Source organism: Salvelinus alpinus, chromosome 8 (genome assembly GCF_045679555.1).
Source record: "Salvelinus alpinus chromosome 8, SLU_Salpinus.1, whole genome shotgun sequence".
In the NCBI taxonomy this organism is placed as follows: domain Eukaryota; kingdom Metazoa; phylum Chordata; class Actinopteri; order Salmoniformes; family Salmonidae; genus Salvelinus; species Salvelinus alpinus.
The window spans coordinates 14905618-14968710 of record NC_092093.1 but is presented as its reverse complement, the minus strand read 5'-3'; the positions used below and the strand labels follow the sequence as shown (position 1 = coordinate 14968710).

General features: G+C 44.6%; 1 protein-coding gene across 4 annotated transcripts; it reads left to right on the top strand.

Moving 5' to 3' along the window:
• The first annotated feature begins 18723 nt into the window (after positions 1 to 18723).
• On the top strand, positions 18724 to 47772 carry LOC139582597 (homeobox protein Meis2-like). 4 transcript variants are annotated; one of them, XM_071412736.1, is made up of 13 exons: positions 18724 to 18790; positions 22532 to 22761; positions 23129 to 23270; positions 23529 to 23579; positions 25083 to 25133; positions 25353 to 25499; positions 32911 to 33025; positions 38784 to 38923; positions 42603 to 42679; positions 44151 to 44209; positions 45310 to 45399; positions 45556 to 45656; positions 46715 to 47772. In XM_071412736.1, exons 1-12 carry the CDS (start codon positions 18788 to 18790, stop codon positions 45612 to 45614), a joined length of 1164 nt encoding a protein of 387 aa, XP_071268837.1. In that variant the 5' UTR covers positions 18724 to 18787; the 3' UTR covers positions 45615 to 45656; positions 46715 to 47772. The 4 variants fall into 4 exon arrangements, with proteins under 4 accessions (XP_071268837.1, XP_071268835.1, XP_071268836.1 ...); XM_071412734.1 differs by lacking the exon at positions 18724 to 18790 and adding an exon at positions 21569 to 22178; XM_071412735.1 differs by lacking the exons at positions 18724 to 18790; positions 46715 to 47772 and adding exons at positions 21569 to 22178; positions 45881 to 46708.
• Positions 47773 to 63093: the final 15321 nt, after the last annotated feature.

The window sequence follows — 63093 nt, the reverse complement described above, 5'->3', positions numbered from 1 at the left end:
TGTACATAACACATATTGTACATAACACATACTGTACATAACACATACTGTACATAACACATACTGTACATAACACATACTGTACATAACACATACTGTACATAACACATGCTGTACATAACTCATACTGTACATAACTCATACTCTACATAACTCACACTGTACATAACACATACTCTACATATGTGTAGAGCAATGCATAATAATGTCAAACTCCCTGTAATACTTGTACATTTGCAGCTTTTTGGATTATAGTGGGATTTTCATGAAATATGAAAGACCTTTATAAGTGTATTGTAATGTGGTGAGGTAAGTAGTATTGTCATTTGTATCATTCAGGGAACCTTTCAGAAGTGATTTGGCTTTAGCTTTATTTCTAACACTGTTTGCTCCTAGCAAGAGACTTACCTCACCTCTGAAAATCTACTGATTGAGGTTTCCTTGCTACACCTAGCCGTTTAGGTGCACACCTCACCCGTCCTCACTTAATGTAATCTCACTCTGATTGAACTCACCATTATCCCACCAATATTCAGCTGATTATGTATTTTTTCTTCCTGCTCCTGATAGGTGTCTTATGGCTTGCCAGCACTAAAAGGAAACACCTGTATTTGAAAGTTCTCCTTTCCTGTGTACTTACTGTGATCTTTCGATAAAGGCAGTGGCTGGGAAGTCTGACTTCATGCCTCTCGCCCTCTGCAGGGCGTGGTCTACAGATAGGTGGCAGTGTGACTCATGTGGTTTTTGTTTTTGAATGGACTCCACCTTAGTTTCTTTCACTCTACCTCCCTGGGCAAATCTTGTGGATTTGTTGTGGTTACTTACCACTGTTTTTACTGTCGTAGCTGTGGGGGTGATAATTGACCAAGCACAACACAACTGTGAGTGTGGATAAGAGCTAGCTTTGATCTCACTGCTACTTTAAGACATGTGGTCCTGATAGCCATTGTTGTAGACGGCACTTGTTCACATTTTTTCGGATATTAAATTATATTCGATTAGACAGTTAATTTTTCCTGGCTCGGTGTGAGATAAGCTTTCTAAGGTTTCTGAATGAATAGAAGGTGATTTTCTTGGACTGCAAATTGGATCCTGTGCTTGGCTCTTTCCGTGGTGGGTGACTGCTACAGGGTGATTAATGTGTTCATTTCCTATTATTAAAGACCAGTGCTGCAGGCTACAGATATGGGGCCCGTCATAAATCTTTGCCAAATGAACAGTCAAATAATCGCACATCGTAAATGAAATCTGGGCTCATTAATACTGACACACAGACAAAGGGAGAGTACACACACGTCTGGTGTGTCGTGTGTCGTGTGAGTGTCGTGTGTGTGTGTCGTGAGTGTGTCGTTTGTGTGTGTGTGTGTGTGCGTGTGTGTGTATGTGCGTGTGTTTGTGTTCAAATTTCAATTATATCACATACAAACACACACACACTCGGCCATCCTGGCACACCACTCAGAACAATGACAGGGTAATGATAACAAGCTGACACTGAGGGTCTTAGTGTGTGTCTCTCCTCTCGATTAATACATCGATGTGGTCATCACACAGTGACCCACATTGTAAAGACAAAGAAATCCTAATATCTGAATGATAGAGTAAATTAACTCTAAATAATAATATAATGACCTATATATAATAATAAAATTACCTCTATGATAATATAATGGCTTCTAATATATTAACCTCTATGTAATAATATAATGACCTCTATAATAATATAATGGCTTCTAATATATAACCTCTATGTAATAATATAATGACCTCTATAATAATATAATGGCTTCTAATATATAACCTCTATATAATAATATAATGACCTCTATAATAATATAATGACCTCTATGTAATAATATAATGACCTCTATGTAAAAATATAATGACCTCTATGTAATAATATAATGACCTCTATAATAATATAATGACCTCTATATAATAATATAATGACCTCTATGTAATAATATAATGACTACGTAATAATATAATGACCTCTATATAATAATATAATGACCTCTATAATAATATAATGGCTTCTAATATATTAACCTCTATATAATAGTATAATGACCTATATATAATAATATAATGACCTCTATGTAATATTATATTAACGTCTATGTAATAATATAATGACCTCTATAATAATATAATGGCTTCTAATATATTAACCTCTATATAATAATATAATGACCTCTATGTAATAATATAATGACCTCTATGTAATAATATAATGACCTCTATATAATAATATAATGACCTCTATATCATAATAAAATTACCTCTATAGAATAATATAATGACCTCTAAATAATAATATAATGACCTCTATATAATAATAGGATTACCTCTATATAATAATAAAATTACCTCTATGTAATAATATAATGACCTCTATAATAATATATTAATCTCTATGCAATAATATAATGACCTCTATATAATAATATAATGACCTCTACATAATAATATAATGACCTCTATATAATAATATAATGATCTCTATGTAATAATATAATGACCTCTACATAATAATATAATGACCTCTATATAATAATATAATGACCTCTATATAATAATATAATGACCTCTATGTAATAATATAATGGCCTCTATATAATAATATAATGACCTCTATATAATAATATAATGACCTCTACATAATAATATAATGACCTCTACATAATAATATAATGACCTCTATATAATAATATAATGACCTCTACATAATAATATAATGACCTCTATATAATAATATAATGACCTCTACATAATAATATAATGACCTCTATATAATAATATAATGACCTCTATAGAATAATAAAATTACCTCTATCTAATAATCTAATTACCTCTAAAATAATAATATAGTGAACTCTATGTAGTAATATAATGACCTCTATATAATAATATATAATGACCTCTATGTAATAATATGGCCAGTATAATCTCTGAGACACCACAACCCTTCATCCCTTCATTCAGCCAGTAATATCTCTCTGAGACACCACAACCCCTCATCCCTTCATTCAGCCAGTAATATCTCTCTGAGACACCACAACTCCTCATCCCTTCATTTAGCCAGTAATATCTCTCTGAGACACCACAACCCCTCATCCCTTCATTTAGCCAGTAATATCTATCTGAGACACCACAACCCCTCACCCCTTCATTTAGCCAGTAATATCTCTCTGAGACACCACAACCCCTCATCCCTTCATTCAGCCAGTAATATCTCTCTGAGACACCACAACTCCTCATCCCTTCATTTAGCCAGTAATATCTCTCTGAGACACCACAACCGCTCATCCCTTCATTTAGCCAGTAATATCTCTCTGAGACACCACAACTCCTCATCCCTTCATTTAGCCAGTAATATCTCTCTGAGACACCACAAGAGGTAGAGGTGGAGGTAGAGGTGTAGTCTCCCATCTCCTCTAGAGGTGGAGTCTCCCATCTCTACTAGCAGTGGAGGTGGACGTGGAGTCTCTCATCTCCTCTAGAGGTGGAGGTGGAGTCTCCCATCAACACCAGAGGTGGAGGTGGAGTCTCTCATCTCCTCTAGAGGTGGAGGTGGAGATATAGTCTCTCATCTCCTCTAGCGGTGGAGACGGAGTCTTTAATCTCCTCTAGAGGTGGATGTGGAGTCTCCCATATAATCGAGAGGTGGAGGTGGAGTCTCCCATCTCCTCTAGAGGTGGAGGTTGAGTCTCTCATGACCTCTAGAGGTGGAGGTGGAGTCGCTCATCTCCTATAGAGGTGGAGGTGGAGTCCCTCATCTCCTCTAGTGTTGGAGGTGGAGTCTCTCATCTCCTTTGGAGGTGGAAGTGGAGTCTCTAATGTCCTCTAGAGGTGGAGTCACCCATCTCCTCTAGAGATGGAGGTGGAGTCTCCCATCTAATCTAGAGGTGGAGGTGGAGATGGAGTCTCCCATGTCCTCTAGCGGTGGAGGTGGAGTCTCCCATCTCCTCTAGAGGTGGAGGTGGAGTCTCATCTCCTCTAGAGGTGGAGGTGGAGTCACCCATCTCCTCTGGAGGTGGAGTATCCCATCTCCTCTAGAGGTGGACGTGGAGTCTCCCATCTCCTCTAGTGGTGGAGGTGGAATCTCCCATATCCTCTAGCGGTGGAGCTGGAGGTCTAGTCTCCCATCTCCTCTAGAGGTGGAGTCTCCCATCTCTTCTCGTGGTGGAGGTAGAGTCTCTCATCTCCTCTAGTGGTGGAGGTAGAGTCTCCCATCTCCTCTAGAGGTGGAGTCTCCCATCTCTTCTCGTGGTGGAGGTAGAGTCTCTCATCTCCTCTAGTGGTGGAGGTGGAGTCTCCTATCTCCTCTAGAGGTGGAGGTGGAGTCTCCCATCTCCTCTAGTGGTGGAGGTGGAGTCTCTCATCTCCTCTAGAGGTGGAGGTGGAGTCACCCATCTCCTCTGGAGGTGGAGGTGGAGTCTCTCATCTCCTCTAGAGGTGGACGTGGAGTCTCCCATCTCCTCTAGTGGTGGAGGTGGAATCTCCCATATCCTCTAGCGGTGGAGGTGGAGTCTCCCATCTCTAGTGGTGGAGGTGGAATCTCTCATCTCCTCTAGAGGTGGAGGTGGAGTCTCTAATCTATTCTAGAGGTGGAGGTGGTCTCCCATCTATTCTAGAGGTGGATGTGGAGTCTCTCATCTCCTCTCGAGTTGGAGGTGGAGTCTCCCATCTGCTCTAGAGGTGGGGTTGGAGTCTCCCATCTCCTCTAGAGGTGGAGATGGAGGTGGAGTGCCTCATCTTCTCTAGAGGTGTAGGTGGAGTCTCCCATCTCCTCTAGTGGTGGAAGTGGAGGTGGAGTCACTCATCTTCTCTAGGAGTGGAGGTGGAGTCTCCCATCTCCTCTAGAGGTGGAGTTGGAGTCTTCCATCTCCTCTATAGGTGGAGGTGGAGGTAGAGGTGGAGTCTCTCATCTCCTCTAGAGGTGGAGGTGGAGTCTCCCATCTCCTCTAGAGATGGATGTGGAGTCTCCCATCTCCTCTAGAAGTGGAGGTGGAGTCTCCAATCTCCTCTAGCGGTGGAGGTGTATTCTCGGGTGCACCTCAGCCACGCTCAAGGTCCTAAACAATATCATAACTGCCATCGATTAAAGACAGTACTGTTCGTCCTTCTTCATCAACCTGGCCAAGGCTTTCGACACTGTCAATCACCGTATTCTTATCGGTAGACTCAACAGCCTTGGTTCCTCTAATGACTGCCTAGACTACTTCTCAGATAGAGTTCAGTGTGTCAAATCGGAGGGCCTGTTGTCCGGACCTCTGGCAGTCTCTATGGGGGTTCCACAGGGTTCAATTCAATACAGTTTCTCTGTATATATCAATGATGTCGCTCTTGCTGCGGGGGATTCTTTGATCCACCTCTACGCAGACGACACTATTCTGTATACATCTGGCCCTTCTTTGGACACTGTGTTAACAAACCTCCAAATGAGCTTCAACGCCATACAACACTCCTTCTGTGACCTCCAACTGCTCTTAAATGCTAGTAAAACGAAATGCATGCTTTTCAACCAATCGCTGCTCGCACCTGCCCGCCTGACTAGCATCACTACTCTGGACGGTTCTGACTTAGAATATGTGGACAACTATAAACACCTAGGTGACTGGCTAGACTGTAAACTCTCCTTCCAGACTCACATTAAGCATCTCCAATCCAAAGTTAAATCTAGAATCTGCTTCCTATTTCGCAACAAAGCCTCCTTCACTCATGCTGCCAAACATACCCTCGTAAAACTGACTATCCTACAGATCCTTGACTTCGACGATGTCATTTACAAAATAGCCTCCAACACTCTACTCAGACTGCATCCAATTTGCTATCACAGTGCCATCCGTTTTGTCACCAAAGTTCCATATACTACCCACCACTGCGACCTGTATGCTCTTGTTGGCTGGCCCTCGCTACATATTCATCGCCAAACCCACTGGCTCCAGGTCATCTATAAGTCGTTGCTAGGTAAAGCTCTGCCTTATCTCAACTCACTGGTCAACACCCACCCGTAGCATGCGCTCCAGCAGGTATATTTCACTGGTCATCCCCAAACCCAACACCTCCTTTGGCCGACTTTCCTTCCAGTTCTCTGCTGCCAATGACTGGAACGAATTGCAAAAATCACTGAAGTTGGAGACTTATATCTCCCTCCCTAACTTTAAGCGTCAGCTGTCAGAGCAGCTTACCGATCGCTGCAGCTGTACAGATCCCATCTGTAAATAGCCCATCCATCCAAACAACCAACTACTTACCTCATCCCCATATGTGTGTTTGTTTTTCTGCTCTTTTGCACACCAGTATTTCTACTTGCGCATACTCATCTGCACATACAGTGGGGAGAACAAGTATTTGATACACTGCCGATTTTGCAGGTTTTCCTACTTACAAAGCATGTAGAGGTCTGTAATTTTTTATCATAGGTACACTTCAACCTTCTCCCATTCCTCCTCTGGATCATCCAGATGGTCATTGGCAAACTTCAGATGGGCCTGGACATGCGCTGGCTTGAGCAGGGGGACCTTGCGAGCGCTGCAGGATCTTAATCCATGACGGCGTAGTGTGTTACTAATGGTTTTCTTTGAGACTGTGGTCCCAGCTCTCTTCAGGTCATTGACCAGGTCCTGCCGTGTAGTTCTGGGCTGATCCCTCACCTTCCTCATTATCATTGATGCCCCATGAGGTGAGATCTTGCATGGAGCCCCAGACCGAGGGTGATTGACCGTGATCTTGAACTTCTTCCATTTTCGAATATTTGCGCCAACAGTTGTTGCCTTCTCACCAAGCTGCTTGCCTATTCCATCCCAGCCTTGTGCAGGTCTACAATTTTATCCCTGATGTCCTTACACAGCTCTCTGGTCTTGGCCATTGTGGAGAGGTTGGAGTCTGTTTGATTGAGTGTGTGGACAGGTGTCTTTTATACAGGTAACAAGTTCAAACAGGTGCAGTTAATACAGGTAATGAGTGGAGAACAGGAGAGCTTCTTAAAGAAAAACTAACAGGTCTATGAGAGCCGGAATTCTTACTGGTTGGTAGGTGATCAAATACTTATGTCATGCAATAAAATGCAAATTAATTACTTAAAAATCATACAATGTGATTTTCTGGATTTTTGTTTTAGATTGCGTCTCTCACAGTTGAAGTGTACCTATGATATAAATTACAGACCTCTACATGCTTTGTAAGTAGGAAAACCTGCAAAATCGGCAGTGTATTAAATACTTGTTCTCCCCACTGTATATCACTCCTGTGTAAATTGCCATTTACTTCGCCACTATTGGCCTATTTATTGCCTTACCTCCTTACTTCATTTGCACACACTGTAGACAGATTTTTATATTGTGTTATTGACTGTACAATTGTTTATCCCATGTGTAACTGTGTTGTTGTTTTTGTCGCACTGCTTTGCTTTATCTTGGCCAGGTCGCAGTTGTAAACTTGTTCTCAACTGGCCTACCTGGTTAAATAAAGGTGAAATAAATAAAAAATAAATACAAATACTTTTACAAGGCACTGTATAATAGGTATGGTCTGGATTTCTGGTTAGTGAGAACTCTACCTTCACTCTGAGCTCACTCACCTATGTGTCTCTTATACACATGCAGACACTGTAAAAGATATGCACTGCGTGGAATGATGTAACAGACTGAAGCAAAGTGTGATAACGTGCGTCGGTGAGAGGTGTAGGAGTCAGGCGCAGGAGAGCAGGGATATCTGAGAAGCGTGTTTAATCATATAGTCCACCAATACAAAAAATGGCACAGAAGAAAATCCCAAAACTATGCTCACGATACTCAGCAACTCGTGCAAACGCACGGAGGAACAAACACAGTTCCGACACTTTACATACACGTGCTTAAATCGTGAACACAACAAACATCAAAATACAATTGAGCGCAATACAAACAAGACTAATCCCGCACGAACTAAGGCAGGAAACAAGTACCCTATATACACACAGAAATAAACGCAATTGAAACCAGGTGTGAAAAGAATCACAGACAAAACAAACAGAAAAGGAAAAAGGGATCGGTGGCGGCTAGTAAAAAAAACGGCGACGCCGACCATCAAGCGCCGCATGAACAGGGAGAGGAGTTACCTTCGGTAGAAGTCGTGACAGTACCCCCCCCCCCCCCTGACGGGTGGCTCCCGCAGCGCGACGACCCGGAGGACGAGTCGCAGGGCGATCTGGATGGAGGCGGTGAAACTCCCTTAGCATAAGTGGATCCAGTACGTCCTCCACCGGCATCCAGCATCTCTCCTCCGGACCGTACCCCTCCCAATCCACGAGGTACTGAAGGTCCCCCACCCGACGCCTCGAGTCCAGTATGGACCGAACTGCATACGCCGGCGCCCCCCCGATGTCCAGGGGGGGCGGAGGGACCTCCCGCACCTCATCTTCTTGAAGCGGAACAGCCACCAGCCTCTCCTGAGGAGAGACACATAAAACGAGGGGTTAATACGGTAATAAGGGGGGAGCTGTAACCTATAACACACCTCGTTTATTCTCCTCAGGATTTTAAATGGCCCCACAAACCGCGGACCCAGCTTCCGGCAGGGCAGGTGGAGGGGCAGGTTTTGGGTCGAGAGCCAGACCCGGTCCCCCGGTGCGAACACCGGGACCTCGCTGCGGTGGCGGTCAGCACTGGCCTTCTGCCACCCTTCGGCCCGTTTAAGGTACCCGTGGGCGGCCTCCCAGGTCTCACTTTAGCGTCTCACCCAATCGTCCACCACAGGAGCCTCGGTCTGGCTCTGATACCATGGTACCAGAACCGGCTGATAGCCCAACACACATTGGAAGGGTGACATGTTCGTAGAGGAGTGGCGGAGTGAGTTCTGGGCCATCTCTGCCCAGGGGATGTACTTTGCCCACTCCCCTGGACGGTCCTGGCAATACGACCGCAGAAACCTACCCACATCCTGGTTCACTCTCTCCACCTGCCCATTACTCTCGGGGTGAAACCCAGAGGTGAGGCTGACCGAGACCCCCAAACGTTCCATGAACGCCTTCCACACCCTGGATGTGAACTGGGGACCCCGATCAGAAACAATGTCCTCAGGCACCCCGTAGTGCTGGAAGACGTGAGTAAACAGGGCCTCCGCAGTCTGTAGGGCCGTAGGGAGACCGGGCAAAGGGAGGATACGACAGGACTTAGAAAACCAATCCACAACGACCAGGATCGTGGTGTTGCCCTGTGACGGTGGCAGATCGGTCAAGAAGTCAACCGACAGGTGTGACCAAGGCCGCTGTGGAACGGGAAGGGGTTGCACTGAGCGCACACCGAGCAGGAGGCCACATAAACCCTCACGTCCTTGGCTAAAGTGGACCACCAGTACTTCCCACTAAGACATCGCACCGTCCTACCGATCCCCGGGTGACCAGAGGAGGGGGACGTGTGAGCCCACCAAATTAGCCTGTCTCTAACCTCCAGCGGAACGTACACCCGTCCAGCTGGACACTGTGGTGGAGTAGGCTCAACACGCGATGCTCGCTCAATGTCTGCGTCCACCTCCCACCTCACAGGTGCCACTAGACAAGAAGCCGGGAGGATGGGCGCAGGATCGATGGCCCGCTCCTCCGTATCATGTAGTCGGGACAGTGCGTCTGCCTTAGTGTTCTGGGAGCCTGGTCTATAGGAGATGGTAAACCTAAATCGGGTGAAAAACATGGCCCACCTTGCCTGACGAGGGTTCAGTCTCCTCGCTGCCCGAATGTACTCTAGATTACGGTAGTCAGTCCAGATGAAAAAATGGTGTTGAGCCCCCTCAAGCCAATGTCTCCACACCTTCAGGGCCCTGACAACAGCCAGCAGCTCCCGATCCCCCACGTCATAGTTTCGCTCCGCCGGACTGAGCTTCTGAGAAAAGAAAGCACAGGCGTGGAGCTTCGGTGGCGTACCCGAGCGCTGGGAGCACGGCTCCAACCACAGCCTTGGACGCGTCCACCTCCACTATGAATGCCAAAGAGGGGTTCGGATGCGCCAGCACGGGAACCGAGGTAAAAAGAGCCTTCAGACGACCAAAAGCCCTGTCCGCCTCAGCCGACCATCCCAGACGCACCGGCCCCCTTTCAGCAGTGACGTAATGGGAGCAGCCACCTGCCCAAAACCCTGGATAAACCTCCGGTAGTAGTTGGCAAACCCTAAGAACCGCTGCACCTCCTTTACCGTGGTTGGAGTCGGCCAATTACACACGGCTGCAATGTCGTCACACTCCATCACCAACCCCGATGTGGAAATGCGATACCCAAGGATGGAGACGGCCTGTTGGAAGAACAAGCATTTCTCAGCCTTGACGTACAGGTCATGCTCCAACAGTCGTCCAAGTACCTTGCGCACCAGAGACACATGTGCGGCGCGTGTAGCGGAATAGACCAGAATATCATCGATGTAAACCACCACACCCTGCCCGTGCAGGTCCCTGAGAACCTTGTCTACAAAAGATTGGAAGACTGCTGGGGCATTATTCAACCCGTACGGCATGACGAGGTACTCATAATGGCCGGGTGTGGTACTAAACGCTGTCTTCCACTCATCTCCCTTCCGGAGTTATATGCACTCCTGAGATCCAGTTTTGTGAAAAAACGTGCTCCGTAAAATGACTCAATCGCCGTGGCAATGAGAGGTAGCGGGTAACTATACCCTACCGTGATGGAATTTAGACCTCTATAGTCAATGCACGGACGCAGCCCTCCCTCCTTTTTCTTCACAAAAAAAAAACTCAAGGAGGCAGGTGAGATGGAGGGCCAAATGTACCCCTGCCCCAGAGATTCAGATATGTATGTCTCCATAGCCACCGTCTCCTCCTGGGACAGGGGATACACGTGACTCCTGGGAAGTGCAGCGCCTACCAGGAGATTTATCGCACAATCCCCTCGTCGATGAGGTGGTAATTGGGTCGCCTTCTTTTTACAGAAGGCGATAGCCAAATCGGCATATTCTGAGGGAATGCGCACGGTGGAGACTTGGTCTGGAGGCACCACCGTTGAGGCACCGATGGAAACTCCTACACACCTGCCTGAGGACTCCTCTGACCACCCCTTTAGAGCCCTCTGTTGCCACAAAATCCTGGGGTTGTGACAGGCCAACCAGGGGATCCCCAGCACCACCGGAAATGCAGGAGAATCAATGAGGAAGAGACTAATTCTCTCCTCATGACCCTCCTGCGTGACCATGCCCAGTGGAGCCGTGGCCTCCCTGACTAGCCCTGAACCTAATGGCCGGCTATCTAAGGCGTACACTGGGAAGGGTTTGTCAAGCTGAACAAGGGGGATCCCTAACCTGTGCGCTAAACCACGGTCAATAAAATTCCCCGCCGCGCCTGAATCTACTAGCGCCTTATGCCGGGAAAAAGGGGAAAATTCAGGAAAAATGATCAATACATACATGTGACCAACAGGGGGCTCTGGGTGAGCCTGGTGCCGACTCACCTGAGGTGTCCGAGCAGTGCTCGGCCTGGCGTCTTGACTCCCTGGAGGACTCCCCCAGCACCGGTCAGCAGTGTGCCCTCTGCGACCACAGCTGGCACAGGAAAGGCCCCCTCCTCCGGTCGCCCTCGCTGCAGCACCTCCTAGCTCCATGGGCGTTGGAGTGGAGGAGCTGGGGGATGGAACTGACAGAACCCGATCTGGACATCTGTGGGTCGCCAGCAAGTTGTCCAACCGAATGGATATGTCGATCAACTGGTCCAAGGAGAGGGTGGTGTCTCTACAGGCCAGCTCCCTACGGACGTCCTCACGCAAACTATACCTATAGTGATCGATCAAGGCCCTGTCGTTCCATCCCGCACCAGCGGCCAAGGTCCGGAACTCTAGAGCAAAGTCCTGAGCACTTCTCTTCTCCTGCCTCAGATGGAACAGCCGTTCACCCGCCGCTCGACCCTCAGGCGGGTGATCGAACACGGCCCGAAAGCGGCGGGTGAACTCTGGGTAGTGTTCCCTCGCCGAGTCAGGATCGTTCCATACCACGTTGGCCCAACCCAGAGCTTTACCTGAGATGCAGCAGACGAGGGCGTTCATGCTCTCACCTCCTGAAGGAGCCGGATGAACGGTCGCCAGGTATAGGTCCATCTGGAGTAAGAACCCCTGGCACCCGGCCGCCGTCCCATCGTACTCCCTCGGGAGTGCGAGTCGAATCCCACTGTGCCCAGGCAATGAAGGAGAGGGTAGTGGTACTGGTTGGAGTGTGGCTGATGGAGGTGTGGGAAGGCCACCTCTCTCCCATCTTTCCATCGTCGCCATCACCTGATCCATGGCGGTCCCCAGCCGGTGTAACACTGCCGTGTGGTGTTGAACTCGCTCCTCCATGGACCCTGGGAGTGCGTCCGCTCCTGCTGACTCCATAGATTTCTGGTGCCGGATTCTGTGATAACGTGCGTCTCGGTGAGAGGTGTAGGAGTCAGGCGCAGGAGAGCAGGGATGTCTGAGAAGCGTGTTTAATCATATAGTCCACCAATACAAAAAATGGCACAGACGAAAATCCAAAAACTACGCTCACGATACTCAGCAACTCGTGCAAACGCACGGAGAAACAAACACAGGAGAAACAAACACAGTTCCGACACTTTACATACACGTGCGTAAATCGTGAACACAACAAACATCAAAATACAATCGAGCGCAATACACACAAGACTAATCCCGCACGAACTAAGGCAGGAAACAGGTACCCTATATACACACAGAAATAAACGCAATTGAAACCAGGTGTGAAAAGAATCACAGACGAAACAAACAGAAAAGGAAAAAGGGATCGGTTGCGGCTAGTAAACCGGCGACGCCGACCGCCGAGCGCCGCCCGAACAGGGAGAGGAGTTACCTTCGGTAGAAGTCGTGACACAAAGCAATAGGTTATATTTTCAGTCCCACAGAGTGCTCATTGATAATCTGATGATGTGGGTCCCGTGTGGCTCAGTTGGTAGAGCATGGCGCTTGCAACGCCAGGGTTGTGGGTTCATTCCCCACGGGGGGACCAGGATGAATATGTATGAACTTTCCAATTTGTAAGTCGCTCTGGATAAGAGCGTCTGCTAAATGACTTAAATGTAATGTGTTAACCCCTTAGATTGCTGGATTTATTGGTGGGTTGTATTATAGGAGAACACATGCTGACTGTTCACAATCTGTTTGGTGATTTATAAGCAACTCTTCGCCTTTGATAGCATATTATTAAATGTACAAAAAATCTGCTGTATGGTTAGGCTACTAATATTTCTGTATCAATGCATATAAATTCATATTAAAGAAACCCAAAACAAACAATGTGGTTTTATTCTTTCCAGTCTTCATTAGTGACTACTTTATAGAGTATGTTCAGTATGCTTGAACAAGGAGGTCATTAACACATCCAAATATACACACAGCAGCATCTCTCCTCTCCACACACACCTCCATACACACCTCCACACACAGCTCCACACACAGCCCTACAGCTCCACAAACAGCTCCACACACAGCTCCACACACAGCTCCACACATAGTTCCACACACAGCTCCACATACAGTTCCACACACAGCTCCACACACAGCTCCACACACAGCTTCATACACAGCTCCACACACAGCTACACACACAGCTCCACACACAGTTCCACAGCTCCACACACAGCTCCACACACTGTTCCACACACAGCTCCACACACAGTTCCACACACAGCTCCACATACAGCTGCACATACAGTTCCACAGCTCCACACACAGCTGCACATACAGTTCCACAGCTCCACACACAGCTGCACATACAGTTCCAAAGCTCCACACACAGTTCCGCAGCTCCACACACAGCTCTACAGCTCCACACACAGCTCCACAGCTCCACACACAGCTCCACACACAGCTACACACACAGCTCCACACACAGCTACACACACAGCTCCACACACAGTTCCACAGCTCCACACACAGCTCCACACACAGTTTAACACACAGCTCCACACACAGTTCCACACACAGCTCCACATACAGCTGCACATACAGTTCCACAGCTCAACACACAGCTCCACATACAGCTGCACATACAGTTCCACAGCTCCACACACAGCTGCACATACAGTTCCACAGCTCCACACACAGCTGCACATACAGTTCCACAGCTCCACACACAGCTGCACATACAGTTCCACAGCTCCACACACAGCTGCACATACAGTTCCACAGCTCCACACACAGTTCCGCAGCTCCACACACAGCTCTACAGCTCCACACACAGCTCCACAGCTCCACAGCTCCACACACAGCTCCACACACAGCTCCACACTCAGCTCCACACACAGCTCCACAGTTCCACACACAGCTCTACAGCTCCACACACAGCTCTACAGCTCCACACACAGCTCCACAGCTCCACACACAGCTCCACAGCTCCACACACAGCTCTACAGCTCCACACACAGCTCCACACACAGCTCCACACACAGCTCCACACACAGCTCCACAGTTCCACACACAGCTCCACAGCTCCACACACAGCTCTACAGCTCCACACACAGTTCCACAGCTCCACACACAGCTCCACACACAGCTACACACACAGCTCCACACACAGCTACACACACAGCTCCACACACAGCTCCACAAACAGCTCCACACACAGTTCCAAAGTTCCACACACAGCTCCACAGTTCCACACACAGCTCTACAGCTCCACACACAGCTCTACAGCTCCACACACAGCTCCACACACAGCTCTATACTCAGCTCCACACACAGTTCCCCAGTTCCACACACAGCTCCACAGCTCCACACACAGCTCTACACACAGCTCTACACACAGCTCTACACACAGCTCCACACACAGCTCCACACACAGTTCCAGAGTTCCACATAATGCTCCACAGCTCCACAAACAGCTCCACACACAGTTCCACAGTTCCACACACAGCTCCACAGTTCCACACACAGCTCCACAGCTCCACACACAGCTCCACACACAGCTCCACACACAGTTCCACAGTTCCACACACAGCTCCACAGTTCCACACACAGCTCTACACACAGCTCCACACACAGCTCTACAGCTCCACACACAGCTCCACACACAGCTCCACACACAGCTCCACACACAGCTCCATACACAGCTCCACACACAGCTCCACACACAGCTCCACACACAGCTCCACACACAGCTCCTCACACAGCTCCACACACAGCTCCACACACAGCTCCACACACATCTCCACACACAGCTCCACACACAGCTCCACAGTTCCACACACAGCTCCACAGCTCCACACACAGCTCTACAGCTCCACACACAGTTCCACAGCTCCACACACAGCTCCACACACAGCTACACACACAGCTCCACACACAGCTACACACACAGCTCCACACACAGTTCCACAGCTCCACACACAGCTCCACACACAGCTCCACACACAGTTTAACACACAGCTCCACACACAGTTCCACACACAGCTCCACATACAGCTGCACATACAGTTCCACAGCTCCACACACAGCTCCACATACAGCTGCACATACAGTTCCACAGCTCCACACACAGCTGCACATACAGTTCCACAGCTCCACACACAGCTGCACATACAGTTCCACAGCTCCACACACAGCTGCACATACAGTTCCACAGCTCCACACACAGCTGCACATACAGTTCCACAGCTCCACACACAGTTCCGCAGCTCCACACACAACTCTACAGCTCCACACACAGCTCCACAGCTCCACAGCTCCACACACAGCTCCACACACAGCTCCACACTCAGCTCCACACACAGCTCTACAGCTCCACACACAGCTCCACAGCTCCACACACAGCTCCACAGCTCCACACACAGCTCTACAGCTCCACACACAGCTCCACACACAGCTCCACACACAGCTCCACACACAGTTCCACAGTTCCACACACAGTTCCACAGTTCCACACACAGCTCCACAGTTCCACACACAGCTCTACAGCTCCACACACAGCTCCACACACAGCTCCACACACAGCTCCACAGTTCCACACACAGCTCCACACACAGCTCTACAGCTCCACACACAGTTCCACAGCTCCACACACAGCTCCACACACAGCTCCACACACAGCTCCACACACAGCTACACACACAGCTCCACACAGTTCCACAGCTCCACACACAGCTCCACACACAGTTCCACACACAGCTCCACACACAGTTCCACACACAGCTCCACATACAGCTGCACATACAGTTCCACAGCTCCACACACAGCTCCACATACAGCTGCACATACAGTTCCACAGCTCCACACACAGCTAAACATACAGTTCCACAGCTCCACATACAGCTGCACATACAGTTCCACAGCTCCACACACAGTTCCGCAGCTCCACACACAGCTCTACTGCTCCACACACAGCTCCACACACAGCTCCACACACAGTTCCTCACACAGCTCCACACACAGCTCCACACACAGCTCCACACACAGCTCCACACACAGCTCCTCGCACAGCTCCACACACAGCTCTACTGCTCCACACACAGCTCCACACACAGCTCCACACACAGCTCCTACACAGCTCCACACACAGCTCCACACACAGCTCCACACACAGCTCCACACACAGCTCCATACACAGCTCCACACACAGCTCCACACACAGCTCCACACACAGCTCCACACACAGCTCCTCACACAGCTCCACACACAGCTCCACACACAGCTCCACACACATCTCCACACACAGCTCCACACACAGCTCCACAGTTCCACACACAGCTCCACAGCTCCACACACAGCTCTACAGCTCCACACACAGTTCCACAGCTCCACACACAGCTCCACACACAGCTACACACACAGCTCCACACACAGCTACACACACAGCTCCACACACAGTTCCACAGCTCCACACACAGCTCCACACACAGTTTAACACACAGCTCCACACACAGTTCCACACACAGCTCCACATACAGCTGCACATACAGTTCCACAGCTCCACACACAGCTCCACATACAGCTGCACATACAGTTCCACAGCTCCACACACAGCTGCACATACAGTTCCACAGCTCCACACACAGCTGCACATACAGTTCCACAGCTCCACACACAGCTGCACATACAGTTCCACAGCTCCACACACAGCTGCACATACAGTTCCACAGCTCCACACACAGTTCCGCAGCTCCACACACAGCTCTACAGCTCCACACACAGCTCCACAGCTCCACAGCTCCACACACAGCTCCACACACAGCTCCACACTCAGCTCCACACACAGCTCCACAGTTCCACACACAGCTCACAGCTCTACAGCTCCACACACAGCTCCACAGCTCCACACACAGCTCCACAGCTCCACACACAGCTCTACAGCTCCACACACAGCTCCACACACAGCTCCACACACAGCTCCACACACAGTTCCACAGTTCCACACACAGTTCCACAGTTCCACACACAGCTCCACAGTTCCACACACAGCTCTACAGCTCCACACACAGCTCCACACACAGCTCCATACACAGCTCCACACACAGCTCCACACACAGCTCCACAGTTCCACACACAGCTCCACACACAGCTCTACAGCTCCACACACAGTTCCACAGCTCCACACACAGCTCCACACACAGCTCCACACACAGCTCCACACACAGCTACACACACAGCTCCACACAGTTCCACAGCTCCACACACAGCTCCACACACAGTTCCACACACAGCTCCACACACAGTTCCACACACAGCTCCACATACAGCTGCACATACAGTTCCACAGCTCCACACACAGCTCCACATACAGCTGCACATACAGTTCCACAGCTCCACACACAGCTAAACATACAGTTCCACAGCTCCACATACAGCTGCACATACAGTTCCACAGCTCCACACACAGTTCCGCAGCTCCACACACAGCTCTACTGCTCCACACACAGCTCCACACACAGCTCCACACACAGTTCCTCACACAGCTCCACACACAGCTCCACACACAGCTCCACACACAGCTCCACACACAGCTCCTCGCACAGCTCCACACACAGCTCCACACACAGTTCCTCACACAGCTCCACACACAGTTCCTCACACAGCTCCACAGCTCCTCACACAGCTCCACACACAGCTCCACACACAGCTCCAGACACAGTTCCACAGCTCCACACACAGCTCTACAGCTCCTCACACAGCTCTACAGCTCCATACACAGCTCCACAGTTCCACACACAGCTCTACAGCTCCACACACAGCTCTACAGCTCCACACACAGCTCCACACACAGCTCCACACACAGCTCCATACTCAGCTCCACACACAGCTCCACACACAGCTCCACACACAGCTCCACACACAGTTCCACAGCTCCACAAACAGCTCCACACACAGCTCCACTAACAGCTCCTCTCAGCCAAACTCTGAGACCTGTCACATGCATACTGTTTACCATTCATCACCCACCCTCTCTCCATCTCTCGCTATCTCCCTACACAGACCATTGCTTACCAATCCACTACCCTGCCTTGCACACATACACACAGACTTGCATGCAAGCATACACACACATACACATGTATGTCAGCAAAAACACACGCCTGCACACATACACACACACACCCCACCCCAGTCTCTGCTGGCCTCCTTTCCCTGTCCAGTCCTGACATTGCTAATGATTCTCACTGGGGCACAGGATAACGTGTGACAGAGGCAGGCAGACCAGGGCTGAGGGTGGGGGGTGGAAGTGGGGAAAATGGGGGGAGGCGCCGGGGAGGGGTTCAGGGATGGTGGTGGGTCGTGGTCCTGCTTTCTGCATGGTGGAAGGTTGGAGGATGCTCAGATGCGGGGAAGATGGTAATGTATTACATTTAAGACAGGAATGACACCCTGAATCAGCCTGCGTTCAGATCACTGGCCGGGCGAGAGAGTGGGAGGGGGAGGTGGGAAGGTAAACACAAAGGAGGAGAAATGGGGAGGAGAGGAAATGGAGGAGAGTAGTAGGAAATAACGTGAGATGGGAGAATTTAGCCCCAGGCATGGTGAATGTTTTGCTTATTTCTGTATAGTTAAGCTATTTATAATTCAAATGTATGCCTTTGGTAATTCACCAGCATAGAATATCAAAGGTCAGTGTGTAAGATTTTTTTAACACAGAAAAAAATAATAAATGAAATGCATTTTTGGCCGAAAAGAAATGACCACCTGATTATGAGTATTTATTGTTCCGCCTCACAGTGTTTGTAATGATGAAGATAAAAGTGAGTCGTTTATTTTTCATTTTATTTCAATTTATATGAGCTTATCTCAAAGTAGCTTGTCAATTTCAATCAAAGTTAAGGTAACATTGTGCATGATTAATTATATAAAGAGAATGGTTTGCTTGGTAGTCTGTATTTTTTCAATAAGGTGATGGATAATATTAATTACACATAACATGTTGTTATAGACCTATATAAACGTTTTTTTTAAACAATTTTAAAACAAAATATTGTTCAAACCTCAAAGGTTGGGAGGCTAATTTCCTCAAGCCGCTAAATGGCAATGGAATTCAGTAACTTCGTAACCATTTCAGATCCAATTGGTTTCATAAGGTGTCATCTTCAGAAGTTAGGGCAGGTATATCAGTGATGTCACTCCTATTATTCTCTAACATCACAGAGAAATTGGAGTAGCCTACAGAAGAGTCAGATCGTTTGTCATACTAGGCCTTGAGTTGGTAGCCATAGGACTAACCTACAGATCTTCAGACAGCTATGAGCACTCAGGCTTACATTTTTAAAGTTGAGGGTCTGATATCATATGTCAGCGAAGTGAGGTAATGTTCTTGCTGACCCGAACCAATTGTTTTGGTTGGCTAGGTAGGCTATACTTACACGAACAGGAGTGCTGAGAGGGGACAGATTTACCAAGATCCGAAGTTGTATTTTTGTATTCCGCGTATGAACCGTTTTAAACAAACATTCGAAAAAATGTGGTCATTGCCAAGCTGCTGTTGTTTTAAACATTGGAATCGAACATATTCCTGTCTCCATAAGCTTCAGGGGAGGAACAAAATGCGTTAGGCCATATTATGTCATTATGTCGAGTTTGTTTAACTCCAATGGACTTTATGTACATGTCATTTCTTTAATTTCATTGGAAAAAAAATATAGGTCTGTTCTTTATTGCAATCTTATAATAAAGCGAGTATTTATATTTTGTTATTTGGGTTTGTATATACTGTTTTTGCATGCATTTTTTAAATTCTGAAGTAAATGATTGACTAACACAAAATGCACATTTAATTTCCAGTAATTTTAAACCTATTTCCAATATCAACATCTATTATCATTACTTTTCCTGTTCTTCAAAAACGTTCATTATTTCCTCTCTGCAGTCAAGTAAAAAAAGTATTATGAGATATGCCTATTATTAGCCATATAAAAGGAACTATCTTCCTAGTATGTAAATAATAGTTTATAATTATGTATAGATGCATTTCATAACTGCCCATAACTGCCCATGTCCAAATTATTTTTACTTGGACTAAACCTTACCTTAAAATCAGGATGGTTCATAACGTATTTCAAACATTTCTCACAACAAAATGATAAGGCAATCTATCTGTATCTGTCCAGTATCTCTCTGTAAACCAGACAAATAATGTGTTTTACGGGTATGCACGCATCTCAAGATTGTGGCCCATACATTCCTTGAAGCGCATGTTGTTGGTCCGTCCAGAAGGAAAGTTTTGGTCGAAAAAAACATTTTTTTGCTACCCTCTTTCATTTTTTTCATTTTCTATACTACCAAAATATGTTATTTCGCTTGCTTCACACGGAACCCCTAAAGGTTCTATATATAGAGCCCCAATGAACCATTTTTTCTAACAGTATATGGTGTCCATTTCAAGGAAGTGAACGCCGAGAGACTGGGATAATTCGAGCCAACACGCCTACAGCATTCCCACATTCTCAGACACAATACGCTGACCACTCTATACAGTGTCTGTTCGTGTAAACTATGTTAACTGCATCGTTATACAAACCATGCGCTCGACCAACAGGCCTACTTCAAAGCACCCCGATCTGTCATATAGACCAAAATATGTGCCCAAAATATTTTTAATATAGGCCAAATGTATGCCATATCAAAAATATGACTGAGTGACCAATGTCAAGGCTGCTTAGTGAGGGCTATTCGCGCAGAAATTCAACTCCTGTTTTGTGCCTATCCATAGCCTATGCTATGCATGGTGTACGCCTATGATTTTACCTGGATCATTACCACAGAAAGGGGGAAATAATTGTCATTTTTACCATACTCCAAACCCTTAGGGTTATCATTCTCATCTATTCTCAAGACTGCACTTCTCCCATCTCAAGGCTTTTGCGCCAGGCACCTTGCGTTAAAATACATCAGACAGTTGGGCAAGTTAGGCCATTTAAAAACAAATAAATGCAGTTTTCTTGACGGTAACGTTCAAGGGGAATAGTTAAAGTGTTGAATTGCCATCTACCAAATTCCTTTCTTGGTGACTGTTATTTTGCGTCACCCTCTGCTTTATCCAATGCAAACAACATTCGCTGGCTTGTCACAGGCATTGCTCCAATCCCCCTTTATTTAGCAGTATGGGACTGGTTGCGGGACTGGTTGCACCCTCCCTCTTTCCGGGTTCCGTCATCACCTTCTCCCGCTGATCAGTGGAGCCAGTCTATCCTATAAGCGCGCTCACAGCCAACCTGCTAACATTCGCTGACACCTTCACGTTTCAGAGCCGGAGGAAATGGCCACGAGGACCGACGCATCGATATAGTCTTTCTTATTAGATTTCATTCAAAAGCTGTGCGTTGGAGGAATAGATTGCCTTCTGGAACTAATAATCTCTGTACAGCGTATTTAGATTACCTTGACAACCGGTCTCAGTGATTGACAGCAGGACCGATACATGCGAGTTGTTGATGCGCTTAAAAAACTTTTAACCGAAGGTTCTAGTTGGTCTTATCCGTTATGGTGATTTTTCCATTTAGGCTATTGCAATATTTGTTTTCTTGTTGAATAAATACACATCTTCACCTTGCTGCGGGTTTCTTCTTTATTGCCACTGCGGATTACAATTCTCAACTGGATGTAAAAGGCATCAACTTGATACAGCACCTTCTCTGCGGACTCACAGTACCTGACCACCTTCTCTGCGGACTGACACATTCCCTGTTTCTTACCTGTTTATCTCCAAGACAGGCGCATGTCGATGGCGCAAAGGGTAGGCCTTAGTGCAGTTGCAATGTATCATTACTTAGTTGACTTTAAACTTCTGCCTCATGTTGATCGAACCTAATTTAGTCAAGTAATCTGGACAGGCAGAGAACATCTCAACTCTCCACATACAAGTAGCCTACAAGTTGAGCTTTTCTCAGCAGTCTGCACCCTGCATTAGACTAGTTGTTCTGTTTTCCATCCATGGGAAATTTGATTAAATTAATGTTCACTGTCATTCTCATGAGTAAAGGCTTGTGTTTGGGGGGATGTCTGTAGCCTACGATAAATCCGTGATAGAAGCATACCAACAGACAGTCCACGAGTTTCTCACATGTAACTCTGTCTTTCTCCATCCAGTACGATGAACTGTCCCACTATGGTGTTGGGATGGACGGAGTTGGACTCCCGGCGTCCATGTATGGAGACCCGCATGCTCCCCGGCCGCTTCCCCAAGTCCACCACCTGAACCATGGTCCGACTGCACATCCAATCCAGCACTATGGATCCCACGCACCCCACAACATCATGCCCAGCATGGGCAGCGTGGTGAACGACGCATTAAAAAGAGACAAAGATCAAATCTATGGGTGCGCATCAGAAATATTCCATATTTGTGTCTGCTAGGTTTTCTTATTCTTGTTAGACCTATACTCATAACATTTAGAAGTGAATAGGGTATTTATCGACATTTAGAGAAATTAGAACCAAATCCTAACTTGACATAGGCTACGTGCGTAAATCGAGTTTATGTCAATGCCACATTTTGCAAATAATGTGTTTTACGGGTATGCACGTATCTCAAGATTGTGGCCCTTATTCTGAGTGGAGACACTTCACATTTATCAGCTATGCTAGGTTAAAAACCTTAAATACAATACAGTCCACTTAAACAAAACGTTTATTTAACATTACGGGTCTAATTGACGTTAATGTTTTGTCTGCATCATGTTGCAGTCACCCGTTGTTCCCTCTGCTCGCCTTGGTGTTTGAGAAGTGTGAGTTGGCGACCTGCACGCCCAGGGAGCCTGGAGTAGCGGGCGGCGATGTCTGCTCCTCAGACTCGTTCAACGAAGACATCGCTGTCTTTGCAAAACAGGTACTTGTGGTTTATGATAAGCCCTTTTTTATGACCTAAAATATAGATAACGATAGGAATAGGGGATTGTATAGCCTGCTTTAGCCATTATTTGTGCTTTTAAACGTTAATAATATTTACCTTTTTTATGTTTGATAATTGATGGACGGATGGATGGATTGTTTGATTGATTGCTTGCCTGTTTGATTGATAGATTGATGGACTATCTGATTGATTGCGGTATGCAGACAATAGACTAATATGATGCTTTCTCTATAGATACGTGCAGAAAAACCGTTATTTTCATCGAATCAAGAGGTGGACAATTTGGTAAGCCATTTAACTTACATGTCCACTTTTTACGCATCAATTGCGCAGCTGGATAAATCGTGTCATATTGTCTTGTTTCACTTTGTTTAAATACAACACGAAAATTCAGAACGTTCCATTGAAGGAGCAACAGGAAACGCAGACGAGTCGTGGTCAAAGGCCTATTTTGCTCCTCTGCAGCGGGTAGCCGCGGAGGTCCTTGCCTTGGGCATCCCAAAAGCAGGGACTGTCTAGGAACCATTGCTCTGCTAAAGCATCTATTTGATTAAGAAAATACATTGTTTTAAGTCTTGTAACATACTGTAACATATGGCTACTTTACTGTATAGGCCTACAGTGTGCATTCATTAATGTATGGTGTTATTACATAGGACTAGTTGCTATTCATTAAATGTATGGTGTTATTACATAGGCCTAGTTGCTATTCATTAATGTATGGTGTTATTACATAGGACTAGTTACTATTCATTAAATGTATGGTGTTATTACATAGGACTAGTTGCTATTCATTAAATGTATGGTGTTATTACATAGGACTAGTTGCTATTCATTAAATGTATGGTGTTATTACATAGGCCTAGTTGCTATTCATTAATGTATGGTGTTATTACATAGGACTAGTTACTATTCATTAAATGTATGGTGTTATTACATAGGACTAGTTGCTATTCATTAAATGTATGGTGTTATTACATAGGACTAGTTGCTATTCATTAAATGTATGGTGTTATTACATAGGCCTAGTTGCTATTCATTAATGTATGGTGTTATTACATAGGACTAGTTACTATTCATTAAATGTATGGTGTTATTACATAGGACTAGTTACTATTCATTAATGTATGGTGTTATTACATAGGACTAGTTACTATTCATTAAATGTATGGTGTTATTACATAGGCCTAGTTGCTATTCATTAATGTATGGTGTTATTACATAGGACTAGTTACTATTCATTAAATGTATGGTGTTATTACATAGGACTAGTTACTATTCATTAATGTATGGTGTTATTACATAGGACTAGTTACTATTCATTAAATGTATGGTGTTATTACATAGGACTAGTTACTATTCATTAAATGTATGGTGTTATTACATAGGACTAGTTACTATTCATTAATGTATGGTGTTATTACATAGGACTAGTTACTATTCATTAAATGTATGGTGTTATTACATAGGCCTAGTTACTATTCATTAATGTATGGTGTTATTACATAGGACTAGTTACTATTCATTAAATGTATGGTGTTATTACATAGGCCTAGTTACTATTCATTAAATGTATGGTGTTATTACATAGGACTAGTTACTATTCATTAATGTATGGTGTTATTACATAGGACTAGTTACTATTCATTAAATGTATGGTGTTATTACATAGGCCTAGTTACTATTCATTAAATGTATGGTGTTATTACATAGGCCTAGTTACTGTTCATTTGAGGCAAACATGTCAGCATGACTAAATCCTACATTTTATATGTTCTTTTTTTCCAGATGATCCAAGCTATTCAAGTATTACGATTTCATCTTTTAGAATTAGAGAAGGTAAATTATGTTTTATTGTAAACCTATATTTAATGCTTTAACTCTTTGCTTTTTTGTATTTTATATTTTTTTTTTGTATGAACGTTATACAATCACTCATAACAGCATAGATTTAACTTCTTGAAGTGTAATATTTTACTCTAACACACATAGTCCTACACATGGCTGTGGCACCGAGATCTTGCAAGGGTGCTGCTAACACCGATTTTCATTGAATAGGTGCACGAGCTCTGCGACAACTTCTGCCATCGGTATATCAGTTGTTTGAAAGGCAAAATGCCCATCGACTTGGTCATAGACGATCGAGATGGCTGCAAATCTGACTTAGATGACCTGACGGGATCTTCCACAAATCTAGCAGATCACGTGAGTGTCTAGGCTTCGAAATTACATATTGGAGCTAAGTTTTGCAAGGGGTGCTGCCAATAGCATGGTGTTCAGAATGTACAAAACCTATAATTTCAAGATCATGGGCAATTTAGCATAATTGTGAGTCAGTTGAATATATAACAAATTTAATCGACAGTTTTTAAAATAAACGGTCTCACATTGAATTTACTGGTTACTATTAAACAATTATTGTATTAATAACCTATCAACAAAAAAGTAATTCAATGCACCTACATGTCTGCAAAAAAGAGTGCTAAGGGTGATGTGTACTGAGGGTAGTTTCGTAGAGCTCCCATGTCTTCTTAAAAAGAGGAGGAATGAGAGAGGGAATTGTTCCCCTTTATCAGCTCTATTGTATAAATCATCTATTTTATAGGTTGATGATGATGATGATGAGGATGATGAGGATGATGATGGTGATGATGATGATGATGATGATGATGAGGATGATGATGATGATGATGGTGATGATGATGAGGAAGATGAGGATGATGATGGCGATGATGATGAGGATGTTGATTTTGATGATGTGGTGATGATGATGATGATGATGATGATGATGATGATGATGATGATGATGATTTTGATTTTGATGATGGTGGTGATGATGGTGGTGATGAGGATGATGATGATGAAGATGATGATAATGATGATGGTGGTTGTGATGAGGATGATGGTGATGATGATGATGATGATGGTGATGATGATGATGATGAGGGTGATGATTTTGATGATGTTGGTGATGATGATGATGATGATGATGATGATGATGATGATGATGATGATGATGATGATGATGATGATGAGGAAGATTAGGATGATGATGAGGATGATGATGATGGTGGTGATGATGATGATGAGGATGATGGTGGTGATGGTGATGATGATGAGGATTATGGTGATGATGATGAAGATGATGATTTTGATGATGGTGATGATGATGATGATGAGGATGATGATGATGATGGTGGTGATGATGATGATGATGATGGTGGTGATGAGGATGATGATGATGAAGATGATGATCATGATAATGGTGGTGGTGATGCTGATGATGATGATGGTGATGATGGTGGAATGATGATGAGGATGATGGTGTTGATGATGGTGGTGATGATGATGATGAGGATGATGATGAAGATGATGAGGGTGATGATGTTGATGATGGTGGTGATGATGATGATGATGATGGCGATGATGATGATGAGGTTGGTGGTGATGATGATGGTGGTGGTGGTGATGCTGATGGTGGTGATGATGATTATTGGGTCTGCATGATGAAGAGTACAGCTGGATGTGTCCTGTTGGGTCTTTCCCCTCTCCCTCCCCTCTTAGAGGGCTATGAGGACTAGTGTTTGATTTTACACTTGAATGCTAAACCAATTGGATTACTATTGTCGGTAAAGAGGAGGGTCTTTGTCAATCCATGGGCCTATAGGGTGCCCCTACACGGGCTCTTTCTCCTCCCACAAGTCGATTCTGATATCATGGTTCCTTAATAACGTTACGGTACTGGAGCAATGGCATGAATTTAGTGTTGGGGAGATTCCTCATATTAGATTGCTGTCCTGTATACTAAGTATGTTTATCCGAAGTAAACCACTTTTGACTATCAGAAAAAAATGGTGTCTGCTGTCCACATCTAATTTCATTGTATTCACACTGTTAGATGATGTTGCATTTTTAAATTCAGTGGTTGTAGACACAAACACACTTTGTATGTATGTGCGTGTTGTGAACATTGTTCAAGGTTCACTTATCTGACAGGACATTCTGCTGCTGGCTGTCCCGCGATCCAGTTCACCTTTTGTCCAATGTATTATGTATAGGCTGAACTTCTCTGGGTGTTAGGCCACATGCAGAACAGTGTATGTGAACGTATTCCTAATATAATAATAATGTATGCCATTTAGCAGACAGTTTTATCCAAGGAGGCATACAGTCACGTTTCATACATTTTACATATCGTTGGTCCCGGGATTCAAACCCACAATCCTGGTGTTGCAAGCGTTCTATGCTCTACCATCTGAGCCATACAGGGCCACATGGCCTTCAGCATAATGTATGGGCTGTAGTCCTCTGGGTGGCACAGACGGCTGGTGGCACCTTAATTGGGGAGGGCGGGCTCATAGTAATTGAAGGAACCAAATGAATGGAATGGTATCAAACACATCAAACACGTGGTTTCTATGTTAATACCACTCCATTCTCTCCATTCCGACTATTATTATGAGCCGTCCTCCTCTCACCAGCCTCCTGTGGTGTAAGGACACATGCAATGCACACGCAGAACGGTGTATGTGAATGCCAACCACTCTGTATCTTGGGCCTGGTTCATGTTTGAGAAGAACAACATCTATTTGTGTAGCTGTGTTGATTAGTGGTTGTGAAGGCAACTTTAGCGTCCATTTCCAGTCTTTCACATTTGCGTTATTTCAGAAACAATTATCTGAATTGTGAGACTAAAAGAAACTTGTGAGACTAAAAGCAACTATCTCAAGGCCATCAGACTGTTAAATAGCCACCACTAGCACATTAGAGGCTGCTGCCTAGATACATAGACTTGAAATCACTGGCCACTTTAATAAATGGAACACTAGTCACTTTAATAATGTTTACATATGTAAATACTGTATTCTATTCTATTCTACTGTATCTTAGTCTATGCCACTCTGACATTGCTCGTCTGTCACGCCCTGACCTTAGAGATCCTTATTTATTCTCTATGTTTGGTTAGGTCAGGGTGTGACTCGGGTGGGAGAATCTATGTTTTCTATTTCTTTGTTGTTTTTGCCTAGTGTGGTTCCCAATCAGAGGCAGCTGTTTATCGTTGTCTCTGATTGGGGATCATATATAAGTTGTCATTTTCCGTTTGGGTTTTGTGGGGTGTTATTTTCTGTTTAGCTGTTTTGTTGCCAGACAGAACTGTGTGCTTTCGTTTTTTCTACTTTGTTATTTTGTTGCGGTGTTCAGTTAATTAAAAATCATGAACGCCTACCACGCTGCACCTTGGTCTCCTTCTTCAACCCAAGAGAGTCGTTACAGAACTACCCACCACCAAAGGACCAAGCAGCGTGGTCAGGAGGACTGGACCTGGGAGGAAATCCTAGACGGGAAAGGACCCTGGAGGCAGGCTATCGCTGTCCGAAGGAGGAGATAGAAGCAGCGAGAGCAGAACGGCGACGTTACGAGGAGTTAAACCATCGAGGCAAGCACGAGAGGCAGCCCCCCAATTTTTTTTGGGGGGGGGGACACGGGGAGATTGGCAGAGTCAGGGTTTAGACCTGAGCCAACTCCCCGTGCTTACCGTGGGGAGCGTGTGACTGGTCAGGCACAGTGTTATGCAGTGATGCGCACAGTGTCTCCAGTACGTATTCATAGCCCGGTGCGCTCTGTTCCAGCTCCCCGCAGTTGCCGTGCTAGAGTGGGCATTCAGCCAGGATGGATTGTGCCGGCTCCGGTGCGTCTCTTCGGTCCAGGATATCCTGCGCCAGCTCTACGCACGGTATCCCCAGTTCGCCAGCACAGCCCAGTGCGGCCTGTTCCAGCTCCCCGCACTTACCGTGCTACAGGGGGGATTCAGCCAGGACGCGTTGTGCCAGCTCTGCGCTCCAGACCTCCAGTGCGCCTCCACGGCCCAGCATATCCTGCGCCGGCTCTATGCACTATGCCTCCAGTGCGCCTTCATAGCCCAGTGCGTCCCGTGCCAGCTCTCCACACTCACCGAGCTGGAGTGGGTATCCAGCCAGGACGTGTTGTGGCAGCTCCCCGCACCAGGCTTCCAGTACGTCTGCTCAGTCCGGTGAGACCTGTTCCGGCTCCACGTACGAAGCCTCCAGTGATGATCCATGGCCCGGAGCCTGTAGTGATGATCCATGGCCCGGAGACTCCAGTGATGATCCATGGCCCGACGCCTCCAGTGATGATCCATGGCCCGGAGCCTGCAGTGATGATCCATGGCACGGAGCCTGCAGTGATGATCCATGGCACGGAGCCCGCGGTGATGATCCATGGCACGAAGCCTCCAGTGATGATCCATGGCACGAAGCCTCCAGTGATGATCCATGGCCCGGAGCCTGCGGTGATGATCCATGGCACGGAGCCTGCAGTGATGATCCATGGCACGGAGCCCGCGGTGATGATCCATGGCACGAAGCCTCCAGTGATGATCCATGGCACGAAGCCTCCTGTGATGATCCATGGCACGAAGGGTTCCCAGTCCAGGGGGGGTACAGTCACGCCCTGACCTTAGAGATCCTTATTTATTCTCTATGTTTGGTTAGGTCAGGGTTTGACTCACGTGGGAGAATCTATGTTTTCTATTTCTTTGTTGTTTTTGCCTAGTGTGGTTCCCAATCAGAGGCAGCTGTCTATTGTTGTCTCTGATTGGGGATCAAATATAAGTTATCATTATCATTGTTGTTTTCCGTTTAGTATCTGTGCCTGACGGAACTGTTCGCTTTTGTTTTTTTATTCGTTATTTTTGTTTGAGTGATTCTTGACATTAAAGATCATGAACACTTTCCACGCTGCACTTTGGTCCACCCTTTCTTTACGACGGCGAGCGTTACATCGTCCATATACAGTACCGGTCAAAAGTTTTAGAACATCTACTCATTCAGGGGTTTTTCTTTATTTTTACTATTTTCTACATTGTAGAATAATAGTGAAGACATCAAAACTATGAACTAACACATATGGAATCATGTAGTAAACAAAAAAGTGTTAACCAAATCAAAATATATTTTATATTTGAGATTCTTCAAATTGCCTTGATAACAGCTTTGCACACTCTTGGCATTCTCTCAACCAGGTTCACCTGAAATGCTTTTCCAACAGTCTTGAAGGAGTTCCCACATATGTTGAGCACTTGTTGGCTGCTTTTCCTTCACTCTGCGGTCTGACTCATCCCGAATCATCTCAATTTGGTTGAGGTCGGGGGATTGTGGAGGCCAGGTCATCTGATACAGCACTCCATCACTCTCCTTCTTGGTAAAAGAGCACTTACTCAACCTGGAGGTGTGTTGGGTCATTGTCCTGTTGAAAAACAAATGGTAGTCCCACTAAGCGCAAACCTGATGGGATGGCATATCGCTGCAGAATGCTGTGGTAGCCATGCTGGTTAAGTGTGCCTTGAATTCTAAATAAGCTGCAATTTCTGAGGCTGGTAACTCTAATGAACTTATTCTCTGCAGCAGAGGGAACTCTGGGTCTTCCTTTCCTATAGCGGTCCTCATGAGAGCCAGTTTCGTCATAGCGCTTGATGGTTTTGCGACTGCATTTGAAGAAACGTTCATTGTTCTTGAAATGTTCCGTATTGACTGACCTTCATGTCTTAAAGTAATGATGTACTGTCGTTTCTTTTTGCTTATTTGAGCTGTTCTTGAGATAATATGGGCTTGGTCTTTTACCAAATAGAGCTGTCTTCTGTATACCAACCCCCTACCTTGTCACAACACAACTGATTGTCTCAAACGCATTTCGAAATAAAGAAATTCCACACATTAACTTTTAAGAAGTCACTCCTGTTAATTGAAATGAAGCTGGTTGAGAGAATTCCAAGAGTGTGCAAAGCTGTCATCAAGGCAAAAGTTGGCTATTTGAAGAATCTCAAATATAAAATATTTTTGGATTTGTTTAACACTTTTTTGGTTACTAGATGATTCCATATGTGTTATGTCATAGTTTTGATGTCTTCACTATTATCCTACAATGTAGAAAATAGTAAAAATAAAGAAAAACCCTTGAATGAGTATGTGTTCTAAAACTTTTGACCGGTAGTGTAAATATATTCTTAATTCCATTCCTTTACTTAGATTTGTGTGTATTGTTGTGAAATTGTTCGATATTACTTGTTAGATATTACTGCACTGTTGGAGCTAGAAACACACGCATTTCGCTACACCTGCAATAACATCTGCTAAACGCGTGTATGTGATCAAATAAAATGTGATTTGATTTGATTTAGTTTACGTGTGAGAAGTTCATGACAAATCTTCGGGAGTTTAGAACTCTGTTCACTCTACCAGTTCTATTTCTACAGGGACGGCAGCTAAACCTCACAATGAGGGAGAGTACTACACAGTATGTTGGATCTCTTTGTGGCACACCAACTCTGCCTCTTTTTTGGAAACGTTTGAGGGAGTCCACAACCCAGCCTATATCCAAGAGAGAGCAGCTCAATATTCGTGTTGATATCACAAACTTGCAGAGTAAGAAGAAAAAAAATGTGTGATTGAAGATCAGTTGAAATCAGTTATGATGTCATAATTTATGATCTATTTGTATTATCTTAACTTCTCTGCCTTTATGGATCTCAGTTTGGAAGATACATTTTAAAGAAGGATAGACCGCACTGTATGTGTAATTAATGTAATCTTAACAGCTGGGGTGTGAGTGAGTAAAGAACCCCCTTCATTAGCTTGATAAACGTGGAAACACATGGCACTTTGAATGGGGACGCCACACAAACAGCTTTCTAATTACTGTGTGTTGGGATGGAAAAGGGGGCCTGCTCGTCGAGCTCGATGAGAGGCCTCATTCACACTGCGCTGCCATTGTTGCAGTGATTATTCTTGTCGTTGGCTGAGCTCTTCATCTGAGCACCATCCGGCGAACAGCTGACGCCAAGAGGCTGAAGAGGTTGCTCTGCTGTTTGGCCCTCAGCTTTAGACTGTCTAAGTACCCTGGTCCCTGTGCATATATGGCCCAATAAATAGGTGTTCGGAGAGACCACTGGGCTTCAGAATCAGTCAAGACACCGGAGAATAGAGGAAAGGAAGAAGTGTTGCTGGAGCTCTGGTGCTGATTGCTTTGGCTCTACAGTATTAGCTAGTGTAGCTGAATATCAGCTTTAACGTTTTATTTTATATTTTATTTTGCCGCCGTCTCAGTCTCAGGGAAAATGGTAATTTACATTGTTGGATTATTGGATTATGGATCTTTTGGACAGGTTCTATATTCTTATTGACGACATGGTCATATTGTGCGCTGTGGTAAATTGGCTGGGTTTGTGTGTGTTTGAGTGTGTATGTTTGAGTGTGTGTTAGGGAGTTACATTGATTTAAAGTTACGGCATACTGTATCCACTGTTTTCTAATGTGATCTCTCTCTCTCTCTCATTCTCTCATTCTCTCTATCTATCTATCTATCTATCTATCTATCTATCTATCTCTCTATCTCTCTATCTCTCTATCTCTCTATCTCTCTATCTCTCTCTCTCTCTCTCGCTCTCGCTCTCGCTCTCGCTCTCTCTCTCTCTCTCTCTCGCTCTCGCTCTCGCTCTCGCTCTCGCTCTCGCTCTCGCTCTCTCATTCTCGCTCTCCCTCCTCTGCTGTTGTGTGGTCGGGACGGGGGATATGTTGATGACCCTCTCTGTGGACCCCAGAACCCGGCGTCCTGGAGAGACCTGGATGACGCCCACTCCACGCCCTCCGTGGGCACCCCGGGGCCCTCCAGCGGGGGCCACGTCTCCCAGAGTGGGGACAACAGCAGCGAACTCGGTAAGAGAACCACAGCTTCTCTTTAGACTCAATACCATATCAAAGGTTAACCTCAGTGCTGACCTCATACAAAGGCAGTGGTTTTTTCTCTACTTGTGAGCTGTAGATGAAACTTAGCCTCTCCAGAGATCATAATGATAAGCAGTTATTGTTTCTCCATCCTTATCATTCAGATAATGTTGAGATAAGAGGTTGTTGTTGTATCAACAGCTAGTTTGTTGGGTTTTGATGGTGACTTTGTAGTTTTATCACTTATCCAGGTCAGATGATAAAGTTCAAAAGTTGAATCTGATATGATGAGGGTAATTATTGCCAATTACTGGTTTTGCATGACTGTGGCCAGTATTGCTGTTTAATAGCCTACTTGGCTTTCTGTCCGCGTGCCGGCTGTTCATTTAGCCTGTGATGAGCTCATTGGAGGCTATAAGGGTTTTATTACTTGTTTTTGTTTTTCTCTCCTATGGCCACAGTAAAAATAGAATAGACTTTAAAGCAACTTACCACCCTCTGCCCATCAGGCATCAATAGCAGGGCATTGAGCTAAACAATGGCAGGATGTTTTGCAAGACAAGAGCAATTCAGAGGATGAAAGGACAGTCAGAAACAAAGATTAAGTTTATTCCTCCTGATTTTACTACAGTTTCTTCAGTTATCCTAACTATCTGAAAAACATGTTCAATGAATTTCACTTAGCCTAGTATCCATGTCATGTTTAATGTCATTGTATGCCCTAACACAGTAAAACTGACTATGTGAATTGTATTGTCAGCAAAGAGAGGGGAAGAGGATGGTGTGAATGGCTTTTTCCTTGGTTCCTCTGGAGTTGTTTATTTTTTTTAAACAAAAGCGAGGGGACACCCAAAGTCCATGTCTCCCTGCCCTTTTGACCTGGGTAGAGAATGCATAGAGGCTGGGGAAGCACAATAACCCCTGCCGTGGAGCTGGGAAAGACAGAGCCACTTTATGTATGGAGGAACAAAGGGGAGAAAAAGCCCCAGAATGATCAGAGTCCCAGTCATAGTCACTGGTAGCAGGATCTGATGCTTCCCTGCCTACCTGCTGCTCCTCCTAATCCTCCTGGGGACTCTGCTATTTTTTCATCCCTTGTTTTCATCCCTTGTTTCCATCCCTTTTCTCATTCAAGGGGATGAAGAAAGCAAACACTTTTAACATAGGACGGGACCTGGGGGCCAAAGCGGGGCCTTTACGTCAGTAGTGCAGGCCTGGCTAGGAGATTACTGATGCTCTTCAAAGTACCTACTATGAGGGAGCTCCTATTGTCCTAATGGACATTAGTCATGGTTGTGTGGGCCAATGATAAAAGCCTTAAAAGGGTTAACCTACAGTCTTATCTAATGGGGGAGAATTGTGGTTAGTATGGTTGGTATCAACCACAGGTAGTTGATATGTGGTTGGTTGGTTGGTGGTGTTGTTATGGCTTAGTGGCTATGTTAGCCATGTGGCTAACCGCTAACCCATTGGCTTATGCAGTCTTTGGTTGTTTTCTTGTAAGCTGTGTGATATGCAGAGGGGAATGTCTTTGATTCCACCTCCCCCGGAGTGACTCTCAGATAGATGGGGCACAGGGACAGTTCTAAAAGGGATGAGCTATCCTAGGAATGTTTTTTGGGGGCGGGGCTTGGAATGTCCATCATAAAAAAAGGAAAGGAAACCAAGGGGAACTAGCTGCTGTGAAGCCGCTGTACACTAGCGTTTACAAAGAGGGGAATGCAGAGCGGGAAGAAACAGGATGCAGTCAGTGCATCTTTTTGTCTCCTCCGGATGGATACCACCGAAAATGGAATCCAGAACTGCTGGTGGTGACATACCAATGACACTCTAGGCTAATGTCCCCATATAACCTGTGACAAGATGCTCTCACAAATAACAAGGGAGAGAGGCACAAGAACTAAAAGTGTTCATTTTCATCCAGGCCTTACCGATCACCACTCCAAATCAATAGGATAAAGGCCACTGGGAGGAACGATTCTAGATCTATTCATCAACATCAATATAGGATTCCCAGTGTCTTGGAAAGCTTCCAGACAACAGCTCCCATTTAGCAGTGTGCATCATGGGTAATAACAGGAGGGGCTGAGAAGTGTCATTGGTGATGGATCAGGTCCAGGTGAGCTCATTAGGCAAGCTGCATTGGGTTCCCATCACTGATGCAGGCCGGAATACAGCAATCAGTTCTGTTAGCTAATAGCCAACCCTGCACTTTGTCGGATATGGACATGTCATCATGTGGATTCTCTTGCCTCATCTAGTTGTCCCAGTTTATACCTAACTGTAGGAGCACTGGTCTCTGATGTTGTTGATGAGAGAGAGGAAGAGAAAGGGAGAGAGAGGAGAGACAGAGAGGAAGAGAGAGGGAGAGAGAGAAGGAGAGACAGAGAGAGGAAGGTAGAGGGAGAGAGAAGGAGAGACTGAGAGGGGAGAGAGTAGGGTGTTGGGGGTTGGAAGCCAGCCAAGGATGCCTCTCTTCTTCATATCTTAGGGTGCTGTTTTCCCTAAAGCGCCCGAGGCAGTACTCCCGCCTTCCCCACGGCAGCAGCCCCCCCCCCCGTGTCATGAGTGCAGACACTGGGGCAGGCACGCAGGGGGGGAGGGAGGAAGGGAGCGGGGCAGGCAAGCAGGGAGGGAGCGGGGTAGGCAGGCAGGCGAGGAGCTAGGCCACGGGAGGAGCGTTCCACGGGTACGATTTTGAGAGTAGTGCACTGTCACACTGCTTAGATTGGCTGAGTTGCCAGGGAACAGTCAGAAGTGATTAGCGTAGCAGAGGATCTGCCCTGCGGCCGTCCCTCTCTGGAGCAGGAAAAAAGAGAGGGCTGGGGGGAGAGGAGGAGGGGGGCCAGGAGGGGTTGACGCTCCTTAGATATAATTAGGCCGTGCTGGTGACTTCCTATTTTTCATTCTTTCCCTCATTCTCTCTTCCATTGTTTTCAGTTATTTGGTACAGAAACAGATACATAACTAATTTAAAATGACCAACATGGATTTTTGTCATTTTGATCACCCGCACCAGCCCAAATGTTAAGTCATTGATAGGTATCGTTTTTTATTGATTATTTCACCACCCAAGGCATTGCTGAACAAAATGTCTCTCTCCTAGCCTGTGAGACAGGATATTAACTGTCCTCTCTGAAACGACAGATCTCTTCAGCACCATCCTCCAAGACCTCTCTTCCCACATCAAACCTCCTCATTTTTGTCAGTCATAAGACCAAAAGCCTAGAAAAGAAACCTGTTATAAAAGCTTGTTATAACATCTATGAACAGAGAGGATAAGGAATAGAGGACACAAAAAGTAAAGCATCACATAAGCAAAGGAGACAGTGGCCAAACAACCTGCCCTGTCCTTGACTTGGACTACACCATCCGTCAGAACACCACCACCCCCATCCCCATCCCCATCCCCAACCCAACACACCCCTCCCCTCCCACCCCACTCAGTTCAAGTCATCCTTTTTAATGTCAATATTCATTAGCTGAAATATTTATGCATGATTATGGGCGCATATATTGAAGCCCCTTTGATTGATGCATCCCCCAAAACAAAAAGACATGCCAGTGCAAATCTTATGAAAAGTAGGGTTCCAGTCCCGCCTCCGGGGAGGAGTCTCTCAGATGCATTATTCACATCCCCTGCAGGCAGGCTTTCAAGGCATCTCTGCCCCGAGGGCAAGAAAAATAACCACCACTGTTAAAAGAAAATCATCTCGGCTGATGCACAATTAATGGCGGAGAGGGAGAAGGAAAGAGACAGAGAGAGAGAGAAAGAGAGGGAGAGAGAGTGCACAGATAGGTTCTGTGATGGAGAGCAATGGGGAGCGAGGGCAGGGGCGGAAGCCGCGGAAATCTCAGTTTAAAAGGGAGCCTTCTAGCCTTGATCCGTGAGAAGGTTCCCATTGAAACAATAATGGCAGTAGGAGAGAGAGGCTGTGTGTGTTGTGTGGCTGTGTGTGTGTGGTGTGGCTGTGTGTGTGTATTGTGTGGCTGTGTGTATGTGTTGTATGGCTCTGTGTGTGTGTTGTATGGCTCTGTGTGTGTGTGTGTGCGTTGCAGTGTGAATCAGACAATCCAACACAGACAGACTGGAGGTGGGGGGGGGGGGGGGGGGTGGAAGGGGTAGGGGTAGGGTAGGTCACTGAACACTTGGGGAGCTTGAGGGGGAATGACCACAACCCCCCCAGCCCCATAACACCCCCCTCCATCCACCCAAACATCCTTAGCACACATAGACAAAAGGAGCGCCCTGCTTTCAACTTCACAGGTGAGGGGATTTGTTATGTTATTGTGATGTCATACCTTAACTATGAGGTCACAATTGTTATTTTTGTTATTGTGACATTTTTCCCTTTTTTTTTTACAACTACATTTTACATTTACATTTAAGTCATTTAGCAGACGCTCTTATCCAGAGCGACTTACAAATTGGTGCATTCACCTTATGATATCCAGTGGAACAACCACTTTACAATAGTGCATCTAGCTCTTTTAAGGGGGGGGGGGGTTAGAAGGATTACTTTATCCTATCCTAGGTATTCCTTAAAGAGGTGGGGTTTCAGGTGTCTCCGGAAGGTGGTGATTGACTCCGCTGAACTAAACCATTTGTCTTAATCAAATGGTAGAATATCTATACTGGGCAAAAATATAAACAAAATATTTAAAGTGTTGGTCCCGTGTTTCATGAGCTGAAATAAAAGCTCCCAGAAAATGTCCATATGCACAATAATTAAATTTTTCACAAATTTTGTGCATAAATTTGTTTACATCCATCTTAGTGAGCATTTCTCCTTTGCCAAGAGAATCCATCCACCTGACAGGTGTGGCATATAAAGACGCTGATTAAACAGCATGATCATTACACAGGTGCACCTTGTGCCGTGGACAATAAAAGTCCACTCTAAAATATGCAGTTTTGTCACACAACACAATGTCACACATGTCTCAAGTTTTGAGGGAGCGTGCAATTGGCATGCTGACTACTGGAATGTCCACCAGAGCTGTTGCCAGAGAATTGCAATTTTTTTTACCAGAAGCCGCCTCCAACGTCGTTTTAGAGAATTTGGCAGTACGTCCAACCAGCCTGCCAACCACAGACCATGTGTAACCACGCAAGCCAAGGACCTCCATATCCGGCTTCCTCTCTTGTCTGAGATCAGCCACTAGGACAGCTGATGAAACTGAGGAGTATTTCTGTCTGCAATAAAGCCCTTTTGTGGGGAAAAATGTATTCTGATTGGCTGGGCCTGGCTCCCCAGTGGATAAATAAAAATGCTGCTGCCTGCGCATTGTGTCTGGCCACGGCTCTTACTTCATGTCAAGCCTGCAACCTGGCTCTAACAGTCATTACTTCATGTGAAACTTACAGCCTGGCTCTAACAGTCATTACTTCATGTGAAACTTACAGCCTGGGTCTAACAGTCAGTACTTCCTGTGAAACTTACAGCCTGGCTCTAACAGTCAGTACTTCATGTCAATCGTGCTACTCAGATTGAATGAATAGCTCATAATTTTTTATTGAGCTGTGTCACTACAGTGTATGCCCCTCTACATTATCCAAAACTGTAGCAGAATGTGGATGAGGTCGTGCAAATGTGGAAGATGTGGAATGTTCTGTTGCTATGCTGTTGCTTTGCCCTAGACCTCTGCTACCCTTTCAGTTGTGTGTTTCTGGCCAATGGAGGTGATGTGTCTACGTTAAAGACATCTCCTAACATATCCCTTGTGGCTACTTTTTCTCTTGTTTTAGGAGATGGCCTCGACAACAGTCTGGCGTCGCCGGGCACAGGAGACGAGGATGACCTGGACAAGAAGAGACAGAAGAAGAGAGGTATCTTCCCCAAAGTGGCCACCAATATAATGCGAGCGTGGCTCTTCCAGCACCTCACGGTAAGACAGCAGGCCCGACCTGGCCCTAGCTCCAGCCCTAACCAGACTCCACTACTGGGATGGTTCTCAACCTTTTTTGCTTACTGTTACCCCAAACACATCTTGTTCTGCCCAAAGTACACCCTCTTGTGCAACTGGTCATGACTATCATGCATTTAACCATGAGGCCCATGTTTTGTAGACATCTTCTGAATCTTCCCCGGTTCCCCATGTGGGTATGCCAAGTACTCCTTGGGGTAATAGTAATTACTGCATTCAACACTCAGTCATGTCACAACACAGGGGCATTGGTCTGTGACATTGTAGTGCTTCGCCGAATGATTTTCCCTGTGATTTTTTATTTGTAAAAAAACAGTAATTGTGGCTGAAGAGAACAGTGGGCTGTATAATAGACAAGTGGTGTATGTTGTCTAACTGCAGTCTCTCCATTATACAACACTTGTTGGGAATGATGCCACTATACTGAGCGTCTGGACTTTGTTTTACAAAAACAGAATAGACTACTTTCCCAGAATGCAACTCCTCTGTTCAGGCTCAGAAGGACTATCTGACATTCCAACGACTTCCAACCAATCCCCCGAGAGGAGAGTTTCACCTTTTATCTCCAGACCCAATAGACAGCGCCGCAGTCTCTGACTCCTCCTCCTTCTCCTCTGGTTTTCTACTTTTCTCCTCTCCACTCGTAGATGTTTTCAAAGCTCCTTATTTGTTTTCTGGGTGAAAACCTGTCACACATCTCCTGTACCGGAAGTAAGAACCTTTAGATTGGACAGATAAAAAATAAGAAGGAAAGGAAGGCTAATTGAATCATCCCCTCTCTGTTCCCTGTCTCTTTTCAGCCTCACTGGTTAAGCACAAGTGTTTGTCATGGAAGGATGTGGCTCGTAAACACGGTGTAAGGGGGACTTTGGCCCCTCGATGTCCTCTGAATGGTCCCATTGCAATACCCAGGCGATCAGCCATTCATCGGGCCACAGAGGGTGATGGAGACGGATTATGTTTTGTCCTGACTTTACCGTTGAGGCTGGGGTCTGAGAAGGGGAGAGAGGGTCTTTCTCTAGATAGTCTTAGCCTTCAGCTGTTGTGCTCCTGTTCTGATGAGGAGCTCTAAAGATCCTCCTCTACAAAGGTACAGATAAAGCAGCAATGGAAGATTTAGATTCATTCTAGGATTCATTATTGGCCTATTAGCATGGTCATACAGTAACTGTTGGTTTTAGACCTCCACCTACATGCTGATTGAGACAGATCTTTGTGAAGCTCTCTTTTTAACGCTAATGTATTGAATTAGTTACAACAAACATACATTGCATTTTGCAAAAACACAGCTATGAAAGGGTGCTCTTGATCAACCTTGAGGCCCTATTGGAACTCAGAGGAATAAGTCTTGTTCAACCTTGAGGCCCTATTGGAACTCAAAGGAATAAGTCTTGTTCAACCTTGAGGCCCTATTGGAACTCAAAGGAATAAGTCTTGTTCAACCTTGAGGCCCTATTGGAACTCAGAGGAATAAGTCTTGTTCAACCTTGAGGCTCTATTGGAGCTCAGAGGAATAAGTCTTGTTCAACCTTGAGGCCCTATTGGAGCCCAGAGGAATACGTCTTGTTCAACCTTGAGGCTCTATTGGAGCCCAGAGGAATAAGTCTTGTTCAACCTTGAGGCCCTATTGGAGCCCAGAGGAATAAGTCTTGTTCAACCTTGAGGCTCTATTGGAGCCCAGAGGAATAAGTCTTGTTCAACCTTGAGGCCCTATTGGAGCTCAGAGGAATAAGTCTTGTTCAACCTTGAGGCCCTATTGGAGCCCAGAGGAATAAGTCTTGTTCAACCTTGAGGCCCTATTGGAGCCCAGAGGAATAAGTCTTGTTCAACCTTGAGGCTCTATTGGAGCTCAGAGGAATACGTCTTGTTCAACCTTGAGGCTCTATTGGAGCTCAGAGGAATACGTCTTGTTCAACCTTGAGGCTCTATTGGAGCCCAGATGAATAAGTCTTGTTCAACCTTGAGGCCCTATTGGAGCCCAGATGAATAAGTCTTGTTCAACCTTGAGGCCCTATTGGAACTCAGAGGAATAAGTCTTGTTCAACCTTGAGGCCCTATTGGAACTCAGAGGAATAAGTCTTGTTTAACCACAGCACAATGACAGGTGACCTGAGTAAAGTAACATAGCTGATAAGGTTTAGACATTGGAGAGAGGACCCAATGTGACAACACTGTAGATTGGACTGGAGACATTAGCAGAAGGTTTTATTTAGGAAGACAGAGACGTTCTGCTGGGTTGAGGGAGGAGCACTGAGCCATCCGTCACTAGACTGTCAGACACCAAGCTGGGAGGTCACCATGACGATCACTTGTGGCAACAATGGCTTTTGTCACCACCATTGCGGTTTATGTGTATGTGTGTGTGTGTGTGTGTGTGTGTGTGTGTGTGTGTGTGTGTGTGTGTGTGTGTGTGTGTGTGTGTGTGTGTGTGTGTGTGTGTGTGTGTGTGTGTGTGTGTGTGTGTGTGTGTGTGACTGTATGTGTGTGACTGTATGTGTGTATATGTGTGTGTGTGTGTGTGTGTGTGTGTGTGTGTGTGTGTGACTGTGTGTGTGTGTGACTGTGTGTGTGTGTGTGTGTGTGTGTGTGTGTGTGTGTGTGTGTGTGTGTGTGTGTGTGTGTGTGTGTGTGTGTGTGTGTGTGTGTGTGTGTGTGTGTGTGTGTGTGTGTGACTGTATGTGTGTGTGTGTGTGGGGGGGGGGGGGGGGGGTGGGCACTGTGTGTGTGTGTGTGAGAGAGAGAGAGTGTTTGTGTGTGCCTGTGTGTCTGTGTCTGATTGTGGGTGCGGGCGCTTTGTATGTGTGTGTGTGCGTGTGTGTGTGTGTGTGTGTGTGTGTGTGTGTGTGTGTGTGTGTGTGTGTGTGTGTGTGTGTGTGTGTGTGTGTGTGTGTGTGTGTGTGTGTGTGTGTGTGTGTGTGTGTGTGTGTGTGTGTGTGTGTGACTGTGTGTCTCTGTGTGTGACTGTGTGTGTGTGACTGAAAGACCTGTTTAAAAATGAAGTTGATTCGAGCTCATTCCTCACCCGGTGACCACAGGAGGTGGCTGCAGCCCTGACAGCGCCCACCACCTTGTACCCTGTGAATGGGTAAACTCTGTCTGCAATCTGCCGCCCTCCTCCCTCTGTCACACCGCCAGCAGAGAGGCAGGGGACAGGGAGACAAGGAGACAGGGAGACAGGGAGACAGGGGGACAGGGGCCCTATTCAGGCCCTAACAAAGGTCTCCATTGTGTTCCTTTGTATCGCATTTGATCATTTGTCAAATCATGTCAAATAATGTCAAACAATGCCACACGCTTTGAGCCCAAAGTGTTCAGGGGCCAATCAGTGGTCAGTCTTGGTTGTGCTTATGCTAACTAGAGAGATTGACTTGTGTGTATATTAGCCAAGGGTCACTGTGGATGTGAGTCTATCACTGGGCTTAATTACACTTCCTGAGTTTGACTTTCCCTTAGGTTGTGAATGGAAAGCCCCTGGTCGTATGCGAGGTGTGTTTCTGTCTAACCTTAACCCTAACCCTAACCCCTGGTCGTATGTGACGTGTGTTTCTGTCTAGACATGATCGTTTGTAAATTAATGCAAGCTGGGTGTTTTCTTTTTTTTACTGAAGATGTAGTTTTTTCTGTCCTCTGTGTACCACAGCACCCCTACCCTTCAGAGGAACAGAAGAAGCAGCTAGCACAGGACACAGGCCTCACCATCCTGCAAGTGAACAACTGGTGAGTAGCTAACACCCAAGGCCCCACGCTAAGCCTAACCCTAACGCTAACCCTAAAGCTAACCCTAAAGCTAACCCTAACGCTAACCCTAAAGCTAACCCTAAAGCTAACCCTAACGCTAACCCTAAAGCTATTGCTAACCCTAAAGCTAACGCTAACCCTAAAGCTAACGCTAACCCTAACGCTAACGCTAACCCTAAACCTAACCCTTGTGCTTCATTCTCTCCTTTATTCCTTTCCTTCTTTCCTTCGTACCTCCTCCCAGGACTGGCTCATAGGTTCCTATCTAAATCTATGCTACAGCCATGTTTTTGGCGAAGCGTGCACATTCTATGGGAACTAAAATGGAAGTGTTATTAAGCATACTCAATCTATCTTCACTGTCTGGGAAACATTAACAGGGAGATGTACACACCCTCTCGTCCCCTTACAATCCCTCAGCCTCATTTTACATGTATGACATGATGGATTAAAGCATATTTAAGGCCCGGCAACCTGGCCCCTTTGTAGATGGCTTATCCCATTTTGGGAAGGGGGGCGGGGTCCAATGTAATGATCACAGAGGAAAGAGGAACAGATCCAGGGAGGTTTGGGATTTGGTTTCGAGATTGCACTTCTGGTGTGTTATCTAAAAGGTATCACTTTACTTTGAGTTTACACAGGGTCAGGGTTGGAATAAATGATTTGACTTTGGTTTCTCGCGATTAATCCTCCCCCATCCCAGAATCAATATTGGGTTCTCAACACACCTAATTACATGGACGTGCACCTCTAATCCCGAGGAGTTAAGAATTCTATTAGTTGTATTAATGTATCTACTTCAATACACTTATCAAAGCAGGCGAATGCTTTGCTTACCTATCTGTCCAGTCCTGCTGGGTCCTGTTGGGTCCTGTTGGATACAGTGGTACGTCTCTGACCGAAATTGGCCAAACGTTTAGCCTTATTACAGCCTGAGGCTGAAAGGGCTAAACCCAAATCAATAGATCTGGTAAGCTATGTGGCTGTCTCCTAATACCCCAGATCATGTCAATAAGAATTAGACCGATTATAAACCTAATCCCTGAAGACACGAGACATTGGAATACTAGTAAAACTGGTGCAGAAAATTGTCATATTCTGTTTGATTGCTGAATGTTTTGATTGTGTATGATTATCTTAAAGAACTCCACCCAAAAAACGGTATATTTTTATTTGTTTCATTACTCCATTATTGATATAGTCCCAAAATGTTTTGCGTGTCAACAATGAAGTTTTCAAGATATGTAACTTTCAAAATACAGAAATCTGGCCCATATGATGCATCATATGATGGACAGATGGGATTAATGAAACAAAGACAAATAGATAGTTTTTGGGGTGGAGTTTTCCTTTAAGCAGACCAGGAAGATGAATGTAAAGGAGATCAAAAGCCAAGGAGAAGCTTCATGTACTGGTTTGAATTCTCTCTCCCTTCTCTCTTCCTCTCCAGGTTCATCAACGCCAGGAGGAGAATAGTACAGCCTATGATTGACCAGTCTAACAGATCAGGTAAACCACCATTTCAATTGGTTCAAATCAATAACATACAATGGCTTTGTTTCTCAGTCATGTTTTAAATTGTACTATACTGTTTGATTTTGTAATGTAGATGAGGATGTTTTGAACGCCACTTTTATTCTTATGCTTTATCTCTTCTGTCTTTTGGCTTCGACACATACTGACCAATAGAAATATAATTATAATCTAGTATTATAGCTCTATACTGACCAATAGAATATAATTATAATCTAGTATTATAGCTCTATACTGACCAATAGAAATATAATTACAATCCAGTATTGTAGCTCTATACTGACCAATAGAAATATAATTACAATCTAGTATTATAGCTCTATACTGACCAATAGAAATATAATTACAATCTAGTATTATAGCTCTATACTGACCAATAAAAATATAATTACAATCTAGTATTATAGCTCTATACTGACCAATATAAATATAATTATAATGTAGTATTATAGCTATATACTGACCAATAGAAATATAATTATAATCTAGTATTATAGCTCTATACTGACCAATAGAAATATAATTATAATCTAGTATTATAGCTCTATATTGACCAATAGAAATATAATTATAATCTAGTATTATAGCTCTATACTGACCAATAGAAATATAATTGTAATCTAGTATTGTAGCTCTATACTGACCAATAGAAATATAATTACAATCCAGTATTGTAGCTCTATACTGACCAATAGAAATATAATTACAATCTAGTATTATAGCTCTATACTGACCAATAGAAATATAATTACAATCTAGTATTATAGCTCTATACTGACCAATAAAAATATAATTACAATCGAGTATTATAGCTCTATACTGACCAATAGAAATATAATTACAATCTAGTATTATAGCTCTATACTGACCCTTAGAAATATAATTACAATCTAGTATTATAACTCTATACTTACCCGTAGAAATAGAATTACAATATGGTATTATATCTCTATACTGACCAATATAAATAGAATTACAGTCTAGTATTATATCTCTATACGGACCAATAGAAATAGAATTATAATCTAGTAGTATACAGTATACTGACCCATGTCTTGTTAATGTTACATCCACAGTGGGCCAGGGGACGGCATACAGCCCTGACGGGCAACCAATGGGAGGCTTTGTACTCGACGGACAGCAACACCTGGGGATTCGGCCTGGCGGTAAATAAGCACCCTGTTATCTGTCCCTTTCTACCAATGTAGCCTAAAATCTGTTTATGTTCTGTTTGTCTATTCATGGGTTATTATTGTATATTGTCATATGAACCTGTGATTGCACCATGTAATTAGTTCCCCTCTCTGTCACTCATTCTGCAGGACCAATGGGTGGAATGGGAATGAATATGGGGATGGATGGTCAGTGGCACTACATGTAAACCCTGTCCAACCGAGGCAAGCCTGAAGAAGAAGATGGAGAAGTAAGCACAGCCTCATTCTCACTCCCCTGTTACATTTTTCACCCACAAGCCCCCCTCCTCCATTGTTCCTCTATTCCTCTCCATCACTCCATCTATCTCTCTACATTGCTCACCCTCTCTCCCTCATCTGCTCCCCTTCTCACCCCTCCTCCATTGTTCCTCTATCCCTCTCCATTCCTTTTTATCAATTTTTCTTTCCTTTCCATCCTCCTCTCCTTCTCCAGGGCTCAATCTGATTAAGAATGTGGGGTTCTGGACTCCCTCGGTCCCCCTCCAGCCCTATCAGCTCTCTGGGCCCTGCTGACAGTTCACAAATCAAGACGTATTGCCTGCCGGAGGCACTGGAGCTCACCAGTTTTTATTTAACACCCACACTCCACTGCTCAATGAGCCACGCTATAATGACACTTACCTTGATTAATTGAGCTCTTTATATGTAAATAGAGAGCCCCGTGTTCGCCTCAATCTTCACCGGGTGCCAGTTCCGCCAACACAGCCCCTTTTCCCTTCCCGACATTTCCCTGATTTTGCTAATCAAGTCCAAAGAGCACGAGGGTGATAGCAGCGAGGGTGCAGCGCCAACATTTAGAATACAGTCCACATAGAGATATCTTATTCACTCAAGCTGAAAAATAATATCATTTTGAGACTATTTCATCCAATCATTTCTCATTGAATGATCATTGACCGGTTACTGTAATGCCGTAATACAGGAAGGAGGCTGCTCTCCTCCCTTAATTTAATTTGTGGCAAGACCATATGCTGATTGTGACGGCTGTAAATTTACCCAGGGTTCCATGTGGGGTTGTTTTGCAGTAAAATGCACTTATTCCATGCATATTGGAGTCAGAGCCATAATATTTGTCTATTAAAAGATCCCTTAAGAATTACACCACTGCACCAGCAATGTCCAAATGTATGTACAAGCTGTAAAACCTATGTCTGACTCAGTCATGTGTAGCATTTTCTTTACCTTATAAGATTTTGGTTCTGTATTTGCAGTGTGTTGGGGTATGTTTGTATAAGAGACTGACCCAGGCTCCTTCTTCGTGTTACAGGCCTCCATGGTTTGCTCAGGGAAAATCCTGCCGCTTGGTCCAATGAGCGCGTGACTCCGCCCCAGTCACACCTGTACCTGTCATCTGACTACGCCCACCTCACCTCCCCACTCGAGCATAGAGGACCACACCCACATCTGCACAAACGCCGCCCACATTGACCTTTAATAACCCCACGCCTGGAGGAAGACGAGGATCTACTAATAAACAACAACAAAAACAACAACATTTGCAGACAACAACAATCTTCCAAAACAAAAAAAGACTTCTGTATGAACAACGGAAGTTAAAATGACCTCAACAACATTTTGACACATTGTTTTGTTTTGTTTTTTAAATTATTTATTTATTTTTCTACAATGGTGGACCATAGGGACAAGAACTTTTTAGTCTTTGCCCGAGATATATTGACACAGCCCGCAAACACACACACTAACACACATTCCCTCTCTCTCTCACACACACACACTCAAACAAATACACACACTTCATCTTATGAACACACCATTTGAAAACAACCACTGTGGAATATCTAAAAAGATTATGAAGAGTTTTAATAACTGTTGTGGTGTATAGACTTGTGCTTTTTCATTTGACTGTTTTATTCATGTTTGAGCTTTGTGATCATTAGTTTATGGAGTGAGAGTTTATCACTAATCCCACCCCTATGTGCTGTGGAACAGAGAGAAAGAGAGAAAGAGAGATTGCCTCAGAGTCTGCAGCCTGGAGCTTGTCTCCGATAATGCAGACGGCAGCTCCATCCAGCTCCCAACAAAAAACCAAGCCCTCTTTTTATTTGTATTCTGAATGTGGCCCAGTTGCTTTTATTGCCCATGCACTGAATTCATTTCATATATTTTGTATTATTCTGTTTTGATTTGGATTAGTCTGTGTTGTCCTGAAATCAGACTAAAGAGCTGATGGATTGACGTCATACTGGTAAGGTGGATCTTGGACGACTTCCATTTAGATCATGTTACAATAGTTTTATAGCACACAGGAAGAAGGAAAGGGTTTCTGCACTAAAGACCAAAATAAAAACTAATTTTAAAACTTGACCTCAGAGTCTTTTTTCAGCACATATTCCATTTTTCCTGTGAAAGAAAAAAACTTTTGAGGAGAGAAAGAAAAGTTAGAGCTTGAGTTAATACTATAATATGATACTGTGACCTAATTCAATTGGATAACATTTGTAGTGAATTCATTTTTTTGGTTTGCTGTTTGGGCGAAATTTGCATATTAGCTACCTCGTGACATTTATTAAATATTGCATGTCTCTGTAAATATATATATTTTTCGTATTAACAAACAACAATTCGTATTCACACACGAGGTCACGTTACAGTTTTGGTCGATATAGAACGATATAAGACGACCATTTCTTATTGATTGAGGCTGGCAGGAATGATGGATGACCTACCGGGCTTCGAAACATACTGAGATAGGCTACTGTGAATTCCAAAGCCACTCTGTCGTTTTTATCAGGACACTATTTAAAAAGAACAATAGGCATATGCCACAAAAATAACCGTGGAAGCAACGATAATTTAATATATTTTCAAATAAATTGGTATGATGTCACTCCTCCGGCAAAAAGGGAAACAAATATTTGAAGCTGGGTCTTGTAGCCTAAAACAAAACGTGGATTGAGAAACATTCGTTGATATTGCTGTATTTTTCAATGATATATTCGTTTGACTAGTTTGCTGTCTGTATTGCAGGGTGTGAGGTGGACTGAGAAAAAATGCTGTGGGCTGCTTGGATCATTTATCAATGTCAGCCAGTGTGCCGATCTTGTGTGCTGCTGTATTGATGAGGAGAATTACATAAGCAAGAGAGCAGAGACTCATGGGCAAATGGTAAATGTGCTATTATGAGTTAGGCATACAAGTTAGGCCTATTCATTTTTATTCATATATATGTATTATATTTTATCTTTAACTTCTTCTTATTATTATTGTTATTGTGTTATTTGATCGGCATCTAATTATTTCAGTAGTTTTTTAGATATTTCTCTTATTAGAGGCATAATCTGTAATAATCATGCCTTTTGAAACGGTTTCTATTTTTAGATTTAGCCTATATTTTTATCTCTCACCGAATAGAAATTCCTCCACATCAGTGAATATTTTAGATAACTAATCAAAGATACCATTGGTTTTCTAAGATTAAATGTAGGATTGCACTTAAGAGCTTTTTGCGTTTTAAAATCAAATTAATTTCAATATTCTAGCTCTGATAACTGCATGCGAAATAAAAAATACCTAAAAAGAAAACAGGGAACTTGTTTTCTCGAAATTATTTTGGTGTCATTAAACCTGCGTCGAACATCGTGCGTCGCACCATCATTGATCAGTTGATGGCAATACTTTTTCTGTCAAATATGAAATCTGATAGTCAAAAGAGCAGCTTGTAAGTCAAACATTATGGATAACGTGTATTGATTTAAATGTATATGTCAATTAAATGGACGTATAAAAACGACAACCATTTCAGACCAATGGCCTTAGGCTAGTGGTTTAATCCATGATATGGAAATGTATTTATTTGTTAGGCTATTTAATTCGTAATTTTATAGCTGTAAATGAACTTGATATAGGCCTAATTAAATGATTTAAAAAAAAAACAAGTTCAATAATTGCCTTCTTTATAGTCGTGTTATTTAAATTCTTATAAACCAAACCTGCTTCTACAACAACAAAAAGTTTGGACTGTTGAATATTCCAAGACATTAATTATTAAAATTGGAGATGATCATGAGTTCAAAACCACAACAGAAAAATAGCGAAATATAAATTTACAGTCGGCATACAAGCTAAACCCATTGTGATACATCCTCTGCATAGGTCTAGATACCCCATGCATTTTCCACATGTACTGTACATAAAAGCAAAGAGCATACTAAAACGCATGCAGCCTTCGCTGATGTAGATAAATGCGTTTTGAAGGGTGCCGGAAACAAGCGCCTATCCACATGAAATATGGGTCATTCCTCCCGCAGAAAGCAGCATCACGTGGGAGAGAACTCTTATTTTCAGAACACATCCATTCTCTGGCGCATGGAATACTGCCAACTCTTCTGTTCCGCTAAATGGAAAGTACCTGCGCCTCTACAACCGAAATAAGTAAATAATGAATGAATTCTAATAGGCCAGATGTCCAGTTAATTTATACAATATAGATACATTGACAAAGATTTACGAGAAGATAGATGCATGGTAAAATCTGGAAAACAGTCGCTCAGAAAATGAACACCATGTTTCTCTGTTCACTGTGTTTTCTCCAACAAGTTTGCACGTGCAGAACAACATTGAACAGCGAACAGTAGGTGCACGCTCTGTTCAACATGTTCTGCACGCTATAGCCATGCTCTTACAGCGACTGTGCCCTCTGAAATGGCTCTAAATGTTTTTATTCCAAATCACCAAATGTAATTTCTAATCTGAGGATCTCGCTCCCTCTATTACCCTTTTTGCCCAACACACACGCACACGTCCCCCTCTCTCTCTCCTCAATCAATGAATGGCGGGATGGTTGGAGGGTGATGCGGGTGGTTTTACTTCACAAAATCGTATCCTACTCACCTAACTCATCTGTTCAGTCATGTCTTCATCCTGTCAAGGCAGCAGGCCAGGCACACATGTCCCAGATACAGACTGACATCACCCAGAACAGGCTGGGGAGGTCTCCAGGCTCAGGCCCTGTACCAGTAGTCCTACAGCCTGGAAGATGCTGTAAGAATCTAGCCTCTGGCAGGAAATGTGGTATTATCCACAGGGGGTCAACAAGTTTACTGCGGTGACATGTAAACTATAGAAAACAGTGCTCAGGGTTAGGGGTTATAAAATTAACTGGTTTGTGACCAAAAAAAGATGATGGTTCTGTTTTTTCTTCTAAGTTGGAGACACTGTCATCCACCTAAAATACCCTAAAAATAGGTCACATTTTTATGGCAGGATATTTCAATAGATGACAGTATTTATTAATGGTTTATTGATTGATGTATTGATTTGAGCAGTAATGACAACATTCACGCGCTAATCATACTTGGCTAACACCAGTAGTAAACCTCCTTTTGTTAGATGCATATAATTACTCCGCACCCCCTGGATCATTTCACCGACCCGCTGATCCCAGTTAAGGCAACCCGAGTAATAGCTACAGACCCCTGAATCAGCCTTGTCAAACACAATCTCATATGTGTATATCTCCTCTCTCGGAATCTCTGAAGGTTTTCTTTGAGACTCCCTGCAACATGGATAGATGTTCATCCCCCGGTTCAATTCCCTGTCTGGGAACGATTGGGGTTTCAATTTGGGATATTTGGGATAAGGGAAATCAGGTGGGGCAGCAGGAGGACTCTCATCTGTTTTATAGCAATACATGCCAGAGGTCAGGGGTCAAAGTTGAGAGAGGGGCCAGCAAGACAGAAATAGGACAGTTTGGCTTGGATTTTTATAGGATGGTGAATGGGGATGATTGATGTGTCATCTCTTCTAAACATTCTCTCTGGTATCGACCTTGATGTGTCATGGCGCTAAGCAGGGAGATACTATTATATCATTCTGTAGTGAATGGTGACCTCATATCTCCAATGAAACACTTTCCCTTCAGAGGAAAGACAGCTTGTAACACTACTGTAATCTCTCAACAGCCATTTTATTTGAGAGAATGGTACTACAGGGACTGAATAGTGATCACAATGGTTACTTGAATGTCCTGTTAATTTCGCTATTCAGTATATGCTGTTAAGTTTTCCACTGGATTGGGAAAAAGGACAGGAGTGAATAATATTGGTATTTTATTAATGTCACATTTTCTGATGAGAACACATTGATTTGCTACCTAACAACAGCGTAGTGTCTCTGATGTCATAAGTGTTTATGTTTATATTGCATTTAGAGTATATGTCTGTTGACATCAGAATCCTTTCCATTTTAAGATGATATTCTAGAATTCCTTTCATCCTGTCCAGCCTCTCCCTCAAGCCCTGTCTTTCTGCGTCTAGGATCTTTGGACATGAGCGTCTTCACTCAGATTAGGGTGAGAGAGAGGAGAAGTCACACAGGCACGCTGGACAGTGATCTAGCTACACTGGACGCAGCTTTGACAATCAAAGTGACAGATGTCGTCCCAGGTTATTCACCTGACAACTTAGTTTCCACTGTTGTCCAGTCTATGTGACAGGCTCTCACACTGTAGCCGGCACATCGGAACCCTACTTCATTCAGACACATTTACCACCTATTTAATTGTCCTCAGCAGCTCATGATTAGCCTATAAAACTACAATATCTAGCCCTAAATCTTTACTATCGTTTTCGTTTCGAATTAACTTCAGGTACTATCAGGTCTATGTATGTAATTCAATTCTAAGCTTATAAATGTTTTACGTCTCTGTTGATAATAAAAGTAAACCTATAGTCTGCCCTTTCTGGGGTAATGTTTACCTTCTGTAGTAACACTTGTGATAGTATCAGTGGAGGCTGTTGAGGGGAGGACGGCTCATAATAATGGCTGGAATGGAGTGAATGGAATGGTATCAAACACATCAATGATGTGGTTTCCATGTGTTTGATACCATTCCATTTACTCCATTCCAGCCATTACTATGAGCCGTCCTCCCCTCAGCAGCCTCCACTGGATAGTATATAATGCTAATGTTAATGTAACAGAAAATAAAATACATTGGTAGCCTAATAACCGAGTCTTATAAAGGTTGAACATAGGTTTAAATGAGCAACCAACGTGTAACGTAATTAATCGCACATGCGGAACAGTCTGAATAGGGGAAAGCATTGACAAATGAGATATTGTATGTCAGCACAAATTAATGAGAAATTAAAGGTCAGAGGTCACAATGGGACCTCAAAACGCACACATGATTTTGATTAGCCGGCCCCTCTGTTTGGCTACAACTGTCACAAGCAGTCAAGTCATTGGGCAACCACTGAGAGGCAGAGAGCTACAGAAGTGAGATTTGTTTAGGCATATTGTCTAAGGCACCATGACGAAAAGACAAATGAATACTACAGGGAAGGACTGTTGTTTTAAAAAGCACATTTAGATATTCAGACGTTAGGTCGCTATAAGGTTTTACTGACCTAGTGAACATGATTTCATACCTATAAGTTCTAGCTTTCAGGTCCTTGCAAATCAAGTGTTACACAATATTTGACTATTAATTAAACTACTAATTAAACGTCCATATGTTCCCAGCATGCATTAGAAGCAAAGACTTAACACTCCCACAAAAACACAAACGCACACTCTTGAACTGAGCCAGGACCCCCCCTTCCTGCAGGACAACCTCCCCTCCCCCCACACACAAACACACACACACACACACACACACACACACACACACACACACACACACACACACACACACACACACACACACACACACACACACACACACACACACACACACACACACACACAACCCCCTCCACACACACACAACCCCCCCCAAAAAAACAGGAGTGAGTGTGAGCACCAGGTGACCTCGCTGAGCTCATCTGGTTCTCCATTACAACGACAAAGTCTGGGTCGGGCCTGACGGATGGCCGGGGCAGACAGAGGTAAAGTGGGGCCTCTACGGGGGAACAGTCAGGGTTGAGACAGAGGACAAGGCTCCAGAGGAGGACTGGGCCAGAGTGTATTTATAAACAGGAACTTATCACTCTTAATCCACAGAGTAGTTCATCGCCACCATCATTTCACTCTGAGAGGATATTGACACTATGAACATGTGTATATGTATAGTGAATTATACAGTAGATTCTTCCATTTTGCCTCAAGTTCATGCTGGTGAGTGGGGCTGTTTCATCTCTACAGTCGTGGCCAAAAGTTTTGAGAATGACACAAATATTAATTTCCACAAAGTTTTCTGCTTCAGTGTCTTTGGATATTTTTGTCAGATGTTACTATGGAATACTGAAGTATAATTACAAGCATTTCATAAGTGTCAAAGGCTTTTATTGACAATTACATGAAGTTGATGCAAAGAGTCAATATTTGCAGTGTTGACTCTTCTTTTTCAAGACCTCTGCAATCCACCCTGGCATGCTGTCAGTTAACTTCTGGGCCACATCCTGACTGATGGCAGCCCATTCTTGCATAATCAATGCTGGAGTTTGTCAGAATTTGTGGGTTTTGTTTGTCCATCTGCCTCTTGAGGATTGACCACAAGTTCTCAATGGGATTAAGATCTGGGGAATTTCCTGGCCATGGACCCAAAATATCGATGTTTTGTTCCCCGAGCCACTTAGTTATCACTTTTGCCTTATGGCAAGGTTCTCCATCATGCTGGAAAAGGCATTGTTTGTCACCAAACTGTTCCTGGATGGTTGGGAGAAGTTGCTCTCAGAGGATGTGTTGGTACCATTCTTTATTCATGGCTGTGTTCTTAGGCAAAATTGTGAGTGAAGCCCACTCCCTTGGCTGAGAAGCAACCCCACACATGAATGGTCTCAGGATGCTTTACTGTTGGCATGACACAGGACTGATGGTAGCGCTCACCTTGTCTTCTCCGGACAATCTTTTTTCCGGATGTCCCAAACAATCGGAAAGGGGATCCATCAGAGAAGATGACTTTACCCCAGTCCTCAGCAGTCCAATCCCTGTACCTTTTGCAGAATATCAGTCTGTCCCTGATGTTTTTCCTGGAGAGAAGTGGCTTCTTTGCTGCCCTTGTTGACACCAGGCCATCCTCCAAAGTCTTCGCCTCACTGTGCATGCAGATGCACACACACCTGCCTGCTGCCATTCCTGAGCAAGCTCTGTACTGGTGGTGCTCCAATCCCGCAGCTGAATCAACTTTAGGAGAGGGTCCTGGCGCTTGCTGAACTTTCTTGGGCGCCCTGACGCCTTCTTCACAATTGAACCGCTCTCCTTGAAGTTCTTGATGATCCGATAAATGGTTGATTTAGGTGCAATCTTATTGGCAGCAATATCCTTGCCTGTGAAGCCCTTTTTGTGCAAAGCAATGATGACGGCACGTGTTTCCTTGCAGGTAACCATGATTGACAGAGGAAGAACAACGATTCCAAGCACCACCCTCCTTTTGAAGCTTCCAGTCTGTTATTCAAACTCAATCAGCATGACAGAGTAATCTCCAGCCTTGTCCTCGTCAACACTGACACCTGTGTTAACGCTGGGACTTTTGTGGCAGGGCTGAAATGCAGAGGAAATGTTTTTTGGGGATTCAGTTCATTTGCATGGCAAAGAGGGACTTTGCAATTAATTGCAATTCATCTGATCACTCTTCATAACATTCTGGAGTATATGCAAATTGCCATCATACAAACTGAGGCAGCAGACTTTGTGAAAATTAATATTTGTGTCATTCTCAAAACTTTTGGCCATGACTGTACATTTAACATAGTAAATTATATAGCAGATTCTTCCATTTTGGCTCAAGCTTGAATCATGGATTGTTTGCAGTTTCTGTGATCCTGGATGAGTAGTGCTGTACCTCTGTGTTTGATCTCTTCATCTTCTCTTGGTTACTCTCCTTCAAGACAGAGTCTCTCTGGGAGGGGTCAGGGGTGAACGCCATTCTCAAAAAACATTAGTTCCCCCTCTTTTGGATAGGATGAAATCCCGCGGTGAGAATCTCTCACGACCGTGTCCGTGTGACAAATGCCTCTGCCCTCCACCTGCGATGGGATCTGACAGGGTCATCACAGAGAGGAAACGTGCCCAGACCACTCGCATCACATAAATCTCCACAGGAGCCGGCAACACAGAAATGCAGAGCGGTCCTTTTGCCTTTTCACAGAGAGAGCACCATAACAAAACAGGCATTTGTTCCAAAGACATGTTTCTGATATGGTTTAGTTTAAACTTCATTTCTCAATACCCTTTAAAGGTTAAATGTTAATGTTAAAAAAAAATGCAACTTAAAAGTCAAGACTTGGGACGATTGAATTTACATCTTGTTCTACATTTTATTTTCAGATCATGGAAAGTCTTCTTCCTCTTTATGTCTTGGATTTTCTGAACCTTTCGACAAAGACTCTTTATGAATCTAATTACATTTCTCTCATACAGGTCGGCGGAGAAGTGGAATTCTATCCAAGGTCCAGTGTGAGAGTCCACAGCTGCTGAGTGATAAAATAAAATAAACCATTGGCGTTTATGGGTGTGCCCCAGAGTGCAGGAGCTGTTGATTTGCCCTTGTCAGGTGAGGCCGTTTGATTCTGATTACATCTATCACAGTGAGCCTACTACAATTACTCTCCAAAATAAACATGTCCGCCGATCCACTCGCCACTTGTAAGGATGGCGAGGCTGTTCGATTGTAACCATCGATAACTCATCACACCAATGTCCTGTTGTTACCTGTCCCAGACCTGCTGTTTCCAACTCTCTAGAGACCGCAGGAGTGGTAGAGATACTCTTAATGATCGGCTATGAAAAGCCAACTGACATTTACTCCTGAGTTGCTGACTTGCTGCACCCTCGACAACTACTGTGATTATTATTATTTGACCATGCTGGTCATTTATGAATATTTGAACATCTTGGCCATGTTCTGTTATAATCTCCACCCGGCACAGCCAGAAGAGGACTGGCCACCCCTCATAGCCTGGTTCCTCTCTAGGTTTCTTCCTAGGTTTTGGCCTTTCTAGGGAGTTTTTCCTAGCCACCGTGCTTCTACACGTGCAATGCTTGCTGTTTGGGGTTTTAGGCTGGGTTTCTGTACAGCACTTTGAGATATCAGCTGATGTAAGAAGGGCTATATAAATACATTTGATTTGATTTGTTATGATACTGTTTTACATGTGAGGCAGAGTTAAGATGAAATGCAGGGAAATACACAGACATACACAAGTACAATACATACATGTATGCATGAACATATGTACAGTACGTACAAACTAACACACACACACTAATCTCTCATGGGCAGAATAATCTGCAGGGACTGCATGGGATGCGTAAGATAACGAGCTGCGGTAGTTCCGGGCCTTAAGGTTTTCGTCACTGGTTAAGGACGTATCAGGACTGGGCAAAGGTGGTGCCTAAACTGGTTTGCTTCACACACACACACACACACACACACACACACACACACACACACACACACACACACACACACACACACACACACACACACACACACACACACACACACACACACACACACACACACACACACACACACACACACACACACACACACACACCTACAGTGCTTCTAGTGAATGTTATAGTGGGTACACATCTTAATTAAAGTAATCTAAAGATCACAACGAAACATCACATTTCCAAAACGAGACGAGCCCCAGCGTCAGACAGCAGTTGATGAATGAGAGGGGGTTCTGGTTCGGGTCATCCATCATCCAGCCCGGTTCGCCAGACAGCGCAGACGTGACAGGAACGGTCAAATAACATTTAGCACACGGGACCCTGTGTTTGGGGGGAGATTATTACTGTCAGAGCTGTAATGGATTAGCTTGGTTGTTGGGTCCGTCGCAGGTCCCAACCAATCGTCTGTTGGGCTGGTTATTAGCATAGCTATCAGAGGTCCAGCCAGGCTGCAGCAGGTTGGTGATTGACAGATGGAGGTGGCCGCCCCGGCAGACATTGAGCCAGACTCGGGCCAAACAGCCAGAAGCCAATTATATGGGGAGAAACAGGGACATTCATCATTCAGTTAGACACCTGTCCAGCCAGCACAAAGGAGAGATAGAGAGAAAGAGAGAGACAGAGAGAGAGAGAGAGAGAATGAGAGTGAGAGAAAGAAAGAAAAGAAAGAAAGAAAGAAAGAAAGAAAGAAAGGAAGAAAGAGAGAGAGAGAGAAAGAAAGAAAAGAAAGAAAAGAAAGAAAGAAAAAGAGAGAGAAAGAGAAAGAGAAGGAGAAAGAAAGAAAAGAGAGTGATAGAGAAAGAAAGAGGGTGGGAGAGAGAGAGAGAGAGAGAGAGAGAGAGAGAGAGAGAGAGAGAGAGAGAGAGAGAGAGAGAGAGAGAGAAAGAAAGAGAGAGAGAGAGAGAGAGAGAGAGAGAGAGAGAGAGAGAGAGAGAGAGAGAGAGAGAGAGAGAGAGAGAGAGAGAGAGAGAGAGAGAGAGAGAGAGAGAGAGAGAGAGAGAGAGAGAGAAAGAGAGAGAGAGAGAAAGAAAGAAAGAGAGAGCGAGAGAGCGAGAGAGCGAGAGAGAGAGAGAGAGAGAGAGAGAGAGAGAGAGAGAGAGAGAGAGAGAGAGAGAGAGAGAGAGAGAGAGAGAGAGAGAGAGAGAGAGAGAGAGAGAGAGAGAGAGAGAGAGAGAGAGAGAGAGAGAGAGGGGGGGGGGTGTGCATCCAGGGACTGAGATGATACTCATTAGACTGAACTGGGAGAAATAAAGGAAGACCAGGGTTCACTGAACTGAACACTGAACGGTGAAGATGTAGGTAGAAACCTGGAGAAGCGTGCAGTTCCATAATCTGAAGGTACAAAGAGAAGGGTAAAGCTTGTCTTCCGCCTGGCTGGCATGGATGGATCAGGGGCTGTGGTATTGGCTGTGGAATTGGCTTTTGGCTATACAGTCTCCTTGTATGATGTACTGTTTATTGAAAATATAATTTTCACACGAATGAGCTGAGCTGTAACTACTATGGCAGACCTTGATTTGCTCTAAGATCCGGGGTGTGTCTGTATCCGCGTAGTATGCAGCAACTCCTCCTCAACACCCCGCCGTAAGGTCACGCCTCATCAGCCCCTTAGCCATCGCTCCCTCCACTCCCTCCACTCACCCCTCTGTCTGATCACAGACCATAAACCCAGAGCTGCATGACACCGAAATTAACAAACACTTGACATTTGCTCCACGTCCAATTACTTAATATCCAAGGCTGAGCACATGTTTAATCAACATTCATATCCCTCAGGGATCCAGAGGCAGCTCTCTGCATCACCACCCAGGCCACATTAGGCCCCTTCCCCTGGGCCACTACCACTACGGCAAGCAGGCTCCACTGTTTACCCTCATCCAAACACACTGGAGACACCCCTCATCCAAACACACTGGAGACACCCCTCATCCAAACACACTGGAGACACCCCTCATCCAAACACACTGGAGACACCCCTCATCCAAACACACTGGAGACACCCCTCATCCAAACACACTGGTGACACCCCTCATCCAAACACACTGTCAACTTAAAGTCACCCAGCCAAATCAACTGCATGGGAGTTCAAATAAAATCTGGAGGTAGGTTTAGGGTTAGGGTTATCGATCCATCCATCTATTACAGTAGGGTCAAACATACTATCCAAGCCCCCAAATAGACCCCCATGCCCTGGGCAACTTCCCCTGTCATGCTCCAGCAGGCCCTGGCCAGACCTATACCCTGGCGTCCTAGGAAGGTCAAGAGCATGCTGGATATGGATGGGTAATGGGCTGGGGAACAGGCTGGAGAGAGGGCTAGGGAGCGGGCTGGACATGGCTGGGGAGAGGGCTAGGGAGCAGACTGGACATGGCTGGGGAGAGGGCTAGGGAGGAGACAGGACATGGCTGGGGAGAGGGCTAGGGAGCAGACTGGACATGGCTGGGGAGAGGGCTAGGGAGCAGACTGGACATGGCTGGGGAGAGGGCTAGGGAGCAGACTGGACATGGCTGGGGAGAGGGCTAGGGAGCAGACTGGACATGGCTGGGGAGAGGGTTAGGGAGGAGACTGGACATGGCTGGGGAGAGGGCTAGGGAGCAGACTGGACATGGCTGGGGAGAGGGCTAGGGAGCTGGACTGGCTACATGGCTGGGGAGAGGGCTAGGGAGCAGACTGGACATGGCTGGGGAGAGGGCTAGGGAGCCGACTGGACATGGCTAGGGAGAGGGCTAGGGAGGAGACTGGACATGGCTGGGGAGAGGGCTAGGGAGCAGACTGGACATGGCTGGAGAGAGGGCTAGGGAGCGGGCTGGACATGGCTGGAAAGAGGGCTAGGGAGCAGACTGGACATGGCTAGGGAGAGGGCTAGGGAGCGGGCTGGACATGGCTGGGGAGCGGGCTAGGGAGCAGACTGGACATGGCTGGGGTGAGGGCTAGGGAGCAGACTGGACATGGCTGGAGAGAGGGCTAGGGAGGAGACTGGACATGGCTGGGGAGAGAGGAGAGATCAGAGAAGTGACAGCAGTGGGAAGCTGATTTCTCCTCACCACAGGGGGGGGGCATGGGAGGCAGGGAGAACAGATGACTCCACAGCATCTGGGATATGCTGGCTCAATGCATGAGAGACTTACAAATATACACCGATGGTAATGAGCTCTGTGCTCTGAGTTAGTATTGACACTAAACCAGAGTCGTCGGGATATTGGATGATTTTTCTTAAGATATACAGTATATGCCATTTAGCAGACACTTTTATCCAAATCGACTTACAGTCATGCGTGCATATATTTTTTATGTTTGGGTGGTCCCAGGAATCGACCCCATATCCAGGCAATGCAAGCACCATGCTCTACCAACTGAGCTACAGAGGACCACCATAGATATTATGGAATCTGTTTTAAACCTGCACACACACATGTTTGTTTCACTATCCTTGTGGCAAACAAACAATTGATTCCCATTCAAAATCCTATTTCCCTACAGAGATGGAGCACGTTAGAGAGACAGAAGGAACGGAGCATAGCGCAGCGTTGCAATGGCGTTTTTTTGTCACAAAAGGGGCGGCTCCTTGTAATACGCTCCGGAATTTTACATAGTTTTATACTATCTGAAAATTGAGACGTGCCATATCATTACTTCCGCAGCCGTGTTGTCACTTGGTTCCTTGATCTGATCTATAGGCTATATAGGCTATTCATCAAAGTAGCCTATTTTGCATTGATAACCAAATATAATCTCAGCAACTGTTCAAACAGTAAACCAAACAACAAGAACCCATCCGAAAAGGAATTTGGTTTACAAGTAATAACTAGCGATTATAGGCTATTGTGAAATAGTGTAACCTGCTAGCCATGTGCTATTTTCTCCATAACCAAAACATGATGACATTCTATTTTTAGCTGATATCGGAATGAATACACTAGTTTGCTATGTTTTTAGCCAGGCTGCCAGCTAGCTACTACTACAAGAGAAGGTCTTCCTTGCTTTCACAAAACGAAAAAATACAAATAAACGCTGCCTTGTGAATGGGAGTGGGACCGGTGACGATATCATGTTACCAAAAGGCTCTGCTGCTCCAAATATTCCACCCAACTCAAGCACACACAGTGGTGTAAAGTACTTAAACCACACTGGCTACACCAAGGTAACAATAACTGTGATCTGTATACCTCTCTCTCTCTCTCTCTCTGTGTGTGTGTGTGTATAGCTTAGCCTAGCCTAGCCTAGAATTTTAAGATCACCACAGTTTGTAATGAAGAAATGAAATAACCTTAAGCTCAATGCACTGCTGCACAGAAAATGGTTTCTCTCTGACAAATGAGTTGGCTGTGGCTGTGGCTGGGGCAGGCTCAGATGGGGGGAGGGGGGGGGGGGGCTGCTTGTATCAGGCTGCTGGGATGCAGCTCTTTCCCGGGTCATACATCATCCTGCTGACACATCCACTTAAATCAGAACCGTACACATACAGATGGAATCCTCTGTTTGATCATGGATCAGCCTATTGTTATACAATGTATGCTCAGTGAAAGAAAGAGTGTGTGTGTGTGTGTGTGTGTGTGTGTGTGTGTGTGTGTGTGTGTGTGTGTGTGTGTGTGTGTGTGTGTGTGTGTGTGTGTGTGTGTGTGTGTGTGTGTGTGTGTGTGTGTGTGTGTGTGTGCGTGCGTGCGTGCGTGCATGTGTTTTAAAATTAACCCATTCCAGTGTGTTTGTTTGTGTGTGTGTGCGTGTGTTTGTTTTGTTTAACTATCCTTGTGGAGAACAGAAGTCCTCATAGGATAGTTAAACAAGGAAAATACGGACAGGTGGGGACATTTTGCCGGTCCCAACAAGAAAAAGGTTATTTTAAGCTCAGGGGTTAGGTTTAGGTTTAGGAATTAAGGTTATTACAAGCTTCGCTCCGTTGATTTATGTGTGTCCATGCGTTCGTGCAGTGGTGGTAAAAGTACCCAACTGTCATACTTGAGTAAAAGTTATGATACCTTAATAGAAAATGACTCAAGTAAAAGTGAAAGTCACCCAGTAAAATACTACTTTAGTAAAAGTCTAAAAGTGTTTGGTTTTAAATATACTTAAGTATCAAAAGTAAAAGTATAAATCATTTCAAATTCCTTATATTATAAGTTAAGAATCATAAGTTACCAAACCCGTTCTCAGGAATGGATAACATTAGAGATCCCTTCCGTCTCCACAGATTAGAGAAAATCTGCGTTTATATTTTTTGCCCCTAATTTCTGGAACAATCTGCAGAGTTCCCTGCAGTTAGATGTGCTGGTGCCATTATTTTACATTATTGATTGAGGACCTCTATGTAGTTGAAGGTGATTGCTTTTCTTAAATATGTTTATTTTGGTTTATATATTAAATATGTTTATTTTGCTGAATTATATTGTTTTATACACATATATGTGTGTTGTTTTATTGTTCTGTTTGTATTGTAATGTAAACAGGGCTCTCTTGTAAAATAGATTTTTAATCTCTATGTGACTCCCTGTTTAAATAAAGGTTAAATAATTATTAATCAAACCAGACGGTACCGTTTTCAAGATTAAAAAAAAATATATATGGATAGTCAAGGGCACACTCCAACACTCTGAAGTCATTTACAAACTATGCATGTGTGTTTAGTGAGTCTGTCAGATCAGAGGCAGTAGAGATGAGGGATGTTCTCTTGATAAATGTGTGAATTGGACCGTTTTCCTGTCATGCTAAGCTTTCAAAATGTAACAAATACTTTTACATGTATGGAGTAAAAAGTACATTATTTGCTTTTGGAATGTAGTGAAGTAAAAGTAAAAGTTGTCAAAAGTATAAATAGTAAAGTAAAGTACAGATACTCCAAAAAACTACTTAAATAGTACTTTAAAGTATTTTCACTTAATAAAGGTTTGTGAGGAAACAAAGGAAGACATTTGGTGTAGGGGAGGATAGCAAAACCTTGACCAACTGTTGTGTGTGTGTATTTTATAAATCTTTTTTTATTTGTTTTATTTATTGCATACCTCAGATAATGAAACTACAGGTAGCCTTTAGAGCAGCAATATATAGCCTTTCCTACACATTCAATAATTTTTTAATTTTTTTATGGTATAGAATTATAGCCACCCTCAGTTTTGCCTTTATGACCTTAGCATTGAACTTAACAACAATCCAAGGTGTATGAGGCCTCTGTGTCCAATAATCACATGTCATTGTGTATAATGTGAACAGATTTGTCTGGGTTAATGTCCCACTGGGCACACACTGGTTAAATCAAAACATTTTCCACGTCATTTCAATGAAATTATG

Excerpts from the sequence above, each read along its gene's own strand:
- LOC139582597 (XM_071412734.1), top strand. Across the intron at positions 23,271-23,528 it reads TCGCTGTCTTTGCAAAACAG|ATACGTGCAGAAAAACCGTT; the intron begins GTACTTGTGGTT and ends CTTTCTCTATAG. Across the intron at positions 25,500-32,910 it reads CCACAAATCTAGCAGATCAC|AACCCGGCGTCCTGGAGAGA; the intron begins GTGAGTGTCTAG and ends TGTGGACCCCAG.